Source organism: Papio anubis, chromosome 7 (genome assembly GCF_008728515.1).
Source record: "Papio anubis isolate 15944 chromosome 7, Panubis1.0, whole genome shotgun sequence".
Lineage (NCBI taxonomy): Eukaryota > Metazoa > Chordata > Mammalia > Primates > Cercopithecidae > Papio > Papio anubis.
This window is the reverse complement of record NC_044982.1, coordinates 20,218,789-20,290,877: the sequence shown is the minus strand read 5'-3', so window position 1 is coordinate 20,290,877 and position 72,089 is coordinate 20,218,789. Positions and strand designations below refer to the sequence as shown.

General features: G+C 35.7%; 1 long non-coding RNA gene across 2 annotated transcripts; it reads left to right on the top strand.

The window, feature by feature from the left end:
- Positions 1–13,527: 13,527 nt before the first annotated feature.
- On the top strand, positions 13,528–40,899 carry LOC103886415. 2 transcript variants are annotated; one of them, XR_002523449.1, is made up of 5 exons: positions 13,528–13,621; positions 14,075–14,147; positions 17,806–17,961; positions 18,361–18,424; positions 40,814–40,899. It is a non-coding gene; the product is annotated as an uncharacterized LOC103886415 (long non-coding RNA). The 2 variants fall into 2 exon arrangements; XR_002523448.2 differs by lacking the exon at positions 14,075–14,147 and having other exon boundaries at positions 13,531–13,621.
- Positions 40,900–72,089: the final 31,190 nt, after the last annotated feature.

Here is a 72,089-nt window from a genome sequence, read left to right as displayed (position 1 = left end):
TGATAATGAGCCAAAGAGCCACATAAGACTTTGTTCTTTCTCTCTAATCCTTACTACTCCCTAATCCTAACACTGGAGGGACCCCAAAGGGAGGCCAACTGTAGAAAGAGGAGATAAAACAAAGAAAACATCAGGAGAAACTGGCCACATTCCACCTGTTATGGTATCAAACAACAGAGTGTGGCTTTGATATGAGGCTGAACTGAAAAAAACAAGAGGCTATCTGCTACTACATAACAGAAACTTGGTAAGTATGGTCTCTGCATGACAATCACTCCTGAACAATTTCATAATTCCACCCTTACTAAGTCCTTCAATATGCCAGGGACACTCCAAATCCTGATAGCCAAACAGTCAGAATAACACAAATTCTTAAAAATTTTTAAATTTAAATTCTTAAAAAAATTAAGAATCTCTTATAAGTAAAGTAATAATAAATCAAATGATAAAAGAATTGCCTATGGTAGCAATTAAGATGCATCCCCAGTAATAAAAAAATTTTCAATAGCAAAGAACATGTGTATATTTTCTACATATGAACATGCATTTACTTATCTACTTGCATTCTACATGCATTACATTTAAGAATGTATGTTTCTGTATTGATAAGCCAAAGGAGAAAAATATGATCTCAGTACATGCCAAGTCTTAGCTAAAGGTAAGCAGTCATGTGTTAATTAAATACAAACAATATCTTAGCAACCATAAAATGAAGAGATACCTTTCTCATTAGTATAGCTTAAAACCTTATTATCAATATAAGAAATAAGATATTGTTGAATTTACCCAAGCAACAATACAATATATTACTGGAGGTTATAACCACACAACAAACCAAAAACATTAATAAGTCTAAAAATTACTCTCCAAAATATAGAAAGTTATCCTAAAATATCAAGAAAATGCAGGCAAGCCAATAAAATGGATTATGTCTATGAATAGGCAATTTATAGAAAAGTACGTAAAGATGACCAAGAATATAAGAAAAACAAATTAACTTTAGTAGTAGCTTGATTAATGCAAATAAAAACAAAAAAATAATGAAAGTTTTATAAGTTGTAGAATTTGGATAGGTCTGCATTTTGACCCTCTGCAGAATTTCCTAAATAATAATAATAATAAAAATGTACATGGTCTCAAAGCCAGCAATTCAACTGAATAGCCACTATAACACATGTATAAAAGACACAGAATATATATGTGTATATTTTTATATATGTGTGTGTATGTGTAGGTGTGTATGTGTGTGTGTATATATATATACCTAAACTGCATCATAGCTTTTGACAGTGTAATTTGAAAGAAAAAAACTCTATTTCTGTGACAGTGAAATATCTAAATTAACTATAACATGGTAATGCTATATGATGTTCCATATGCCAGTTATAAATAGACTAATTGGTATTATATATTAAGGCAAGCATTTTATGCAAATGCTTCAAAACTATTTACATAAGAAGTTACTGAATTGTATTATTTTATAAGGATACATATATATATATGAAAATACATAGAAAAACATCTGTAAAGAGATGATACAGCAAACTGTTGACAGGTGTTTCCTGTAGGAGGGGACTGGGACTTGATGGTGGTCAAAGTGAGGTTTAGCCTGTCTACTACGTTCTAACTTGGAATAACAGTTAATCTACTGCATGTTTTTTTTTTATTTTATTTTATTTTTTTGTTGTTGTTATTATACTTTAAGTTCTAGGGTACATGTGCACAACGTGCAGGTTTGTTACATATGTATACATGCACCATATTGGTGTGCTGCACCCATTAACTCGTCATTTACATTAGATATATCTCCTAATGCTATCCCTCACCCTTCCCCCCTCCCCACAATAGGACCTGGTGTGTGATGTTCCCCTTCCTGTGTCCAAGTGATCTCATTGTTCAATTCCCACCTATGAGTGAGAACATGCGGTATTTGGTTTTCTGTTCTTGCGATGGTTTGCTGAGAATGATGTTTATAGTGGGTCAAAGGAGAAAGATTATATTATCATCTTGATAGATTCATTTGATTTCATTTTGTTAATCCTTCTTTATATTCTGCCATTATAACTTCTGCCATATGTGCATTGCATTTGTAGACCAACTATATCTCCATGCAGGAGCAAAAAAATACTTATGCTTTTCGATGCTTGTTAATGTGAAAATGCAAGAATACACTTCACATTTTTCAGAGAAGTGCTCATATGGGCAAATTTCATGGCACTTGGCTATAATTGTTTTTGACAATGAGTCAGCTAACAGAGCTAAACATACTTTTCCTTTAAAGATGCTTGTAATATACATATATTTAGATGCATAAATACTATTAAGATTATATAATATTGCATATTATAAATATATATGTTTAAAATAAATATATATGTCACTTCCAGCTACTTAAATTTTGCCTAAAATATTTAAAAACTAAGATTTGTTTGGAATTGAAGTAAAGACAGTTTAAACTGGAGTAAAGAAATAACGTTACCTTTCCTCTATAGCTTTGGACTCTTTCCACTCACCACACTCCTCACCAGCTCCATCTTGTATCCTAGCAGAGAAAAAGTAGTGATTTCCCAATGTTAACAGTCAACTGCAGCAGCAAACATGGAGGAGCATGCACTTCTGCACTTCACAAGAGGGGTGTCACTACTCTTAAATCTATGAAGAAGAAAATAAGAAGGGCATACGAGGGTTGCATGGGCAGAGTTGATTAATATTTTGCCCCTTAAATCTTAACTTTGAGTAATGTTTGAGAGGAATAGAATTCAGCAATCGTTACATTCAAGGGCTGATCATTCTGGTGTTTAATAGTTTGGAGTTGGTAATAATTATAGAACTTAGAATAGGATTAAAATAGGCCAAACCCTACCTCTCACAAGAGTCAAATATGAACATATTACAATCAAGTATAGGGTCAGCAATTATTCAATGAATTGAACAACTTAACCCTACATTCATTTGAATGACATATTAATGCATATTAATCTGTTTTCATGATACTGATAAAGACATACCCAAGACTGGGCAATTTACAAAAGAAAGATGTTTAATGCATTCGTGGTCCACCTGGCTGGGGAGGCCTCACAATCATGGCACAAGGTGAAAGGCACGTCTCCCATGGCGGCAGACAAGAGAAGAGAATTTTTGCAGGGAAACTCCCCTTTGTGAAGTCATCAGATGTCCTGAGACTTATTCACTATCATGAGAATAGCATGGGAAAGACCCACCTCCATGATTCAATTATCCCTCACTGGGTCCCTCCCACTATGTGTGGAAATTGTGGGAGCTACAGTTCAAGATGAAATTTGGGTGGGGACACAGCCAAACCATATCATAATGTTAACCTCATCTGCATGTGTGTACAAATTAAAGATGAATCCTACCTATCTGATAAATGGTGAGATCAAAGAGTTGCCTTAGTGAAATATCATGATTTATGAAGCAGCTCAAGCACTTGGTTTCTCTGGGTAGAAAGCAAAGGTGAGGAGGGATTGATGAGGGTTCTGAAGCAGTAGGCAGAGCCAAATCAAGACTTGTGAGCCATGTCAGGAATCTTGAGTTTTATACTGAGATCATCAGTCTTGAGATGAGAAGGCTAGTTGGTTCATAAAGGTTTTCCAAGCAGAGATAGTTTTATGAGACTCAATTTCTAGATCCTCAATTTCCAGCTCCTTCATTTCCACACAATCTCTTTCTTCAACTACATGAGAGTGCTCATGTTCCTATTAGTCTTTCTCATTTCACACACGCACACAACAAAACACTGCCCTTAACTGCAGAATAAAAATATTAAAGTTTTGCAGAAACTCCTTTAATGATTCATGGATATGTCTTAAACGTATTAGTCTCCTGCTTTCCTTTGCATTTCACATATAAATATCAAGAATGTTAGAATGTTCTGAATTCAAAAGGGCTAATGCATTAGAAGTTACTGAACCTGATCCTTTTAACGTAGCTGATTTTTTTTTCCTAGCATGACCGAATTTCTCATGTTACAGGAAGTGAAACCCAAGCATGACAAATTTGCATGATTATTTAAAATTAGGTGCACATTATTCAACAGTGCATTTTAAACTCACTTTATTAAAGTATAAAATATTTATTTCAATTACAGTAAATTCTCATTTCACCATACAAAGTATATAATATTCTTATCTCTTATTAACCAAAAAAATCTTCTAAAATTATGATGAAATGTTTACAAATGTGGGCAAGTTTTGAGAGTAAATGAAAGCAAAACATGTTGAAGTCTCATGTTGCGGTCTTCAAAAAGAACCATAAGAGCAAGGTGTGTGTAGGAAGGTAAATTTGCTAATTGCAGTTAACTTTCTATCTAACTTATAGATAGAAAGGAAATGCCAGAGAGAGTTTTATTCTGATATATCAAGCATTTAAAAAGCAGCGGAATATCTTAACAGCAGAGCAGACTGCTGCCTCTGTGCCTCCTCAGTGTGCAAACCCTTCAGTTAGTTGATGCTGAAGAGTGTTTTTTGAGTCTCTGGTGTGATGGTGGCCAATCAGTGTCTTTTCCTAGAAGAAGGTAATGTAAAAGTCTAGTGTCCTTAATTATTCTCCTTAACTTGAAGTATATCAACTTAGGAAGGTCTCTGGGAAACTTGAATTTTTGTCCAAAGTTCTTATAGGAAAGAATATTCATCTTCTGGCAAAGTGAGCCTATTATTTCAAAGATGAAAAAATAATGTGTTCTTAATGAAAAATAGGTCAAGCACCCCTGCCAGAGGATCTTAATTGCTTCATGAAGAAAATCCACCTTCCTACCACCTCCTGGCCTAATCTCCTTGTTTTTCTTCCTGCCCTCATCTTTCCTTTTCTCCTCCTCCTCCTCGACCTCCTCCTCCTCCTCCTTCTCTTGTTCTTTCCTAGTCCCCTTCCCTGCCCTTCCCACCACAGTTGTAGCTGGAAACTGTGGGTGAATGATGTTACAGGAGATGTTGATTAGCTCCCTGCAATTTCACATTCTTAGAATAACACCCTCCATTATTCCTCCTCAGAGCATTCTCTAGAGAACTTTCCCCACTATATACCTGGAATATACATGGAGTATGTCTAGTCATGTAATGTTTGCATTGTGATATTGCTGCAAAGTCAGATCTCTAGGAGAAGGTGTTGAATTATACAAACTGAGAGGGCACAGCACTCCTCCAGTAGATTAAGGAAGCTACTGGACTTCATCCTACATCTTGCAATGGCACATCTTTAAGAATGCTCAAAATACAAAATACCCATAAGGTTTTAAATTTTTTAAAATGACATTTTTGAACCACAGCTGTTCGAACAAACAATAAAGAGGCTTGTTTCAAAACAAGTTGGGAAATACTTCTCTAACTAATATTCTCTAACAGATAAATGGAATGGACTTTTGCTTTAATTGGAACAACACATGTGAAATAGTCTGCGGGCAATTGAAAGAAAAGTAGAATATTAGGCATGTCTTGTTTTGAAGAAATAAAGCTGGGCATGATGAAGACATGGCTGCTTTAGGAAACCAGTGATGAATGAGAAAATATAGTTTATATGTTTTTTGTTTTGTTTTGCTTTTCTGTAGTGGATGTTTCTACTTTCTCAAACAATTTTTATAGTTCATAAGAGGCCTTTTTTATTTCATCAGAAATGTGTAATTAAATAAAGTACAGTTGTATATACTCTGCTACTACTTTCTATAAGGGTATATTTCTGTTCAAATACATATTTTGTTGAATCATAAAGTCACCTTGAGTAGCTGAGTAAAGGAGATCAAAATGGATATTTTTGCATCAAGAAAAGCATTATCCTCTATCAAGTCAAAAACGCTGCCCTGGAGTTGTTGACTGACTCACTTGCCTTTTCTCTTGATATAATGTAGTGTAAGTAAAATAAGACTTTCTAGTCATAAAGCATATTTAAAATGCAATTTCATAGTCACTATATGAATCAAAAGCAAACTTCTGATTCCAAACAAGAATCAGAAAAACTTGCTTAGAGCTTAGACAAATCTACAAAAGAGCTTTCCTGGTATGCTTAAATATTTTACTAATAAATATGTCCATGTTGCGCTTTGGTTGACAAAGAGAAAAAGAATCAATATAGCAGTACTTACTCAACAAATACAGACCCTTATAATATCATGCATTTGAGTATTTAGTGAAAGATCCTAAGATACAATAAATGTCATGGTGAGCAAGTTATTACTTCTGGTAATAATACTGCAAGAGAAAAAAATAAGCCACTAAAATACTATCTTATTCTGTGGCTGCTGTATTACCAAGTAGTTAACTGCAATGTTAATGCAAAATATCATTGTAAATTGTCAAGATTTTAAGGTACTATATTAATATGACACATAAAAGGCTTGTATTATGTAGTATACAATACTGCACTGTCAATTTAAAGACTTATTTTAAAAGAAGACAATTCTGAATTATATTTTTGTCTCTATGCTGTGACAGCCTAAACTGAGTATGTTCTTTGCTTTTCTTTCTAAAAATTAGACTTATGCCAGTTCATCCAAGGAGAGAAGAATGGGAATGGGAAGTATCACAGGGAGTTTAGGACTATATTAGAGTCTAAATTAAATACCCAATTTACCTCTAATGTGAGCCATGGTTTTCTAGCTGCAAAGATATATAATTCAGCTAAAGCAGAAGCTAATTGCCCTGCTCTGTTCCTGGAACGCTAAAGGCAGAACATTCAGCACTACATCAGGCAATACTCCCATAAAGCTAATAGATTTAGCAGAATTGAAAGGTAACATGACCCCTGGAATTGAAAAATTTGCTGGCAAGGTAGAAATACCATAACCCTGGGATTTCTCAGTCATGGTTTCATAGCCAACTCATAGGAGTTTGAAGCTGCAATGGACCACCTGGTCAGACACAGGTTTTCCAGAGTACGAATCCAGGACTCATAAGCTTTATCATTTGGTGAGACTCACGGAGTAATCTGTGGAACTGCAGATAACTGAGTAAAAGGAGGATAGCTCAGAGTGGGTACCACTGAGAATTCCAGGGTAAATGGGGAAAAAAAATGCTGCAGCTGATAATTTTCTCGTTTGTTCATAGAATTTCTCCCTTTTTCTCCCTTCTTGTTTCTCCTAGGAAATGCGTAACTACATACAATACTACTGTGTATCATCTGCTGCTACTTTTTGTATTCATAAATACATTTCAGCTTAAAATTCAAATTTTTGTTGAATTACAAAATTATACTGAATAACCCAATACATTATATGAAAATTGACATTTTTGCTTTAAGAAAATCATCATCTGAAATCACATAGACTGTTTTAGAAAGGTCACTGGTGGTGTCACAGGGGAAGATGGAATAGAGCTATTCAACTCTCCCAGTCTTGATATAGGTGCAAACCAGGTCACTGCAGTTAATAACCAGATGTAATTAAGAACAATTATAAAAATATGCTGTACTTCTAATAATACAATTTAGAAAATAAATTTAATAAACCCTACATAGTTTCTTAGGCATTAATATGTATATCCATATATTACCGTTACTATAATATTTGTTGGACCATATAAAGACCAAAGAGACACTATTTTTTTTAAGAGACTCTGTCTTAATGTCTGCATATGTAGAGAGAAATAGGAGGACATTGTTAACTGCAGCCAAATAATTGGTAAATCCATAAGATATAGAGATTGAAATACAGCAAACCAAAACACAATCTAAGTCAATATCTTAGCAAACAAATTTCTGATAGCCTCAACAAAAGTCTTCCCTTAGGCCTTCCCTTCTTAATGTAAGACCAGGAGATTTGATTTTTGCCAAAAGTTCAGATAGTGCAAACTTCAGTTGTGACTAAATGTTTCTCTTTATTTGTCTCAATAGTTTAATGAGCTCCAGTTTGGTCCAGTTTTAGTCATGTGGGTTTAGGTTATTTGGCAATTGAGAACATCACTAATAATTTCAATTATTTTAAAAGAGAAACTATATTTTATGACCAAACATCTGAGACTTTGTTGTTAAATATCGGAGTGCCTGATTTAACGAGATGGATTATCTTGATCTGCTTCTCTGATGACAGCTTCTGGATGACAATTTGTTTTTCTTAAAAAGCCTTTGTGTGATTCATACATGTATGTAGAATTTTCGGCTATGCTTATGATATTTCTTGTGATAAATATCTGACATTAGAGCAGCTAATTATTATGATATGCCTTTGAGTAAATATATATGTATACACATATATTTTGTCATCATGTATAAAGGAAGAGGATATTTTTAATAAAATAAGTGTGCTATAATAAAATATTGCATAATAATAGAACACAGACATTAGATATGGTTAAAATTACTAATGATCATTCTCTAATTTTTTAAAGTTTTAAATGTGTTACTAACTGTGCCTTCATTAGGATACATAAACTTCAAGTAGCTTCATATTGAAATGCAGAAATAAATGCACACACATATACACACATACACATGAAATACAGCTTTTTAAAATCTAAATATATTTTATCTAAAAGTAGTAACAAGACAAAATATTAAATAAGCTCTGTCATTATTCCTACTTCACTTGTATGCTCTTATAAGATTTTACTTTAAGGAACTTAGTATCAGGAGTTTTTGCCTTAAAATTAGAAGGATTAAAGCAGAAAGTGTTGTTGGTTATGGTTTATATCATAAAGGTCAGGAGGGATAGAGACGTTACTATTCTCCATTGTGCAAAGCTGGCATGATTATGAAATGAAAAATTAAAACATTTTTCAAAAACTGCATTTACATGTTGAAGCCATCCACAGACTGTATTTAATTTATGTTCCATTAAGGTATGTGGTTTTATTTGGTGATCTATTACATTATTGAGACCAATTCTAATAGCAGCTGCCATTTATAATACCTGGGAGATACGAAGCAGTTTATTAAAGTGCTTATTTTCACTAATAGGAAATCTGATCACTAGCTCCTTTTCTGGTGTTATTATGAGGGTGAAAATGCATTTTCTCTAGATTAGATCTGGGGGTAATTTATCTCTGTAGTAGATGTAGATTTACCCTTATTGTTTTAATATATCAAAAGCATAGGCTTTTAAAAAGTTGTTTAATAAAAGCAATCTGCAGAAAGTGCAAAAATGAACATGCACCCTGCCAGGAATATTTCCCCAGGAGAATGAAGTGAAATAATGGATCCATTCCCATCCCTACTCCCCAATCTCTTATTTACTTGTCTTTTTTATTTCTCATAAGCACAAACGTTGAAACTGAAAAATATAAGTGTCTTCAGAAATCTAGGTTTCTATACCAAGTTTCTTCTGCATGGCTTGTTTTGTTATTATTGAGCATGACACCAGGCTCAAGAGAAATCTGACTTTGGTTTTCTTTGCTGGGGGGGAGGTAGAGACTTGAACAAAACAAAATCAGTAGGATCTTCTTTTTTAATACTATCGGAATCAAACGTTCTTAGATACTAAATATACTTCTAATTAAGCCAGAGTATTCCAGAATATTAAACCTTACCATAACTTACTCTTATCTAAATTTAGATATCATATCCCTTCAAATGAATCTTCATACTGCATGAGATTACTTCAAACTATTATCTTTTGTCACTAATAATAATAAATTAATAGTGATAATATTTTCATTTACTGCATGTTTTCTATATGCGAAGTGCTATGTCAAGTACTCTACCCGCAGTCTATTATCTTCCACAGACAACAGCTCCCTGGGATTTTATTGTAGTCATTGACAACTGCAATCTCATACTTATGCTGATTTCTCAATCTCTTTTTCCTCAGCGCTTTGTGTCTATTTCATTTCTCCATCTTGCAAGTGCTCAAAAATAAAATCTTTGTTCTTTGATTTCCTCAAAATACAATTTACCAAGATCACTATTTGCAATACACTTTTAATCCTATTTTGGAGATAATAGAGGTTATATCGCTATACATTACAGCTAAATATGTGCATGTAATTTAAAATATTCTGGCTTTTTCAGTCCTCATCCATTCCTGCTCAAGCATGTTTTACCACTTCTCCCTTCCTGTCTGCTCTTCTTTTGGATTTTTTTTGCCTCTTGCATTTTTTTTGTCCCCTGGTCTTCTCATTCCTTGTTCAGCTGACATCTTTGGGCTTGATGTGTGTGCAGTAATTCAATAGTCCTTATAAATTCGTGTAGAAAATTTCAGCTTTGTCTATAACAATTTATGTAACTATACATACACACACATTCTGATGAACTGCTGTATTTTAAATTATTAAACACACACACAAATGCACACACACAGCTTCACTGCTATACTCAGAAAAGTAAATGTATTTAATTGCAATTCGAGTGCTTAGTCATAAGACAAGGTTGATCTATATCTATTGCAAATAAATCCATTTTCACATAAGTAGCCTAATTAAGTTGGTCCCTGTTCATTATAGCTCAAACTATTAGGAGAAAATATCTTCCTCTTCCAGAGGAAGAGTGATCAAGTTTGCTATTTGAACATAATGTGCTTTCTGACATAATGTGTCTGTATGTCCTCAACCTGCCTGGATCTCATATAGTGGTATAGACTTGGGCAGAGTTCCTAAAGGCTGGGGAAGAATTTCCACCTACTAGGAGTTCTGCAATGACTTAACTGCTTTTATCCCCATAGTTTTCAGCTCTGTACCTAGAAATTGAGATGTTGTGAACTGCATCAAGTGATCACGCCTGGGGGTGGCTTGGGCTGAAGTACGGCTCTCACTCTTTAAGACATGGATCCTGTGTCTGAAGCCACCCGGGGGGAGGTTTCAGTTCTAATTCCCACAGAGGCTTTCTGGAGTTAATCTATGGCCTAGAATGTTTTGCTAATTATACACCTGTATGTATTTACTGCTGCAGTATATAATTCTAGTTTCCTCTCTTAGCTTTTAATTGAGGGATGGCAAGGGAAATACTTCTCATGCTCCTTTGAGGTTTCCATATTTTCAAATACCTTTTATGTGATACCCACTAAAGTTGATTAACCATAACAACTCTAAAGGGAAACCTAGCTCTCATCCCAGTCTCTCCCTCTCAAATCTTCTGTGTCCCATATATTTGAGGAAGCCACTGGAAAGTGTCCCACAAATGCTCATGAACAAGCTCACCAGGTGCTGCAGTTGTGGAACTGGAAGCCACTCATTGGAGAAAGTTTACTTCTGCAGGAGGATCACAGCATGCTCTGCTTTGCTGCTCTGCAAATTTCCGGGTAATTAACAAGCATTTAAGGACCCAAGATAACATATCAGCTTCTTCTCACGCAAAATAGTCTGTAAGATGGCGTGCTTTTTAAAAATTAAATTCTGAAATATGATCTGAAATTCTGCTGAGATGGCAAAACCATGCTCAGAAAATGTGGTTCTCTCTAAAATTCTGTCTGAAGAGTCCATAAGAAATAAAATAAATGTTTCCCCCGATGACAGGCTACTCTGAGCAAAATGATACAGAACAATGGTTCTCAACTTTGGTTGCACATTAAAATCATCTGGGAGCTTTTTAACATTTCTGATACTCAGATCTTATCCCAGGAAAATTAAATCAGAGGCTCTGGGGGTGGAGCCAGGGCACAGATACTTTTTCCCAAATGATTGTAATGTGAGTGGTTTGAAATCTTAGCTTCCCAAGTGAAGCTAAGGTTTAGAGCCCCTGATGGATGTACCATTTTATTTGCAATACAGCCAAAGAAATTTTGATAAACACAATTTAATATCAGAATAGAAAAGACATGCCGTCATGTGTCCACTAACGATGGCGATATGTTCTGTGAAATGCATGTTTAAGTGATTTGTCATTATAGGAACATCACACAGTGTACTTACACAAACCTGGATAACATAGCCTACTACACACCTAGGCTATATGGTGTAGCTTGTCACTCTTGGGCTACAAAACTATACAGCCTGTTACTGTAGCAAATACTGTAGGCAACTGTGACACAATGGTAAGTATTTGTGTACCTAAAAATATCTAAACATAGAAAATGTACAGTTAAATATAGTATAAAAGATACACAACGTGTTGATACACACTATACACCTGTATAGGGCACTTACGGGACTAGAAGTTACTATGAGTGAATCAATGAATGAGTGTTGAGTTAATGTGATGGTCTAGCACATTGCTATACAGTACTCGAGGCTTTATAAATACTGTACATTTAGGCTACACTAAACTTATTTTAAAATGTTCTTTCTTCAAATATAAGTTTATCTTCATCTACTGTAACTTTTTTCTTTATTAACTTCCCCACTTTTAACTTTCGGACTCTTGTAATAACAGCTTAAAGTACAAACACATTGTATAGCTGTACAAAATTTTTTTCTTTCTTTATATCCTTATTCTATAAGCTTTTTAAATTACATTTTTTTATACTTCATGGTTAAAAACTAAGACACACACACACACACATTAGCCTAGGTCTTCACAGGGTCTGGATCAATGTCATTGTCTTCAACCTCCACATCTTGTCCCACTGGGAGGTCTTCTGGGACAGTGACATGCTTGGAGCTGTCGTCTCCTATGATAACAAAGCCTTCTTCTGGAATATCTTCTGGAAGACCTGCGTGAGGCTGTTTTACAGTTAATTTATTATTAATTTATTTTCTTTTTTTTGTGTGTGAGACAAAGTCTCGCTATGTCACCCAGATTGGAGTGCAGTGGCGCAATGTCAGCTCACTGCAACCTCCACCTCCTGGGTTCCAGCAATTCTCCTGCCTCAGCCTCCCAGGTAGCTGGGACTACAGGGGTGCACCACCACGCCCAGGCAATTTTGTATTTTTAGTAGAGATGGGGTTTCAGCATGTTGGCCAGACTGTTCTCAAACTACTGACCTCAGGTGATCCGCCAGCCTCGGCCTCCCAAAGTGCTGGGATTACAGGCGTGAGTCACTGCGCCCAGTCAGTTAATTTCTTTAATAAGTAGAAGGAGTATACTCAAAAATAATTAAAGGTATAGCATAGTAAATACATATACCAGTAACATAGTTCTTTATTATCATTAGGAAGCCTATGTCCTGTCTGTAATTGTATGTGCTTTATGTGAATGAAAGTGCAGTAGGTTTGTTTACACCATGATCACAACAAACACATGAGACAGCAATTACAGGAGTAATACATAGCACAGTGAGCTTATGATAACTATGACACCACTAGACAACAGGAAATATTTAGTTCATTACAATCTTATGGAAATCGTTGTATGTGTGGTCCGTGGTTGACTGAAACATCTTGATATTACTGTATGTTACCCTTCTGATACATGACTGTAAATTGCCCTTCTGATACAATTGATGAAGAAACAATAAATTTTAATGAATCATTAAAGCTTAACCCTTAAATTTATGTAAAAATGCAATGTAAGGAAACCTAACAGTCTTAAGTATTTAGTTACTCTTATTTAACTTGATGCCATTCTTAAAGAGAGGCGTGATATATGTACAACATACGTTTTCATAAGAAAGAGATCTTTACTCTTCATAATGCTCAGTTTCCTGCTGCCTCTTTCCCGCTTAATGTCATAATCTTCTGTGACATCACAATTAATTCCTGCAGAGATGATTATAGTTACACTGAGAGGATTATGATTTCAGGAAAGTGATAAACAGCAGGGATGGAATAAGGTCCTTTTTTGTTGTTGTTTCTCAAGGATTATTAGCTTGGTAAGAGGGAAAGCAAAAAAATAAAAATAAAAAAAAGCCGGGGGCGGGGGGCGGTGGTGGAAGAAAAACATGCCTGCAGATAGTATAAAACAAGATAAAACTGTAGATTTGTTCTTTTCGTGAAAGGACATTGACTCTTTAAATAGTTTTCTGTTGATTGCACTAGCTTAATTACTTACTTAAACAGTGAATGTTTTGTCAGCTCAAATATTTTATTAGTATTGCTTAGTATTTAGATTCCAAATGTACCTTGTGATTTAGATTTACCAGCATCATTATTGTGGTTATTGACTGCCTGTTAATTTTTAGCACTAAAAAATACCTTCAACTTTAAAACAGAGATAAACTATATTTGGCCTTCATGAAATCCATTAATTTTCATTAAGATTATCAAGAATTGGGTTTGAAAGCAAGTAATTTTTTTGTTTGTATAAACCGTATTATTTTGGATAGGTTTTTGCTTTTGAATGAAACATCAATCAGTGTTCCTAATTCTATAGAAAGATACAAGCGTTATGTACTAAAGGTATGTATCCATACTTTCTTGTAAACATTCATTATATCGCTTGACTCACAAATCTATCTTGGTATTATCTATTTACATATACAGAAAGTTAGTATTGTATATGGGCTGTGGCTTATTGTCCTATCAGAAATAAAAGAACTAGCCATAGAAGAGACCCAGATCAAGTTTGACAGAAAGACAAACACCATTCCCAACTGGCTTTACCATCTAGTAAGGGTTTGTCAATAAAAATATTTGGGTAGCAACAATTTTTCCAAATTCTTATTTATCTAGACTTTCAGAAAAGGCCAGACAAAATACATAAGGGGGCATTTACCCCCTCCCTTAACTAATAATTTAAAATCAAAATCACATTTAAGGCTCAATGGAATTGTTTTTTGTGTGTTTGTTATGTTTTGTTTTTGAATTTCTCCCAGAAATCATCATGTTATTTAATAGTTACACAAATCATACCCAGGTCTGAAAGATTCAAAATAATGCAAAGTTTATCTGTTTGTTTCTGAGTGAGTCTGAGGTATCTTTCTTGTAAACTAGCATGCCATCACTAATAAATGCTTAGTTTTCACAGTTGACAATTGCTCATGAGATGGAAAATAAAAACATAATGAAAATCTTTATAAGCAACTTACAGAACCTGCAAAATGGCATTTTGTGAAGCCATCTTTTTGAGTAAAAATAACTTTCTTCATAATTACACAAATACAATTTTCATTCTGAAAGCTTTCTTGCTTTAACATTTTTCTAAATTATAATTAATTGATTTAAATCTTGCCTTAATGAAAGAATCCAAGCAGATAAGATTAATTTCTTAGTCTCTAACTGCATAACATACCCGAGAGGCTATTCTAAAATGCTCAGCAATTCAGACCCCTACCGATTATAATTTATATAAATTATCTGTTTCTCTCCAAAACTACTGAGGAAGTACAACTGATACACAAATCAGTGGGCTGTTGGACACATACAGAACATACTCTCTCCAAGTGGGTTATTATAAAAGTTGATTTAATTATTTCTTTTAGAAGTTTAATATGCAAAAAGCTAACTTACAGAAATATTCAGACCATTGCCAGATGGCTATGAAAATTGTTTTTCATTAACTTGGACTGTTTAAATTTTCCAGGTCCAGGAATCCATAGACAGTTTAATCATAGTCAAGAGGGAATTGTAAGGGAATTGTAACTCTGGAAAACTAAGCAGAACCCTGTAGCCAGAACTATAATGATAATTATAATGAAATAAGACCACATGATCAGGAGTTAGCCTACAGGAAGGTAATTCTAGACATTCAGAGTCTGACACAAAAGCTGCATCAAAGACGGGCCTTGCAGAAAATTCCTGAATGATTTTTTGAAAAAATAGGAAGAAGAATCTACTGTCTTTAGCAGAGAAAGAGGTATATGCTGTCATCTTTGGGTTATTCATGCCGTTGAGTTAGAATTATGGTTTCAAATTTTATTTTCACTTACCCAATCAAAGGAACTATTATCGAATACTTTTCATTGTGCAATGTTTGGATGTAAAGTCATGCAACTGATTTTGAAAGCAGTCTGCCAGATGAATGACTTTTTCATCTGCATCTTCACAGAAGGCTTCAGGGAATGCCCTTTAATTCTCAAAATTCTCAAGCTCTTTAGGAAGCCTTGTTTTCTTCTTCTTCTTTTTTTCAAAATATCTTAAGAATCAGTTCCTAAACAATGTAAAAACTATCTTATTACTTCAGACGTACACATCTTAAAAGCATTATGACTGAATTCTGTGGGTTGATGACCTAGTTGAGGGTTTATGATTAACGTGAAATAGAGAAATGTTATAGCTTAGTAACAATTGCAAATTAGTGTATTATAAGTGCCCCCCCAAAAATATGATTAAACTGTGAAGTGCTCTAGTGTCCCACGTAGAGAATATGTTTGATGATACTGCTTAGGAACGATCATGATACTCGTGTTTGTGCAAAAATTAAGAATCCATTTTCACAACACACTCTAAGCACAGAATGAATCTTCCAAACAAGAAAATATTAAAGAGATCTGACACTTTCCCTACATCTCCAAATACTAATCCCACAGATAGATTAGAGTTGCTAAACCATTTTAGTTGCAAATGAAGATGAAGTCAAGTTAGAGTCATTTTAATAATCATCTAAATAATCACAGAAGATTGCAGACTTTAGAGGGAAACAAAGCTTTGTGTATTAGTTCATTTTTACACTGTTATGAAGAACTGTCCGATACTGGGTAATTTATGAAGAAAAGAAGTTTGACTCATAGTTCTTAACAGGAAACATGGCTTAACAGGAAGCATGGCTAAGAGGCCTCAGAAAACTTATAATCATGGCACTAGGTGAAGGGAAAGTAAGCATGTCTTACTATGAAAAAGCAAGAGTCAGAGAAAAAGACCAAGGCAGGAACTGTCACACACTTTTAAAGCATCAGCTCTCATGAGAACTCACTCACTATCACAAAAACAGCATGGGGAAACTGCCCACATGATCCAATCACCTTCCACCAGCCCCTTCCCCAACATGTGGGAATTACAACTGGGTATGATATTTGGGTAGGGTCACAGAACCTAATCATATCACTTTCTTTGAACAATTAATGAATAGTATCTATCAATACATGCATCTTATATACTGAGTAAGTGCAGAGGCAAAGACTGGGCACTGAAGCCCGAGAAACACATCTTGTCTCAGATATATTGTGGGATGTACAGAAGTTTCAGTTTGCAACCACTGGTCAAAATTTTACCTGATGCTCAGTAAAAAGGACTTCAAGTCTGATAATAGAAACTTTTTTGTCCCTCCACATTCTTATATATGAACATAATAATAACAATTCTCATTATAGAATGTGGATTCAGTAATTCTCAATAAATGATTTCATCCTCGTTATGAACATCTTCACTCATTATTATAAAGATAACATAACTGAGAGTAGACCACTTTGTTATCACACTCAAATTTATGAGAACTGAGGTATAGCATCCTAGTCACTTTTTCTTATAATCTTCTGACAGAAGGAGACCTGTTTCAGCTAACAGTTGGACTGTAATATTTGTAAGCTTAAAGTCAAAGGAAACTGAACAATGGATTAACTAGGGCCGATGACAGTATGTTAACTCTCTGCATATATTTTTGTTTGTTCTTTTCTTAAAGAGATTAAAATATATACTTTACATCATTTTCAATCATAAATATACTTAAGTCCCAAAATAATTTGCTAGAAATTAGAAGGAAATTATCTCTAATAGTGATTTTATATCAAGAATTGAGTAAAGGCTTGAGATAACCAAAAATAATTGCCACCCTTTCTCAATTTCATTAGTCCATGGACAGTAGGGGAATAATTTACAAATGACACTTCTAAAAATATTTCTACATATGCAAAACTAGTAAACAGCTGAATTTCATACCATGCTACACCAATCTTCGTGAGTTTTTTTTCTATTCCTTCATAAAGACTTAGTAGCTTTATGTTCTATACCTAGTAGGGACTTTGCTTCAGAAAGAATATACTTTTGAAAGAATAACAGTGAAAATAGGTAATATTTATTAAACATTTCCTAATGCTATTTTAATTGTACTGTAGATGATACTTCATTTAATATTCATAGTCATAAGGTAAGATTACCTCTTTTATGATTCCCATTTATTCAGAGAAAGAAATCTTTTTAAGAGATTATGCGACTTGTCCAAGGTCAACAGAATTAAAGCCAGAACCTTTACAATCTACACCATGGTGCCACTGCTTTAAACACTGCGACAAATATCAACTTGTATTTCAACTAGCTTTATTTCTGTTTCCTGTTTAAGGTAAAATCTTGCTTAAGATACTATCTCTCCAAAGGAAGGACCTTGTATAAGGCCAGACTGTCATCTCTCAAAAGGGACGACAATACTGTGCTTCTTTGCAGACTAAGTCTCACTTGACAGCTCCTGGTTTTACTGGTCAGTGAATAAGTTTTTTAAAAAATGGTTGCATGAATCAATGAATAATGCTTTAAAATAATTCAATCACCTTTAAGTCAAGCCAAAATTGACTGTTATTTTCACCTTTTTTAAAGTAGTTTTTTAATGGTTTTAAATCTCTAGCATAAGCAGAAAGCTCATATTTTTATTTTGAAAATACTAGAATGATCTCAAGTTAAATGTTACAATGTGACTTTGGAATGATTGATTTTGACTTGATTAATGTTTGGAGTCTTTCCACAGAGACAACTCACAGGCTATAAAGTGTTTAATATGACCCTGGTTTCAGAAGGCACTAGGGAAGGAGGTACGTATGGACCAATTAGCAGGTGGGCACTTCAAGTGTAATTCTAGTTATTTATATGAACTGTGAAGGTCTTTAATATCCTCTTTGAACTTTTGATGCAGAAAACAAGATTTATCTACTTGTATTTAGTTCAAACCAATTTATTTAGAACAAAAACAAGGGTCATATTAGTTTAACATGAACCTCTGTTTATGAAACTATAAACTATAAGAAGCTGTACTCCACACTAAGCAAACATAGACATTTGTTCCCCAACATGGAAGGGATGGTTTGATCCTTCATAGTTGAAAAATATTTCTTACCTCTTAGGATCATTATGTTTCATGACTTAAAAATATGTTATGTTCTGATACATGTATGTATTGTGTAATGATTAAACCAGGGTATTTAACGTGTTCATGACCTTATATATTTTTTCAATTTTTCCACATATAAATGAGATCATGCACTATTTGTCTCTCCATGCCTGGCTTATTTCATTTAACATGATGTCATCCAGATCCATCTGGGCTGCCACAAATGACAGAATAACATTCTTTTTTATGGCTGTGGTGTTTCCTTTTGTATATGTACTAGTTTTCTTTGTCCAATCTGTTGATGAACACTAAGTTGATTCCATATTTTGGCTATTGTTAATAGTGCTGCAATAAGCATGGGAGTGCAGATCTCCCTTCAACATGCTGATTACATTTCCTTTGAATAAATATTCAGTAGTGGGATTTCTAGATCTTATAGTGGTTTTATTTTTAATATTTTGAGGGATCTGTATACTGTTTCTCATAATAGCTATACTAGTTTATGTTCACACAAACCGTGTACAAGAGTTTCCCTTTTTAAATTTGCTTACCAGCATTTGGTATTTATCTTTTTGATAATAGCCATTAGAATTGGAATGAAGTGATATCTTATTGTGGTTTTAATTTGCATTTCTATGATGTTACAAATGTCAAGCAATTTTATATATCCTTATTTACCATTTGTATAGCTTATTTGGAGAAATGTCTATGTAGGTATTATGCCCATTTAATTTTTTTTTAATTTTTTCATTTTTTGTGAGTACATAATGGGTGTAAATAGTGATTGGGTACTTAAGATATTTTGATACAGGCTTGCAATGTGTAATAATCACATCAGAGTAAATGGGATATCCATCACCTCAAGTATTTATTCCTCTGTTATAAATAATTAAATTATACTCAGTTATTTTAAACTGTACACTTATCAACATGTTAAATACCCTGATTTAATCATTACACAATACATACATGTATCAGAACATAACATTGTGCCCCATACATATGTAGAATTATTACATGTATTTTTTTTAATTATTATTGGCTATAGTCACCCTGTCATGTTATCAAATGCTAGGTCTTATTGAGTCTTTCTATTTTCTGTACCCATTAACCATCCCTACTTCCCCTCCAACCCTACCCTCACTACCCTTTCCAGTCTCTGGTAACTATCCTTCTATTCTCTATATCTATGCCCATGTTTTAATTAGGTTATTTGGTGTTTTTTTTTTTTTGCTATTCAGTTGTTTGAGTTCCTCATTTATTCTGGATATTAATCCCTTTTTAGACATATGGTTTGCAACTAAGTTCTCTCATTCCTCTAGTGCCTTTATAGTTTTGGGTTTTACATTTATGTCTTTAATTCATTTTAATTGATTTTTTGTATGCGGTGAGAAATAGGAGTCTAGTTTCATTATTCTGCATGTGGATATCCAGTCTTCCCAACAACATTTATAGAAGAAACTATCCTTTCCCTAATAGTTGTTCTTGGTGCTTTTGTCTAAAATGTATGCTGTAAAATTGTGAATTTATTTCTCTATTCTCTTTTCTGTTCCAGTAATTTATGTGCCTGTTTTTATGTCTTTATTATGCTGTGTTGGTACATACTTTGTAATATAAAGTCATACAGTGTAATGTCTCCCATTTTGTTCTTTTTTCTCTGAATCTCTTTGGCTACAACAAGACTTTGTAATTTCATACAAATTTTAGAATTGTTTTCCTAATTATCTGAAGAATGTCATTGGTATTTTGATAGAAATATCTTTAATCATTGTCATCGTAAAGATTTTTCATCTTCACGGTTAAATTTATTCCTAGGGAATTTTTTTTTTTTTTTTTTTGTAGCTATTGCAAATGGGATTGCTTTCTTGGTTATTATTCTGAGTTAGCTATTGACGTAGAAATACTAGTTACTTTTGTATGTTGATTACGTTTTCTGCAACTTTCCTGAATGTGTATATTTATTCTGACAGCTTTTTTTTGTTGTTGTTGTTGGAGCCTTCAATTCTTTCTATACATAAGATCATTTCATTTTCAAAAAGAGACAATTTGACTTTCTCCTTTCCAATTCACATGCTCTTTATTTCTTACTCTTGCCTAATTTTTCTGGATAGAAATTCCAATACTATGTTGAATAAAAGTGATGAAAATGGGCAACTTTGTCTTGTTCCGGATCTAAGAGGGATCACTTTCAACTTCTATATTATGTTGATGATGAAGAGCAGTCCTTCTATACTTAATTTGTTGAGAGTTTTTAACATAATGGAATGTTGAATTTTATCAAATGTTTTGTTCTGTACTACTGAAATAATCATATACTTTGTTAAAATTTTAGAAACTTTTAGTTTAAGTTTTGGGATACATGTTCAGGTTTCTTAAACAGGTAAACATATGTCATGGGGGTTTGTTGTACAGATTATTTCATCATCCAGTTATTAAGCCTTGTATCTATTAGTTATTTTTCCTGATTCTCTTCCTCCTCCCAACCTCCACCTTTTGGTAGGCCCCAGTGTGTGTTGTTCCCCTTTATGTGTCCAGGTGTTCTCATCATTTACATCCCACTCAATAGTGACAATATGCAGTATTTGTTTTTCTGTTCCTGTGTTAGTTTGCTAGGGATAGTGGCCTCCTGCTCCTCCAAAGGATCTCTTTGTTTCCTATGGCTGCATAGTATTCTGTGGTGTATATGTACCATATTTTCTTTATCCAGTCTATCATTAATTGGCACTTAGATTGATTGCATGTCTTTGCTATAATAAATATTGTTGGAATGAACATACACATGCATGTATATTTATAACATAATTATTTATATTCTTTTGGGAATATACCCAGTAATGGGATTGCTGGGTCAAATGGTATTTCTGCCTCTAGGTCTTTGAGGAATTGACACACTGCCTTCTACAATGGTTGAGCTAATTTATACTCTGACCAACAGTGTAAAATGGTTCCTTTTTCTCCACAACCACAGCAGCATCTGTTGTTTTTGACTTTTTAATAATTGTCATTCTGACTGGGGTGAGATAACATCTCATTGTGGTTTTGATTTGCTTTCTCTAATGATCAGTAATGTTGAGCTTTTCCTTTTGATTGGTGGCTACATGTATGTCTTCTTTTGAGAAGTGTCCATTCATGTCCTTAGCCTACTTTTTAATGGGGTTGTTTTTTCCTGTAAATTTATTTAAGTACTTTATAGATGCTGGATATTAGACTTCTGTCAGATGCATAGTTTGCAAAATTTTCTTTGAATCCTAAAGATTGTCTGTTCACTCTCTTGATAGTTTATTTTGTTCTGCAGAAGCTCTTTAGTTTAATTAGATCCCATTTGTCAATTTTTGCTTTTGTTACAATTGTTTTTGGTGTCTTCATCATAAAATCTTTACCCATGTCTATGTCCTGCATGGTATTACCTAGGTTTTTGTTTTGGGTTTTTATAGTTTGGGGTTTTATATTTAAGTCTTTAATCTTCAGTTAATTTTTGTATGTGGTGTAAGAAAGGGGTTCAGTTTCAATTTTCTGCATATGGCTAGCCAGTTAACCCAGCACCATTTATTGAATAGGGATCCTTTCTCCATTGCTTGTATTTGTCAGGTTTGTCAAAAATCAGATAGTTGTAGGTGTCTGGGCTTATTTCTGTGTTCTCTATTGTGTTCTATCAATCTATGTGTCTGTTCTTGTATGAGTACCATATTGTTTTGGTTACTGTAGCCCTGTAGTATAGTTTGAAGCTGGGTAGAAAGATGTCTCTAGCTTTGTTATTTTTGCTCAGGACGGCCTTGGCTATTCAGGCTCATTTTTCGTTTCATACAAATTTTAAAATAGTTCTTTCTAATTCTCTGAATAATGTCATTGTTAGTTTAATAGGAATAGCATTGAATCTATAAATTGCTTTGGGCAATATGGCCATTTTAACCATATCTATTTTTTCTATCCATGAGCATGGAATAGCTTATCCACCAAGATCAAGTAGGCTTAATCCTCAGAATGCAAAGTTGGTTCAACATATGCAAATCAATAAATGTGATTCATCACATAAACAGAGCTAAAGACAAAAAAATACATGATCATCTCAATAGAAGCAAAAAAAGGCTTTTAATAAAATTCAACATTCTCTCACATTAAAAACTCTCAATAATCTAGGTGTTGAAGAAACATGTCTCAAAATAATATAAGCCATATTATTAAAAACTCACAGGCAACATCATACTGAATGAGCAAAAGCTGGAAGCAGAAAACCAGCACAAGACAAGAAGGTCCTTTCTCATCACTCCTATTCAATGTAGTATTGGAAGTTCTGGCCAGGGTAATCAGGCAAAAGAGAGAAATAAATGGCATTTAAATAGGGAGTTAGGACGTTAAACTATCCCTATTTGCAGACCACATGATCTCATATCTAGAAAACGCCATTGTCTCAGCCCCCAAGCTTCTTAAGCTGATAAGCAACTTCAGCAAATCTCGGAATACAGCAGCAATGTGCAAAATTTGCTAACATTTCTGTATACCAACAACACTTAAGCTGAGAACCAAATCACAAAGGAACTCCCATTCAAAATTGCCACAGAAAGAGTATAATACCTAGGAATACAGCGAACAAGGAAGGTGAAAGATCTCTATAAGGAGAACTACATACCTCTGCTCAAAGAAATCAGAGATGGCATAATCATATACTTTTTGCTCTTGATTCTGTTAGTACATCATATTTATTGTTATGCATATGTTGAACCATTGATATGGCTTACCTGTGTCACCACCCAAATCTCATCTTGAACTGTAGCTCCCATAATTCTCACATGTGATGGGAGGTACCCAGTGGGAGGTAATCGAATCATGGGGATGGGTCTTTGCCATGCTGCTCTCATAATAGTGAATAAGTGTCACAAGATCAGATGGTTTTATAAAGGGGAGTTCCCCTGCACACGGTCTCTTGCCTGATGCTATGTAAGACGTCCCTTTGCTCTTCCTTCATCTTCCGCCATAATTGAGAGGCCTCCCCAGCCATGTGGTTCTGTGAGTTCATTAAACCTCTTTCCTTTATAAATTACCCAGTCTCAGATACATCTTTAACAGCAGCATGAAAACAGACTAATACAGCCATCCTTGTATCCATGGGATAAATTCCACTTGATCACAATGAATGATCTTTTTAATTTGCTTTTGTATTCAGTTTGCGAGTATTTTGTTGAGGAATTTTGCCTCTATTTTCATCAGATATATTGGCCTATTTTTGTTGTTGCTGTTGTTCTATCCTTGGTTGGTTTTGATATCAGGGTAATGCTGGTCTCATATCATGAGTCTGAAGAATTATCTACTCCTCAATTTTTTGGAATAGTTTGAAAAGAGTTGTTATTAATTCTTTTTTAAATGTTTAGTAGAACTCATAAATATATTAGGTCCCGTGCGTTTCTTTGATGGGAGATGTTTTGTATTACTGATTCAATCTTGTTGCGCATTACAGTTCTGTTTGGGTTTTTAGTTTGTTAATGATTCTATTTTGGTAGGTAGAATATGTTCAGGAATTTATCTCTCCTAGGTTTTCTAATTTGCAGGCGAATAGTTATTCATAATAGTCTCCAGTGATCCTGTATTTCTATAATATTTATTTTAATGTCTCCTTTATCAACTCTGATTTATTTTATTTGAGTCTTTCCTCTTGTTTTAATCTGGCTAAAAGTTTGTCTTTTTTTTTTTTAATCTTTTCAACATACCAACTCTTCATGTTGTTTACCTTTGTATTGTTTTGATTTTCTATTTTATTTATTTCTGCTCTGATCTTTCTACTAATCTTGGATTTAGTTTGTTCTTGCATTTTGCTTCTTTGAGGTATAGTTTTAGTTGGTTTACTGAGATCTTTGTGCTTTTTGGAAGTAGGTGTTTATTGCTATACACTTCTTTCTTAGAATTGCTGTTGTTGTATCCCACAGGTTTTGGTATGTTGTGTTTAAAGTTTCATTTGTTTCAAGAAAATTTTTAAATTTTCTTTTAAATTTCTTCATTGACTTGTTGTTGCTGTTTTTTTTTTTTTCCCCCAGAGTAAGCTGTTTAATTTACATGTATGTTTATAGCTTCCAAAGTTCCTTCTATTATTTATTTCTAGTCTTATTCCACTATGGTCAAAAAGTCAGAAAAAATACTTGAGATAATTTTTTTAAATTTGTTGAGAGTTTCTGTGGCCTACACATGATCTATTCTTGATAAACTTCCATGTGGTATTGTGAAAAATGGGTATTCTGTAGCTATTAGGTAGAATGTTCTGTAAATCTCTACTTGGCCTACAACATGATCTATTCTTGATAAAGTTCCATGTCCTGTTATGAAAAATTAGTATTCTGTAGCTATTAAATAGATTTGTCCGTAAATCTCTACCAGATACATTTGGTCTAGGGTGCAGTTAAAATCCAATGTTTCTTTGTTAATTTTCTCTCTGAATGATCTTTCCATTGTTGAAAGTAGGGTGTTAAAATCTCTTACTATTATTCTATTGCAGTCTTTCTATCCCATTAGATCTAACAACATTTACATTGTATATTCACTGTGCTGTGTTCAGATATATTTATATTTCTTTTATTCTCTTGTTCATTTGACCCCTTTATTATTGCATAATGACTTCTATTATCTCTTTATAGTTTTTAATTAAAGCCTATTTTACTGGGTGTAAACATAGATACTCTCGCTCTCTTTTGGTTTTAATTTACATGGATTCATAATTTTCATCCACTCACTTTCAGTCTGTGTGTCTTTACCGGTGAAGTGATTACTTGTAGGCAGCATATAGTTGATTATTGTTGTTTTTGTTTTATGAATTCAGCTACTGTGTATCTTTTATTTGGAGAATTTACTCCATTTACATTCAAGGTTGTTTTTGATAGGTAAGAATTTATTCCTTCCATGTTGTTGTTTTCTGCTTGTTTTGTTTTATATATTCTTTGTTCCTCTCTTATTTTTTGCCTTTTGTGATTTGGTGATTCTTTTGTAGTGACAAGCTTTGATAACTTTGTCTTTCTCATTTGTGTATCTGCCTTAAGTTTTTTCTTCATTGTTACTATGGCCTCACACAAAAATATTGTAGATAAAATAGACTCTTTAAGACAATACTAAATTAAGTTTTGTTATACATATTATATATTATTTGCTATATATATTTGTTATATATATTATATATGTACATATATGTATATATTCTACACTTTTAACGTCCCCTCTCAATTTATAAATTGTTTCTTTATTTATATCTTTTTATATTGTTTTTTAACAACTTATTGTGAATAGTTATCACTGACCATTTGACTTTTAACCTTCAAAAATATAGCAAACATACTTGAATGTTTATGTAATAACCGTTATAGTAACAAAGTATTTTGAATTTGCTAATGAATTTTCCTCTACCAGTGAGACTATCTTTTCTTTTTTTTTTTTTTTTGAGACGGAGTCTTGCTCTGTCGCCCAGGCTGAAGTGCAGTGGCGCGATCTCGGCTCCCTGCAAGCTCCGCCTCTGGGTTTACGCCATTCTCCTGCCTCAGCCTCCCGAGTAGCTGGGACTACAGGCGCCCGCCACCTCGCCCGGCTAGTTTTTCGTATTTTTTAGTAGAGACGGGGTTTCACCGTGTTAGCCAGGATGGTCTCGATCTTCTGACCTCGTGATCTTTTCATGTGTTTTATTGATAGTAATGATTGCCCTTTTGCTTCCAGTTGAAGCACTCCCTAAACATCTCTTGTAAGGTTGATCTGTTGGTGATAATTTCCTCAGCTTTTTCTTTTCTAAAAGAGACTTTCTTTCTCCGTCTTTTCTCAAGGACCATTTTGCTGGATATAATATTGCAGGATGACAGGTTGTTTTTTTCCCCTTCAGCACTTTCAATATATCATCCCACTCTTTAGTAGCCTGAAAGATTTCTGCTGGGAGATCTGCTTATAGTCTAATGGGGATTCTCTATATGTGACCTGCCACTTTTTTTCTTGCTGCTTAGCGTTCTCTCTTTGGCTTTGACTTCTGATACTTTGATTATAATGTTTCTTGAGAAGACTTCTCTGGATTAAATCTCTTTGGTGTTCTTTAAGCTTCATGGATTTGAATTACCATATATCTTCCAAGACTTCAGAAGTTTTCAGCTATTATTTTCTTGAATTAACTTTTGTGCCCTTATCTATCTCTTCTGTCCTGGAATTTTAATGATGTGGAGATTTCTTTGCTTAATGGTAATCCACAAGTCCTATAGGTTTTCTTCCATTTTTTAAATCCTTTTCTTTTTTATTTCCTCCTGAGTGGGTACTTTTTTTCTTCTGAGTGTGTTCTTCTGACACAAAAGACCAGTCTTCAGTTTCAGAAATTTTTCTTCTGCTTGATCTAATTTGCTGTTGAAACTCTTGATTATATTTTTTAAAATTTTATTCATTTAATTCTTTAGGTACAAGATTTATGTTTGGCTCTTTTCCTCTCTTTCTGTGTGATATTTTTTTCCTGATTTCATTGAATTGTCTGTGTTTTCTTATATCTTAGTGAGTTTTCTTTGAATTATTATTTTCACTTTCTTTTCAGGGAGCTTGTAAATTGTCTTTATTCAGGGTCAGTTACGAATAATTACTGTGTTTCTTTGGTGATGACTTGTTTCCTTGCTTCTTTATGTTTCTTGTATCCTTGCATTCATATCTGTGCATCTGGTATTATGGTTTTCTTTCTAATTTTGTGAAGTGGTTTTTGTAGAGAAAGACTTTTACCTATAGATGTGTCCCATGGTGTTGGTTAGGTAGTGTGCTTTGGCTTTGGTTCAAAGTAGACACAGTAGTGTAGTCTCCAAGAAGTTTCTTCAGCTGTAGTCAATATCAGCAATGCCTGAGATCGCCTCAGTGGCCTAGGCTGCTGGAATTTGTGTAGCTGTTCCAGCATCTTGGGTGGGGTTCCTGAGGTGAGAGGATGGTGAGCTGTTTTATGTGCCAAAGAAGTGCCAATTTGGATTCAGCTTTTCCATGGGAAGAGACCAACTGTCCAACTGTTCTTTGTGAGATAAGCCACCACATGGACTCGGACACAAAGATCATGGCTGTTTCACTGGATTTAGGCTCCAGTTGCACAGTCAGGGTGCTGCAGCCATTGGAATGGGATAGATGAAGTGCTTCCTAAGCAGTTTTCTCCCAGGGATAGGGCTCTGTAGCAGTTCAGCTGGGGAATTGTGCACTGTCATATATGAATATGGTATAAGGGTGACAGAGCCTCAGTGATTGGGAGAGGAGCAGTGGCTACTGGCCCCTGGAGCAGATCACACTTTAACAGTGACTCTGGTCACAGCACAACACCGTGCAGCAGCAGCAGTTTGGGTCACAGGGGGAGGGGCATAATGTGGCCCTTCTCAAGAGCAGCACAACTATGTGAACTGTTGGTAGCCCCCTAGACTGGCCTCAGGACCTGTAAAAAACTGTAGGATTCTCCAGAAGCAAAGATTGCAGATGCCCATGGTGTCAATAGGGGACTCTGGTGGCTTTTGATTGCCTTTTCCCTGTAAGGAGATGTCTCTCCTAGTTTCAAGCTGATCGTGACTGGTGAGATGGGGTGGCAGGAACAGAGTATTTTGTTTTCTTCTCTCTTGGCCATCCTGAGTCTCTGTGTTCCACGGAGTCTGTGCCACTCCCTTTCTGTACTTTAGCACTTTCCTTCAGACCCTGTAGTCAAAATGTAGTTGTTTGTTGTTTTTGTCCCTTTTTTGTGAGAGAATGAGCCATGGGTGCCTCTAGTTAGCCATCTTGCTGACATCACCTCCTCACTCAAGATTAATGGCCTTTAATGTCTATGTAATACATGTTTTCTCCTTCAAAAGACAAAAAAAAAATAGCAATCGTTAAAGAATGTAATATTCGCACAGCACCTGAGTCACCTTGATATATTATGTAAATACAAAAATTACTCACAAAGTAGTCAATATATGTAAATGACTCCATTAAAAAAGATGGCTTGGGGCCAGGCACAGTGGCTCACGCCTGTAATCCTAGCACTTTAGGAGGCTGAGGAGGGCAGATCATCTGAGGTCAGGAGTTCAAGATCAGCCTGGCCAACAATGGTGAAACCCTGTCTGTACAAAAATACAAAAAATAGCCAGGCATGATGGTGGGCACCTGTAATCCTAGCCACTTGGGAGACTGAGGCAAAAGAATTGCTTGAACCCCAGGAGGCAGAGGTTGCAGTGAGCTGAGATCCTACCATTGCACTCCAGCCTGGGCGACAGAGTGAGACTCTGTCTCAAAAATAAAAAACAAACAAAACAACAACAACAAACAAACAAACAAAACCCAGCTTGAATTAGGTACCAGAGAGACTAAGTTAATTTATCCTATTCTTTATTTTTATTATTACTATTATTATTTTTTAAGCCAGGGCCTGGTTCTGTTTCCCAGGTTGGTGTGCAATGGCAAGAACTTGGCTCACTGCAACTTCGGCTTCCTGAGCTAAGTTATCCTCCTACCTAAGCCTCTCCAGTAGCTGAGACTACAGGCGTGCACCACTAGGTACTGCTAATTTTTTTTTTTTCCTTTGGTAGAAACAGAGTGTTGCCATGTTGCCCAGGCTGGTCTCGAATTCCAGGGCTCAAGCTATTCTACTGCCTTGGCCTCCCAAAGTGCTAGGATTAGAGGTATGGGCCACTACACCCAGCAATTTACTCTATTTGTTTAGAAATACCAAACACTAATAAACCTAGAGAGAAGTTTTCAGTTTTAGTTGTTTTCAAATAATAACAAAAAAAACTTTTTATGTTTTTGAATAGATGATAATAAAAATCCACAGGCAGAAGCAATATTGACTCTGTTGTGAGACAAATTTTCAAAGACAGTCTTTCTCATAAAATGACACAGGTTTTGGGATGATGTAGCACATCACTCAGCAGGGGCTGGGACCGAGCAGTCACCAAATATCAGTCTTGATAATGACAGTCCAAGCCATTTACTTGAAATTCTTCCTGTTTATCCTTAAGGTCAACAATTGTCCTACACCTCTAGGAGTTCGGACTCATTTGCGAGTTACAGTGATGAGAAACATTTGTCACAGTTCAGAAATTGCTTCCTGAAGGCACCCTGAAAGGCATAATAGGTTAGACCAAGCACTCAGAAGTTTGAATACTTATCTGCACTCCAGCACTTTATTCAAAAACAATCTAAATGGCTTTTGATATAATATTCTGACACTTTTCATTTAGATCTTGTTTGAAAGAGCAAGGGCAGAGGCAATCAAAAATAAAATAAAAATATGGGGTAGGAAGAGTAGATATTGAAGTTTTATGAGCATAAAGGATTCAAATTAAATTTGTGTTGAAGGTCTAAAGAGTACCTTGATGAAAACTCGAAGTAGTTATGACTATGGTAAAGCCATTTATTATGTCTACCGGAAAGTGTACACAGGATAAGGTAAGCTAAGGTTGTTGTCTACACAGGCTGTCCTATTTCTCAAGTCTGTAACTAGCTGAGGTGCCAGAGCTAGGGTACTTTTATCTTTCTTTTTAAATTTTGTGTTGGTAAATATGTTCCTATTTTTACAAGTTAGATTAAAACAGAATAGAACACGAACAACAAAGACAAGCAAAAGCCCTCATCTTCATGACTGCAGTGCTCCTGCTATTGCTGATGCTGACCCTCTGCTTATAGCGCAATCTTGGCCCTGGCTTTAATTGTGATGAGGGCATACCCAGCGTTGGGTTAAAGATAAAAAGCCTCAATATCCACGTTTTCCTCAAATACACCCTGTGGAAGTTTGGAAATCTTTAGAAGGGGTTTGGTAATTTGTTTTCTGGACTCCAATAATATTCTCTAAATGTTAATGTTGCTCCAATAAAAAAACCTAGAATTAGGAGGGAAAATCACCCTCTGAAAAGGAAAAGTAATAGAAATCAGACCATACTCTCTATATTGAAATATCATTGAGGCATCTAGCTTAAAAAGTAGTTTATTATATATCACTGAAAACTGTGAGAGAAATATTTTCCTTGTGTTTAAGCTGCAGTGGAGAAAAGACAGAGTACATGTGCAGGTATGTATTATATATGTTATATATGTATGTATGTGTGTGTGTATAATTTATTTTATTTATTTTTGGTGCTGGTGAAAGCATTTTGTCTTTTCTCCTTGTTGCTATATTTTAGATGCCTAGAATAGTGTCTGGTACACAGCAGTGACCAATATTAATTGTATTAATGGAATTCAACACTTACTAATAAAAAAACAAAAGCTAGCATCTCGATATAAGTATTGAAAAATACCTCTTATTCTTACCAATCCTTTGATTTTCATTTTTCAGTTAAAAAGAATAACTTTTCAGTTAAAAATGAAAACCAAAGGATTAGTAAGAATAAGAGGTATCCAGCCTAGCTAGTAATTAAGGATTTTATATATATGAGATATGATTTTTTGCATATAAAGTAGAAATCATTGACAACAATATTAATATAAATTTGATTAGAGTATGGTAAAATTGTTGCATAAAAGATAAATTCTAGAGAGCAAAAAAAGTTCATATTTAATCCCAATCTGCAGAATATGCATGCCTTTAACACATAAATTCTATTTCTAGTACCTTATTCTATGAAAAAATAAACAAGTGAAGAGGACATATATACACATGCAAGAATATATCTTCTAATAATATTCATTATTAAAATAAATAGTCATAGATATCATCTGAATTTCCAATAAAGGGCTTTGAATATATAAAATATGAGTATGACAGTATACAAGATATACACTTATTGGCTGGGCATGGTGGCTCATGCTTGTAATCCCAGCACTTTGAGAGGCCAAGGCTGGTGGATCACCTGAGGTTAGGAGTTCAAGACCAGCCTGACCAACATGGAGAAACCCCGTCTTTACTAAAAATACAAAATTAGCTGGGCGTAGTGGTACATGCCTGCAATCCCAGCTACTCGGGAGGCTGAGGCAGGAGAATCGCTTGAACCCGGGAGGCGGAGTTTGCAGTGAGCCAAGATTGCACCATTGCACTCCAGCCTGAGCAACAAGAGGGAAACTCTGTCTAAAAAAAAAAAAAAGAAAAAAAAAAAAAGAAAAACAAGCAAACAACATTTATTGATGCAACTAGCTGCTTGGTTTATCATTAAATCAAAAATAGACTTATAAAGCAATATATATTTATTTGTATAGCATGTGTGCAAAAAGATGAATATTTCTAATAAAATATCAATAGAGTTTATATTTAAGGGATGGGCTAAAATTTGATTTCACCTTTATCTTTACATATTTAGTAAAATTTTTACAAGACTTCTGTACCACATTTATAATCTAAAAATCTTTTTATTTAAAAAAAAGTACATCCTCATAGAGTCTTATGAATGCCAAGTGCAGTGAAACTTACGATAATCTAAAGAAAAACTATTTTTTAAAGTATGAAATGTAAAGATTTAGAAAAGGAGATTCAAAGGGCAATAAATACCATGAATTTATTTTTAGTCCTTTTGAGTGACTCTGACCATGCACATAATCAATTTTCTGGTTTTTTTCTCTCCACAGTTGAATGGGTTTATTATAATAACTTATTTTTAATATATTTTTAATAAGATTATCCAATTCTTGTCTATTTTCTAGGCTGTTGCCCAGGAGAAAATGGACTGACAAGTTGATTTAAGTTTTCTTTTATACTTGGACATAATAGTAACTGCCTCTTATGAATTTTGTCACTCTAAACTCTCCAGAACTCTGGATGAATTAAACAAATTAAATTTCTGAATCTGTAAATGTGTGAGAACATTGGTGGCTGTGATGGTTAATTTATATGTCTACTTGACTGGGTTAAGGGATGACCAGATATCCCATAAAACATTACACTTGAGTGTGTTTGTGAGGGTATCTTCAGAAGAGGTTGCCACTTGAATCAGTAGACTGAATAAAGAAGATGTACCATTGGTTGTGCATCATCCAATATTTTGAGGACTCAAATAGAACAAAAGAAATAAGAGGGCAAATTCACTTTCTCTCTTTGGACTTGGACATCCATCTTCTCCTGTCTGCCAATGTTGGTGTTCCTGGTTCTCAGGCCCTCGGACTCAGATTGAATTATACCACGAGCTTTCCTGGGTTTCTAGCTTGCAGGCAGCAGGTTGTGGGACTTTTCTACCTCTGATTTACATAATAAGTGTCTTCATGTATTCATCCTATTTGCCTGTGTCTCTGGAGATCCCAGCCTTGCTTCTCACATAGCCAGCTCATCTTCTTGCAAGCTATTGTTTCCTGTGGTATGAAAGGAAGTTTCAGTTTCAGTCATATTGGACAGAAAATAGCTTTTTAATGTACATTATCTATAGTGTGTATGGTATGAAAGACTCCTGCGATATGACTTGCCTGCCCCTCCATCTTGATCTCCCATAATTCCTAAATAAATTCTGCCTAGTCATACCAACAGGCTGAATTTCTCTGTTTGCTATTGAAATTACTCCTTCAGCATGACCTAACCTCTACCTTTTATTGTCCATCCATCTTTGTCTGGTCAGCCTTTTCTGACCACCTCTGCCAGGTCAGGATCTGCTTGTCTGTGCTCCCATAGTTCACTGTGCTTAACTTTATTGCCATATTGCACTGGTGTATGTTGGTTTCTGTATCTTTTTGCCTACTAGATTCTAAATCCCTAGAAGGCAGGACCTATCTACGTCTTTTATGGAACGTTCTGGGGAAATGATGGACACTAGCCACTCTATAAATATTAACACAGGAATAAATAATTGAAAGTAGCTGGGCTTGGTGGTGCATGCCTGTAATCCCTGCATCTAGGGAGGCTGAGGCAGGAGAATTGCTTGAACCTGGGAGGTGGAAGTTACAGTGAGCTGAGATCGCGCCATTGCACTCCAGCCTGGACAACAAGAATGAAATTCCACCCCAGAAGAAAAAAAAAAAGTATACGTAAATGATAATACATAAAAGTAAAAAAAATAATCTTCCTCCAAGGATAAAACCATGTTGATATTCACAGTTACTCCATCTAATTCTGATTTGAAGACACAGTGCTGTAATTATAATGAAAGATGATAATCAACATAATCCTTTAATGAATGAATGCAGCACTTTTTTATTTTAAATGTTTTAATTACTGTATTTTCCTATAATTATATTACAAAATGTTTTAAGCTATGGGAGAAAAAAATCAAATAAATTCTGAGCAGGTAACTCACATGTTATATTGCCATGGCCTTTCCATCTTCCTTGTGTTTTCTTATCTTGTTTCACTTCATTTACAGTAAATTTTTTTAGAGCCTACTATGTGTTAGGCACTATTGTATGACTTGTATAACTAAATGAACAAACATATAAACAATGTAATTTCAAACATAACAAATAACAGAAGGAGCGATGGGGTATGACGAAGGTAAATGATATTTCTTATTTAGAATAGGTGATCAGGGAAAGTATATTTAAAGAAGGCATAAATTGTTGTCCTGGACAGCAACGGGGTCTAGAAACATTCCTTTGTCAGTCTGATCTTGACTTTTGGTTCCTTCTAGATCTGCTCCTACCTTGACGATCTCCAAAAACCAGCGTTCATGGTTGATTTTGAAAGAATTCCTTAGGAAATGAAATTTCAAAATTATACTCACTCTTTGTTTCATAAGTCTTCCCAATGCTGTCAGATTTCAGGATTCTTTTGTTTTGACATTGTTAAATGTATTTTTTTCTTTCCACTAGTCAATTGGTGACATCTTTGCTATCTTTCAGTGATGCCAGACCCATGGGCACAGTGGGATACTTGTCTTCTACATTTGTACTTCTTGTCAATAATTAAAACAAAAATGTTGAAATTGATGAAGTAGACCACTATGTCTCTAACTTTAGGAAAAATGTTAATCAAACTTCATAAAGACATTCAGGTTTATTACATCTCTTAAATAATAATAACCTGTAAGGTCTATTTCTTACTCACCTTTTCCATAACGTAAGTATGGTATCTATCTAATGAAAATACATAAATAACCAACAAGATGCCTCTTGGAATATTATATTGGATCAAAATTTGTTTTATTTTATTGAGCAATCTTTTTAAAATTTATTTTGGGTTTAATATGATAATCGTCTTCAACAAATGAATTATTTGCAAGGGACATTTTTAGTTGGACATAGAAGACCTCTACAATCTAACCCTTGATACTCTTGTGAAGTTGCTGTGACAGAGCCTGGGGATATAAGGCTGAAGCCATATGCAATGAAATGACCTCCATCAAGTGGCATATTTCCCATTGCTATCAACTTGTTGACTTCACTGTCACACATACGACTTTCACCAAAAAACATTCAAAACAAACCACAGATACACAAAAATGCACAGAAGATGAAATACACACTCAACACACATGCAGGCTCACACTCACACACCATTAATCCACAGGTTCGAAGAGCTTAAAACCAAAACTTCTTCAACTTGGAGAAAACTTATAACATTATTTAGCCTTCTCATGTTTCTAAATGGTAAAATCCTTGATGGTTTCCTCTAGAGCTCTTAGAATAGCCAATTGCCTCATGCCCTCTTCAACTCTAGCACTTAGAGATTTTTAAAATTCCCTTTAGTTTGGTGAGTAATCACTATGATCGTATCTGGCATTACTTGTGTTGATATCTCTAAATGTAACATATATGACTCTACTTTGGGCATGCTGAACATCTCCCTGGAGAGGGTCTTCTCCTTTTTCTTCTTTATATTGTCCAGAGTACTATACTTCAGAGAACTTCAGTTCAGCTTAATTAACACATTACTTCTCTATTTCCTTGTCAATAATTCAATTGCCTAAATACAAACATATATATATATATATATATATAATTTTAAACATCAGTAATTAATTAATGAAATGCAATAGGACAATAGGTCAGAGGAGGCTTACTGATATAACCTTTAAGTTGAGGCCAAGCGATGAGTTGGGAAAATGATATTCTAGGAAGACTGATTTAGCAAGAAATTAAATAACCCCAGTGTATTTGGACATTTAAGAACATAAAAAGGCCTCGAGAGACATGCAGTAGTCACATTATGCATGTGTTTGTAAGAAGGACTTTAGAATTTGAATTTTATTCCAAGTGAAACTGGAAACCAGTAAAGAATTTCATGGAGGTTGGTAGGGTTTTATATATAAAAATAATGTTGTATAGTTTTTTGCCCCTTGACTCCAGGTCTCATTGTTCTCTACCTTCCCACACAGCTTTCTGGTTAAGCAGCTTCAAACACAGTTTTCATTTCACTTCATTCATAGTTATAATCCCAATCACTGTTTTCCATGGAGAGCTTGCCATATACATCTTACATACATTATGAAATAAATATTTTATTGTCACCACAAATCCCTAGTCACAGAGGTATTACTAGTCTCGCTTTAAGGATAAGGAACCTCCAGGCTAGAGAAGTAAGATAGCTTATCCTATTCACCCTAGGTTTGCATGACTCCAAACTCAATAGGAGATGTTTCCTCCTGTACTCGACAAACCACACTACCTCTCTTTCTATCTCAATCACATTTAAACTCCTACATGTACTCTGTGCAATTTTTCATTATCTGGCTCCATTTGTATATCCATATTCACCTCCCTCTACTCTCATCAACGACCATGATCTTTTTTTCTTAACCACTCACCCTCATCTGTTATCCCTCACCACACACAGCATGCTTATTCTACTGCCTTGGATGATAATATAGTAGAAAGTCTGCTGGTCAGCAGAAAAGTTAAGTCTCCATTCAGGCTTTTCCACTAATTGGGCCTCATTGAGCCTCAAAATGTTATCTTTAAAATCAAAATCATAATCTCCAGCTCACCTACTCTTGAGGAATTGAGTAAAGATTGGATAAAATATAGTACATATTTTCTTTTAACTCTAAAGGACAATACAAGTGTATATTTTACTTTATATCTTGTTTTAGGATCCCTTCTTAGTCAGCAATGACTTCCTCATGTTCTCTGTCCAAAATGTCACCCACCTTTCAGACCAGGAGCAGGGAAATGTCATAAATACTAAGGCTTTTCTCATTAAATGTAACTGCTATGTTCCATTTGTGCAGTCTCATAGTCATACTGAATTAAAGAGAAATCAATATATTTTTGGAGTTTATCATGTGTATAAATTTTACTTGGCTATCACTGATGGAAAATCTGCACAATTATCATATATTCCATTATCTATATTCTCACCATTCCTTCCGTGGTGCTGGTAGAAAGTCAAACCCAGCAATTCAGAGAACAGACCTGGATGACATAAAGACCTGGGTTGCAATCTTGTCTCTGTTACTCATCAGCTGGATAATATTGGGTGAAAATCATGAATTCTCTTAGCCTTATTTGAATCTCCTTTAATGTGGGGTTATTAATTTCATCTTTCTCTCTGTGTTGTAAAATTTAAGTCAAGAAAAGCCTGGATACTACAGTGGCTGCCTTTCTTTCTATCAACTGTCACTATCACCATGCTTCTTCTTATAAATATTATAATGTCTATTTTTCTGTACCTCGCTATCATTATTTTCCTAAAAGCTCAGCTAATGTGTGTTTGCTGTGTAATTAAATATGTCATCTCTTCCTTAGGACTTCTTTATGCAGTCGATCCACTTTAAGCAATTGCACTGATCAGATTTTCTATAATTGCTATTTCCAATCAGCCTAAGGAAAATTGTAGCCAGGTTGCCTGAAGCCTTAGATAGAAGTGGCATTCTGTTTTGTCAGAATGCCACTTCCTACAGACTAAAAGCTGCATAATTTATTTTTAATAAATTTTATAAGTGTTATCACTGTATTTTGGTATATTTAATAGTTTTAAAAGTCATTACTTAAGTCTTATTTGTCAAGGAACATAGAAATAGCCTAACTCAAGAAGTCAAGCTAAATATTGCATGACTTTTTGATTTGCTAGAGATGTTGGTTGAATGGAAAAACAAATGTTTCTTTGCTAACCTGTAAAAGGAAAATATGGAACTGCTCCCATGAAACTAAGTAAAGAATGCACCTACAGATTATTTGGATTGCCACCCTTACTCTCTGAAATTTTTAAACTAATAATTTAAATTAATTATTTTATATCACCACATTAAATTCATCACATGTTTTGCATTATAAAACATTTGGACTCTCTTACCATAAATAAATAACATTGAAATTTTTAGGAACAAAATATTAAATAGTTTGAACAAAGAAGTCTTCAGAAAGCACTTTACAGAAAGTCTACATCCCTTTGGTACTAGATTAATAAATTTTATGTAAAACAGTTTAATCATGTCGGTTCTTGTTTATATTCATAAGATTAACCTGATTGCTGAATCTGAGAGTGGAGGAATCTTTAAAGGGCATTGTGAACATAATTTGGCTTCTAGCTATCTGTAACTGAAGAGTTCAACTTGTTAAGCAGATTTGTCTTTAGAGGTACTGTGACAGAGCCTACCGTTGCTTTGGAATGTCTCAGACCACTGAGGTCAATTTAGCCAAGAAGGTCTTTGAAAAACTTTTTAATTTGTACATCTCTAAATGTATTCAAGACTTGAGACATAAGTGGAGAGTAATATCAATTTAACTTGCTCTGCTTCAATTATCTTTTTCTCTTTCCTTCTTCTCCCTATTTCTTGCCCTCTCGTTGCTCTTTTTTTCTCCTTTCTTTCCTACAAGTAAACCTAGCACATGTGATAAAAACGTGGGACAGAAACAAAGATTTTATGAATTAACAACTCTGTCTAGGCTTTCACAGGCAAGCATCCCCAGGACAACCTGACTGATTAATCCTGACTCTGGTGCACTCTCTGTTTGTCCCACCCCACAGGCACGACTAAGGATGAGTGCAAACACCTTTTCTTGGAAGTATATTCAGAGGCCAGGCTGCCTGCAATCAAACCCTAGTTCTTACAATCCATAGCTATGTAACGCTGGATAAGTTGTTTAACTTCTCTCTACTTCCATTCTCACATCTGTGAAGCAAAGATAATACTAGTATCTATGTGAGGGGTTCTTGTGAGTACTAAATAAGGCAATCTTTGTAACCATTTAAACCAGTGTCCTAAACATATGAGTGGTCAGTAAGTCTTTGCCATTATTATGATACTCTTAATTATACCATTAATATATAAGAGATACAGGTAATGAGGTGGGAATTTCAGAAGGAAAAAAATAAGCTTCAAAAACAAATTAGATTTAGGGATAGCTTCTCAAAGCTTCAGTTTCTTCATCTGGAAAATGGGAATAATTATAGTGTCTCCTACAGAATTGTTGTAAAGATTCAGTGGAATAGTGCATTTAAAGCACTTAATGCCTTGCTGCCTCACACGTGCTAACTACTTGAGAAATTGAGCTATTATGATGGTGGTGCTGAATAAAATGACATAAAATCAGGGTTAATGGTGGAATGACGGTGATAATGTGCAGGTTAGAGGGGAGAAAATCACTTGAAAAGAAGGCTAAACATGTTTTTAATTTTAGAAAAATATTTAAGAATTGTAATACTTCTTTACTTAAAACCCTTTAAGCCCTTGCCATTGCTGTATCTCAATGCTTCCTGAATTTGTCATTTAGGTATTGCTTTCACTGGTTTTGCCATATGGTATACTTATTTATTTATTTACTCATTTTATTTATTTATTTATTTATTTATTTATTTATTTTGAGATGGAGTCTCGCTGTCACCCAGGCTGGAATGCAGTGGTGGGATCTCGGCTCACTGCAAGCTCCGCCTCCTGGGTTCATGTCATTCTCCTGCCTCAGCCTCCTGAGTAGCTGGTACTACAGGCACGTGCCACCATGTCCGGCTTACTTTTTTGTATTTTTAGTAGAGACGGGGTTTCACCACGTTAGCAGGATGGTCTTGATCTCCTGACCCTGTGATCCACCGGCCTCGGTCTTCCAGAGTGCTGGGATTACAGGTGTGAGCCACTGCAAACATGCCAGGGTAATTTTTGTATTTTAAGTAGAGATGGTGTTTCATCATATTGGTTGAACTCCTGACCTTGTGATGCCATCCCTTGCCTTCGGCCTTCCCAAAGTGCTAGTATTACAGGCGTGAGCCACCGTGCCCGGCCTGTATGATATGTTTCTAAGTTAGTCTCCTCCTAAGGAATAGTGTTCAGAGGACCACATGTTTGTTCCCAAGTTATATTTTTCTCAAATACACACCGAAATGAATGGGTAACTGTCAAAATTAAAAATCAGATTTTCTGTGCTCCAAGGAAACTTTTGTGTGATAGTTGGTGGTTCAATTTGGGGATGTAGTGAAACGAACAAATTAATTTTTGCTTGTAATGTTACAAGTCATATCTAATGAAGATCTGAGATTAATCTCTTCTGAGATTAAGAGGGTCCACCTTGAATTCAGTTGTTTTGGTTTGTTTGTCTATTACAAACCCCAGTCCCTCTAGAGTCAGCCAGCCAATCCTGGAAAACTTGTCACTTAATACTTGTCACAAGTTAATTCAAAATCTTCACATTTTACAAAGAGCTTAGGTACTTTTGTAAAGTAGTCTTTTCTTATCTATGGAAAATATGTTTCTAGACTCTCAGAGAATGACAGACCTCAGATAGTACCAAACCCTATATATACTGTGATTTTTCCTATGCATCTATACCTACAATCAAGTTTAATTTATAAATTAGGCACAGTAAGGGGTTAACAATAACTAATAGTAAAATAGAACAATTAAAATTTGACACTCCAGTAAAAGCTATGTGAACGTGATCTCTCTCCCTGTCTCTCTCTGTCTCTGAAAATGTCTTATTGTTCTGCTCTCTTCCGTCTTCTTGTGATCTGTAAACCTGATAACCCAGATGGCTGCTAAATGACTAACAGGAAGGCAGCATAGACAATATGGAGAGGCTGGACAAAGAAGATTAACATTCTAGAACATCCCGAGATTTCATCGTAATACTCAGAACAGCTCCCAATTTAATACCTAGGAATTACTTATTTCTGGAATTTTCCATTTGATTTTCAGACTCTGGTGGCCGACAAGTGACGGAAGCCTTGGAAAGTGACACTGTGGTTGAGGGGATACTATTGTACATTTTTACTTGTTATCTCATTGTGCAGGAGTATGTTTTATTATCATTTTTGTTATTATATACAGGGTGTGCATGTGTATATGAGGTTAACTTAATATTTTTATTTTATTTTGCACAGGCTAATGAAGAGCAGCATGTGATACATCTAAGAGTAGACCTTTGATCCCTTAAACACCCACAGTAAAGAACTGAAGTTAATATTTCTAAGGACCAACTCCTTCTTTCAATTTCTTCCTTCTTTCCCCTTCATATCTCTGGAAAATAGAGGTAATTTGAATCATTTAGCTCAAGTAGTCCAGGTAATTTTCTCACCTAACACTTCACTTTGCGATAGAGACTATTAATTGTTACAACTCTGGGTAGCTGGAGAGATAAGAGAGATGTACTGAGACAAGGACAGGCATAAAATAGCTCATTAAAGCACACTCACCTGCCCACACGCGGAGTGGTGGGAGGCTTGGGAGCTTTTATAACGCACCAATGTGATTCTCACTTATGCTAACCCGGGCTGCCAGGAACCCACAGCATAGTCCTCTCTCAACTCCCTCTGAGCTTTGGATAGGATTTGTCATTTCACACATCATTCAACTCCTCGCTCCAGTGACTCTGAAGAGCCAAGAACTCACCTGCTTGTGTGTGCACATTAGCACTAATCATTTAAATTCATAGTGTAGGGAGGTGGAGATGATCATACGAATTCTCAAAAAGCATATGCACTGGGGACTTGGAGAGTGGATTCTCTTAGAAATCATCTCAGAAAATGATGAAACGTGGAGCTAGACAGTAGAATTCCTTAATTTAGCTCCTGACCACCCTTCGCATATATAGTAATGTTTCCTTTGTGGAGCTTCTGTTACATGTTTATAATGTGTAATTATACTTGAGTTCACAGTAAGCAAATATTATTTTTATTAAATTTAAAATATCTCCTCTAGCCAAGTTTGCTTAATGCCTGGCTGTAAAGCCTATAGGACAGTGAGGAGAATCCACGTTTAATCCTAAATGAACTCCTGCTTGACAACACCCACAAGCTGTAGTACTCCAAGGTGAATATTTTTTTAAAAAAATACTGGTATTATCTAGCTGATGCCAGCACAACTAGTTTAAAGTTAGGTAGGATAAATAAAAATAAAATTTTAAAACCAGTAACCCAAGAGTGGGATCCACTTATGACATAAAAAGAAACTGAGTTAAGAATTGAGTATTTGTGAGAAATGTTTACTCCCATTGAAAGAATTTCTACTCTTCTGTTGGGTTAATAAACTCAAGAATAATATGTTTCAAGCTACCGTAAAACATTGGTCACCTGGCAAAAAATCAAGTTTAAATATAAAATAACCTTAGCCATATTTTTAACTTAAAATTGCACTTGAAATTGGATGCATAATGTTGAGAGAACATTTTCACTCTCTGAACATCTTTTTATCGTCTACTCAGTAGACGGTATTGCTTTTTCCTCGCTAGCAGAATTCTGAGTTTATTCAAGAGTTGGACAACCGTTCATTTCATGGGCTCTTTCAGCCCTGGGTAATGAATATTAATTTGACTAGGGAACCAATCCCATTATGTCCAATTCAATTGTGGTAATTGGTTTAGGAAGAAGGATTTAATACAATGCTGGGCAATTAAATACAAAGGGTTGTTTTCCTAGGGTGGGAAATTTATGATATAAATTCTTTTTCTTCTAATGTTTATAGTGTCATGCATCCTTGGAGCTGCCGCAGACATATCACTGAGCTACTATCCTAGAATAATCCACCTCCAGCATCTATTTGTATATGAGATAACAAATTGCCTACCATTTAAGTAATTTATGGTCAGGTTTTCTGATACTCCAAACTGAATGTCCACTGACTTCACTTTAACTTCAGGATTTTGGATCAATCACGATTTGCGTTTATTAAGTCTCTTCCTATGCCTGCATTAATCAGACTACTCTAAATAAGAAAAATAAAAAGAAGTTTATTTTTACCCACACTAATTCTGCTACATTTTTAGTGGATTTCCAGGTAAACTTTAAATATTGATTTAGGGATTTCTTACGCTACTGTCTTATGCCTTTCCTACCTTCATGCATGGTTGTCACTGAACGAGAGAGAGATGGAGCATTCCTAGAGACTTCACTTCCTCAAAACAATGGTGATAGCTGCTGGCCAGACCTATCACTGGTCAAACCGAGATATGTGACCAAAACCAAACGCAAGCGTCAGGGGAGTGTAAGAAGCTCTTGGATATTTAGTGAGCTTTAAAAATCTCCGCCATAGTGAACCTGGTCTAGATTTAGAAATGTTAGAAATGATAGATACTATGACTAGGGAACTTACCTCTCTGACTATATAAAAATAAGAAGAGATGCCTTTGAATCCTTTGAATTCTTTTAATTATTTGGAGGAAAACTTTTAAGAAATATACTTTTTTAAAAAGTAAACAAGAAGTTTTATGGAATTTAGAAGAGGAGAAAAGCAAGCTGCAGGAAAGTGAGGAGTGTATAGCAGGAGGGATTGTGTGTATGTGCACTGGAGTCTGATGGATCTGTATTTGTATCCCAGCTTCACATGCCAGCTAGGTAACTCAGGGAAACTTTTTTAAGTATTTGAACTTGGATTACTCTCCTGTAAAACAGGAACAACATTAGTATCTATTCCATGGGTTTTTTTTTTTTTTTTAAATGTGCTTGGCTTATAGAAAAAAAACTGCACTAAAATTGATAAATATTATTGTATTATATGATATTGTAAGTATGGTTGTTAAATAAATTCCTCAATAATACATTAAAGAAACAACTAGGGAATCCAATATAGCATAGCCATCTATGTGAACCAGCATTTTCTTTTATTCTATAAGTTTGCTTCTCAGTCTGCAAGTATTACATTTAAAATGCAGAATAGGTACAATGAATAAATGTTTTATTTTACAAGTAAAATAGCCCATTCTTTCTTAAGCAAGGTTTTTTATTCCCATTTTTCATGTGCTTGCTTGGCATTTTACGATCATGTTACAATTTTGTTAGTGGAAATAAAAGCGATTAACTATATGTAAGCTGATATTAGACAATTACAGCAAATGTGGTACCACACCAATAAAGTGTGGAAGATTTTCTTAATAAATAAAGTTTTGGATTACCAATTCTTCTGTATGGCATTTTCCAGTTGCCTGTTGCACATCTATAGGAAATGATTCAAGGGAGATTCTGTGATACTGATATTTTAAGTACATGTTTGTATAAACAGCATCTTATTCTTCAAACAGCATCTTATTCTTCAAAATTGGCTACACTTTCATATTTTACATATACAGAGATCAAGAATAGCATGGGTATAAAAAAAATCTCTTTATGTCACTATCATAGATTGAATTTTGTCCTTTTCTTTTTTTTTTTATTTCTCCTTTTTTTATGAGACAGAGTCTCACTCTTGCCCAGGTTGGAGTGAAGTGGTGCAAGCCCAGCTCACTGCAACCTCCAACCTCCACCTCTGGGGTTCAAGCGATTCTTGCACCTTAGCCTCCCAAGTAGCTGGGATTACAGGTGTGCGACACCATGCCCAGCTAATTTTTTGTATTTTTAGTAGACATGCAGTTTTGCCATGTTGGCCAAGCTGATCTCAAACTCCTGAGCTCAAGCAATCTGCCTGCCTTGGCCTCCCAAAGTGCTAGGATTATATGCGTGAGCCACTGCGCCTGGCCTGAATTGTGTCCTTCTGAAATTCTTGTTGACTGGGTGGAGCTTCCTAACCCTCAGCGTGATTGCTGTTTGAGATAGGGCTCTTAAGGAGGTAATTAAGGTTAAATGAAGTCATAAGGGTGGGGCCCTGATCCAATATAACAGAGAAATCAGGGCTGCATGTACCCAGGGGAAAGGCTGTATCAGGACAGGCAGTCAGAAAGCTGCCATTTGCAAGCCAAGGAAAGAGACTTCAGGAAAAGCCAATCCTGCTGGCACTTTAATTTTGTACCTTAATTTCTATTGTTTAAGCTACCCAGTCTACCACATTTTGTTATGGCAACCCTAGAAGACAAATACAATCACCTAAGGGCAACTTTTGCCATTAATTAATATGTACTGTCTGTTGAGCTTCTGTATTTGTGTGTGTTTTCGTGTGTGTGTGCTCTAATATGTTTGGTTTTGGAGCCTTTGTTAACTGGAAGAGGGAAAGCAGTGCTTCCTTCTTCTGTAGGCAACCCTCTCCTCATCAACACATTTGTGTGTGTGTGTGAGTACCTGTTATATACTGAAGACAAGGATACATACTGGGCAATAATAGCAAAGAGGATAAATACATCCTATGTCTTTTAAAGGCTTAAAATTTCCCAGCAAAAATAAATATTATACAAATAAATTCAATAAGGCATGGTCAGCGTCATGGTATGACAACACATTTTATGAATCTTGGTCTGTAGACATGACCTAGTTAAGGTGGGTGAAGAGAGGCTTTACTAAGGAACAGAAATTTAACTAAATAATGACAAGGAGGTAGATGGGGAAAAAAAAAAGGGAAGTGGAGAAATCCATACCCACACATCAACAGACTTTATTCTATTCTGAGACCTTCATTTCTGCATTAGGCTGTATACGGGCATTGAAGGTTTTTGTTTGGGGGTGTAATAGAGGGAGTTTCTTAACAATAGAGGGAGTTAAGTAATCAATATCTGCAATAATCTGCCATCATTATCTGAAGAGACAATTCTTAGGTATCCTGTTTTATTCTCTTCAAAATAAAACATAATGTTCATTGGCGTTTGATGGACATGGATTTGTATCCCAGCTTTGCTACATGTTAGCTGTGTGACTTAGGGGTAAGATTTTAGCCAAGCAAATTTTTTTTATTCAAACAGTTAATCAACAAATATTGAAAACAAATCTAATTCTGCCAGAGATTTAATGGTCCAGGAGAGGTAGAGGCCACAGCAGACCACAAGTAGGAGCATACAGCCTGTGGGAAAAGATTAGGATAAAGAATGTGGGCTGATTTGTGAAAGGTACGTTTTTACCACGTAGTTACATTGTGTCACAACTGATACATTGGACTAGAAAGGTGGAAGCTGAGTGTATTAGTCTGTTCTTATGCTGCTAATAAAGACATACCTGAGACTGGGTAATTTATAAAGGAAAGAAGTTTACTTGACTCACAATTCCACATGGCTAGGGAGGCCTCACAATCACGGCGGAAACTGAAGGGGAAGTAAGACGTGTCTTACATGGCAGTAGGCAAGAGAGAGCTTGTGCACGGGAACTCACATTTATAAAATCGTTAGACCTTGTAAGACTTATTCTCTACCACAAGAACAGTATGGGGTAAACCACCCTGATGATTCGATTATGTCCACCTGTCCCTGCCCTTGACATGTGGGGATTATTACAATTCAAGGTGAAATTTGGGTGGGAACACAGCTAAACCATATCATTTAGGGATGTAGTAATGATAGCAGTGGTGACCGCTCTGGGGCAGCCGCTGCCATGACACCAGCTGCAGGGGTAAAGGCGCAGTCAGGGCTGCACAATCCAAAGAGCCAGCAGGACCTAGGACCAGGCGGAAGGAGGGAGGGAGGGAGGGAGGGAGGGAAGAAGAAGAGAGCAAGACAAGTAGGGAAGAAAAAATAAAGAAGAAAAGAAGTTAAAACAACCTACACTTAACTTGTGTTAACTTACCTAACAAAAAGCTGGAAGTAGGCTTATCCAACTGAAGATAAAGATAAATAGATTTGAGGAAATGGAAGGAAGATGAGTATTTCAGAAAACAGAAGGTCTTGAGTGTTGCTAAGAATGATAGTATCATGGATGGAGATAAGAAGTTTGGGAGAGGAGCTATTGTTTTAATCAACACATTATCTTTGATACTTCTATATTCAATAAATAATTCTGATATACATTTAAGTTTTAAAAGCAGTGCTTGAGAATATTTTTTCACGGAGCAGGAGTGAGAAGCACTTGTACTGGACTGGCAGTGCCAAATGCCCCTTATGACCCCTGAGAATATTTTTTCACAAGAGTAACACTACATATTTGAACTCTGGTTTTTCATAATGTTTGCATAAAGTGTTCATTTTTTTCTCAAAGCAGAAAAATTTAGGTGTGCTTCCTTTGTAGAATAAATTATAAAACATGGTTCATCTATCATGCTATCTTGTACAGTTCTTATTATCTAGTGCAACCAAGTGTCAATAGTACAGAAATATTAAATGTTCTTAATGATGCCCTGAGGCTCAGCCATATTGACAAGCACATCTCTAACCACCAGCTAATAAACTGATCATGATTTAATTAAATTTGTATATTAAGGATGAATGGCCCTCTTTGCTATTGCGAAGATACTTTCATTTACTCAACAGGCAATATTTAGAGACTATGATGCCCCAGAGCTCAAAGACAACTTAAGTAAGACTGTTTACATGCAGAGTACAGACCTACAGACCAGGAAACAAGAATACACAATCCACCATACTAAGTACTTTAATTGAGATGCATGTGTGGTCCTTTGGCAGTGGATTCAGTCTTCACAGTAAACTTGCACTAGGTTAATTCAGAAAGTTAAAGTGATTTGTCAAATTGCCATTAGTTTATAAGAGGCAGAACAGTGTTTAAGTCTTAATCTATTACTATGAAGTCTCTATTTTTCTCAATAGCTTCTGATTATTTGTAAATTAAGAATCAATCCGTGCATAATACAGGTAGGGTAGTACAAGTATTATTATTATTGTTATTTTAGAAACACAGTCTCGATCTGCCAGAGTGCAGAGACAAGAACAGGGCTCACTGCAGACCCGACCTCCTGGGCTTAAGCAATCCTCCTACTCAGCCTCCTAAGTAGCTGGGACTAAACGCATGAGCCATCACATCTGACTTATTTTTATTTTTTGTAGAGGTTATGTCTTGCTATGTTGCCAAGGCTGGTCTGGAAATCCTGGTCTCAAGTGATCCTTCTGCCTTAGCCTTCCGAAGTGCTGTGATTATACGTGTGAGCTACTGTGCCTGGCCACTGCATGGATTTCTTTAAGTGTCTCATATACCAACTCAAATTCCCTAATCCACCCCTTTGGTTGTGATCTGTATATTGATACACATGTGTTGTTCACTGAACTAGTCAGGGTTATCTAAAGAAACAGAAGCAATTATAAATATTACATATAATTATTAAATATATTTGTATTATATATCATATATAAATAAATATATGTTATATACACTAAAGAGAGAGAAAGAGGAGATTTATTATGGAAATGGACTCATACAACTCTAGAGTCTTGAAAGTTCCACGATCTGCCATCTGTAAGCTGGAGAGTCAGGAAAGCCTGTGGTGTAATTCAGTCTGAGTTCAAAATCCTGAGACCTTAGGGTCAGGGCAGGGGCAACATAGGAGTGGGGGTGAAGCAGGCGGCTCTGGTGTAAGCCCCAGCGTCCGAAGGTCTGAGAATCAGGAACTCCAGTGTCTAAGTTGAAGAGAAGATGAATTTCGCAGTTCAAAGAGAAAGAAAATTCGCTCTTCCTTTTTTGTTCTTGTTCTGTCCGGGGTCTCAACAGATTGGTTAATACCCATAACAGCGACCACGGATCTTCTTTATTCAGTCTACTAATTCAATTAATATTCTCTTCTGGAAACACCCTCACAGACACACACCTAGACATAAAGTTTTACCAGCTACCTGGGTATCCCCAAAACTAGTCATGTAGACACATGAAATTAACCATCACCTCCAACAAACCACAAACCCACCTACGGTACCAGGGTGTCTGTCTTCAAAACGACTCACCATCAGCCACATAGGGGCAATATCCAGCCTCTTCCATGAACACGTAGGCCTTGTTCTAGTCCTGAATCAATCTGGATTTCTTCCCTCCCATTTCTGGTTTTGTGTTCTGTCATTCTCCTGTGCGAACAAATTGGTCTGTCTCCTTCTCAGGGACCAGCTCTGCCAACCAAGGGGAATTCAAACTGCCTGTTCTAGTTCATAAAACCTTTCATTACACCTTTTCCCCACAGCAACTGATGCTAGTAAGCTTTAGATTTTCTTAATTGAGTAGACCATGGGGAAGCAATCTATTAATGTTTCTTGGAAGTAAGGCCTGCCCCAAGGTGACATGTAGTCACCAACCCTAGACTGAGAGTTTTGCAAAATTTAATGCTCCATCTCCAGTAAGCATGTTTTATCTCCACGAGAATAGGAAAAGTGGATGTTCCTCCTTGCTGGAAATGCGTTTTTCAACACAAAACCATTTCAGTCTCAAACCAATTAACACACCAGACCCAGTTTTGGCACAAATGAGACAATAACAACTGCTGATAGCCAAGTTGAAATGCACATATATTGCTACTAAGAGTTGTCCCAAGACTACATGAAGAGAATGCTTTACAGAGAAAGCAGTTTTGCAACAATTTCATGCTGATGGAGGGGTAGCTTTCCACCACTCTCATTTTGCCAGTTTTCAATTCCTTTTCCAATCACATATAAATTGCTGTGTTTCTTCCTGATCTTTACCTACTCCCATTTCTTGCCTCCATTCACATTACATATATTTTAGTATCCAGTTTGACACATTGACTACTTAGCAAATATAAAATCGTTTTGGGGTAGAACCCACATTAAAAAAGAACGCTCTATAATGTCGTTTTCCAAGGGATTAGAAAACTAATATTTGCAGATAGATACATACATTTGATGCTGAAATGCTAAAGAATACTGACATACATTTTATTACATATATCTAATAGCAATAAAAATGATAATTTAATCTTTATACTCCTTATTTTATTTATTTTTCTGAAAAGGTATCTTGTTTGTCTGCTGCTCGGCTCTCTACAACAACCAATTATTATTGAGTTGAAAATTATTTCTTTTAATTTTTACAAACAGTTTCAATAATAAAAATTCTTGCAGTACATTTATTATTTTTTATATGTACTAAGAGGAAATTACAAATTGCAATACCTATGACATAAAATTATCTCAATATTTTCTGAAGATGGTAATTTCCAGTTACTTAGGTGAGCAGCATGGATAAGTCTGGGGAGGCTGCACCGACAATTGTGCATCTGGAAAGAAATGCTGGGGGTTTACAACATGTAATGTCAAAAAGGGAAAAGGAGATGGCCATGAGGGGAAGATACACAACATATGCTTGTATTTTAGTATGTCCGCAGCATCTCTTTTTCTAAGATTTACATTTCTTCTATCCATTCTTATTATTGCCGCAGGAGCAGCCATATTACAACCTGATCTTTTTTTTCCCTGAGCAGAGTTGATTGGTTTTCCAGGAAGACACATGGCTCAAACTTGGCTGATAATAAGATTATTCTAGTTACCAAAAATACTGAGCTACCCCAAATGGCTGATTCAGTGGTGGGAACCAATACCCAGCTGAACCAGCAGGACTCTTTCCCAAGGTTTCTGCCCTTGAATACAAAAGAGCTGGGGAACGAATTTCTTGGTTACCAAAGCCATTCTTCCTACTTCACAACCAATGTGGAAGATGTTCTACAGGGGAAGAGGCCAAACAGGAAGATACATGAAAAGGAGCAGGGGAAAGATGAAAGAAAATCTCTGAAGTTGTTTGAATTATTGGATTAATTGATTTCTGAATCCAAGAGTTCCCCTTAATACATTTCTCCTCCTTAAGCTAGATGTTTTTTTCTTTTTTTTTGGGTGGTGGGGGACAGGGTCTCACTTTGTCACCCAGGCTGGAGTACAGTGGCATGATCTTGACTCACTGCAGGCTTCACCTCCTGGGCTCAAGTAATCCTCCTGCCTCAGCCCCCCAAGTTACTGGCACTACAGGCATGTGCCACTATGCCCAGCTAATTTTTGTATGTTTAGTGGACATGGGGTCTCATCATGTTGCCCATGGCTGGTCTGGAACTCTTGAGCTGAAGAGATCTGCCCGTCTTGGCCTTCCAAAGTGCTTTTATTACAAGCATGAGCCACTGTGCCTGGCCTTAAGCCAGTTTTGATTGAGTAGCTGTCACCTTAACCAAACACACGTTAACTATTTTGTACTGTACAGAAGAGTCAATGAACTGGTCAGAAGTGCAGCAAGGTACACCGGCCATCATGGCTTTGCATATGTTCAGGTCAGGTAATGATCTAATACTTGAGAACCGAACGCAATGGTTATCTTGAAAGTCTCATGGATCAGGGATGCACCCCAAATTGTGTGGCACTGCTGTTCTGCTGCAGCTTCATCCTCAGCCATTTCTCTGGACCATGGCCAGTTGTCCAAACTGCAGAATACTCTCTTTGGAAGAATGAGGAAATGGTGATCAGATTACGTCAGATGTCCACTTTATTCAAAAAACAGCATAAAGGACAATAAGACAGGAGGCAGACTGAATAATACCAGGTTGGGATGGGTGACATTTTGTACCCAAAAGAGCAGGGTGCTCTATCATTCTCTATATATAATCTGTCTCAGTAACCTGCATCCTTTTTCCTCTCCCTTCCCTTACCCAGACCAGGTTAGCATTCTTTCCCATTCTGTATATTAGTAGTTGGAAGAAAAAAAAATGGAAAGATAAAATGAGTAGGGATATGAGATTTTCTAAATTTAAGTGAATCAACTTTCTAGATGTATGGACTTCAGACACGAGCTTAAGACAGACAAAGTATATGCAAGTCTTTCCCTTTATTGTGCCTAATTAGGGACAGAATGAGCTTATCACAGCTAACTTAAACTCTTGAGTATAAGCTTTTCAATGACAATATTTCATATAACATACTTGAATGTGTATGAGTATATATGTGTGTATGTGTGACATGTTTTATTACCAGTTTATGGACTTTTTAAAAAGATGTCTGGTGGCATGGTTTGGCTTTGTGTCCCCACCCAAATCTCACCTTGAATTGCAATAATCCCCACATGTCAAGGTCAGGACCAGGTGGAGATAAATGAATCGTGGAGGTAGTTACCTCCATGATGTTATTGTGTTAGTGAACAAGTTCTCGGGAGATCTGATGTTTTTAAAATGTGTTTCCCCCTTCACTCCACAGTTCTCTCTCCTGCCATCATGTGAAGGAGGTTGTGTTTGCTTCCACTTGTAGAATGATTGTAACTTTCCTGATGCCTCCCCAGCCATGAAGAACTGTGAGTCAATTAAACCTCTTTTCTTTATAAATTATCCAGCCTTAGGTATTTATTCATAGCAGTGTGAAAACAGGCAAATACAATAAATTGGCACTGGGTAGTGGGCCACTGCTGTAAACATACACAAAAATCTGGAAGCGACTTTGGAAATGAGTAACAGGCAGAGGTTGAAACAGTTTGGAGGGCTCAGAAGAAGACAGAAAGATGTGAGAAAGTTTGGAACTTTGTAAAGACTTACTGAATGGCTTTGACCAAAAAGCTGACAGTGATATGGACAATGAAGTACAGGCTGAGGTGGTCTCAGGTGGAGATGAAGATCTTGCTGAGAACTGGAATAAAGGTGACTCTTGACTCTTGCTATGCTTTAGCAAATAGACTGGAAACAATCTGTCCCTGCCCTAGAGATCTGTGGAACTATGAACTTAAGAGAGATGATTTAGAGCATCTGATGGAAGAAATTTCTAAGCAACAAAGTGTTCAAGAGGATGCAGATTATACAAGTTTGGAAAATTTTCAGCCTACTGACGCAGTAGAAAAAGAGAACCCATTTTTGGAGGAGAAATTCAAGCTGGCTGCAGAAACTTACATAAGTAACTAGGATCTGTATGCTATTCACCAAGAGAATGAGGAAAATGCCTTCAAGCCATGTCAGAGAACTTCATTACAGCCCCTCTCATAACAGGCACAAAGGCCTAGGAGGAAAAAATGGTTTCACTACCCAGGGCTCCCACCCCTGCTCTATGCAGCCTTGGGACATGGTGACCTGTGTATCAGCTGTTTCAGCTCCAGCTTTGGCTAAAGTGGCCAAAATAAAGCTCAGACCATTGTTTCAGAGGGCACAAGCCCCACACCTTGGTGGCTTACACATGGTGTTGGGACTGTGGGTGCACAGAAGTCAAGAACTGAGGTTTGGGACCTCTGCCTAGATTTCAGAGGATGTATGGAAAGACCTCTATCTCCAAGCAGAAGTTTGCTGCAGGGGCTGACCCCTCATAGAGAAACTGCTAGGGCAGTGCAGAAGTGAAATGTGGGGTTGGAGTCCCCACTGGGGCATGCCTAGTGAAGCTGTGAGAAGAGGGCTACCATCTTCCAGACCTAAGGATGGTAGATCCCCTGACAGCTTGTGCTGTGTGCCTGGAAAAGCTGCAGGCACTCAGTGTCAGCCTGTGAAAGCAGCTGGGAGCGGGGCTATACCTTGCAAAGCCACAGGGGTGTAGATGTCCAAACCACTGAGTGCCCACCTCTTGCATCAGTGTGACCTGGATGTGAGACCTGGAGTCAAAGGAGGTCATTTTGGATCTTTAAGGTTTAATGACTGCCCTATTGGATTTCAGACTTGCATGGGGGCTGTAGACCCTTTGTTTTGGACAATTCCTCCCATTTGGAATGGGTGTATTTACTCAATGCCTGTACTCTAATTGTATTATGGAAGTAACTAATTTTCTTCCAATTTTACAAGCTCATAGGTGGAAGGAACTTTTCTATTCTCAAATGAGACTTTGTATTTGGACTTTTGGGTTAATGCTGGAATGAACTAAGACTTTGGGGGACATGGAAGGGCATGACTGTGTTTTGAAATGTGAGGACATGAGACATGGGAGGGGCCAGGGATGGAATGACATGGTTTTGCTGTGTCCACACTAAAATATCACATTGAATTGTAATAATCCACATGTATCAAAGGCAGAATCAGGTGGAGATATCTGAATCATAGGGAGGCTTCCCACATGCTGTTCTCATGATAGTGAGTGAGTTCTCACGAGACCTGACGGTTTTATAAGGGGCTTCCTCCTTCACTCTGCACTCATTCTCTCTCCTGCTGCCCTGTAAAGCGGTGTCTTCCACCATAATTGTAAGATTCCTGAGGGCTCCCCAGACAAGCTGAACTGTGAGTCAATTAAACCCCTTTCCTTTATAATTACCCAGTCTTGAGTATTTCTTAACAGCAGCATGAGAATGGACTAATACATCTGGTAACTAACTTCAGATTAAAAGTATTCATAGAAAACTCCTAAATTTAGTCTTTTTCTTAATTTTTTTCTTGTTACTCTGAATTGGAGGGATTCCTTCCTGGGTAAAAATAAGTGTTTTTGTGCCTTGTTAGTAATCATCTGAGGGCAGAAAGCCTGTGTCTACATTAGCTTGCTGTTTTTCTTCAGGTAATAATTTCTTAGAATTCCTGCCAAACTGGTTCAACTCCAGGTCTCTTAAACAAAAGTCAAGGGGTCTGAATAACAAACAGTCATCACAGGACCCTGATATTCTTGATGCAATTTGACCTTTACTCATGAACTTTTGTGTGATTCTGAACCACTTTGTCTGAAGTCCAGAATGAGATTATTACCTAAGTGACACAGTAATTTGGTAAGTACCCATATAAAGCTTAACACAGAAGCTAACTGGAAATACCAAATAGGAAGAATAAGATGTGAAGAGATGGGCTAGGTGTTAAGAGATTTGGAGAGGAAGCATGAATCTTTAGTACAGATGTGACATATAAGATGAGTTGGGATTTGGGGAGGAAGGATCAATTGAGAATCTTGAGTATAGATATGAAATAGAAGATGAGCTGTTGACCATCATGTAGGACATGGGGCCTGCAGCAGCAAGTAGGAATACCTGTGGACTGCAACCCACTCATGGGAAAAGTCATGTGAAAAGGTGGATGCTGGGTGGTGCCCCACAAAAAGCTGACCAAAGTGGATGAGTTTGCATTCATTAGATTATGGCTTGCTCAAAAAGGCAAGCATGGGTTAATTTGAAAGAATAAAATCTATCTAAAATTCAGCACCTCCTGGACATAGTGCAATTGGTTCCCCCTGGCATATTAGGGCAATGTGCCAGATACTGGTGTTGGAAGGCAATAGATTCTCAGTTAGGCAAATGCATCCGCTTTCCACCACCAGCACTGTTAATGCTCTGGTTTGTGGCAGAGATTATGGAAATAATATCCTAAAAAATCCCAGGCTATTCCTCTTACCTCTTCACAACATATCTGCCGCATGTGAGCCCAAGAGATCCCTTCAATTTGTTAAGTTACATTTAATCACTCCTCTGCTCAACAACCTCAAATTGTCCTCTTTTAGGGAAAGCCAAAGTTCTTACAGTTTATAAAGTTCTCTCTGTTCTCCTTCTCCCACTCCCTACTGTTCTGACCTTGTCTACTTTTCGTCTTCCCTGTGTTCATTTCCCTCCAACCACAGGTGACTCCTCTCTATTTTCCAAGCATGTTAGGCATACATCCTTCTCGGGGCTTTTACACCTGTTGCTCCCTCTCCTGGCAGGTTGTTCTTCAGACGGTTATACCTGGGTCCCCACACCTCTCCAAGACTTTGGTAAAGGATCAGCTTCTCAAGAGCCCTTCAGGGCTTGCTCTCTAAAATGGCAGTCCTCATGGGCACTGGAAATCTTTCTCCAATTATAATTTTCTGTATAGCCCATATGGAAAGTGAGGCACATGTGTTGGCATTTATTTATAGATTTTGTTTATCCTCTATCTCCTGATGCTTAAACACAGACTTTGCCTGTTTGATTCACTTTTTCATAGCACCTAATAGCATCTGTCATATGATATCCTCTCAATACATATTTGTGGAAGCAATGATTCATTGAGCTGAGCCCTCCCTTCAATACCTAGCTATGCCAACAATTAAAATTACTATTGTATTTATTTTAGATGCATATAAATATACTCATATATATATTTATATACATATATTATGTATATATTATATATAATTATATAATTATTATATATGTATATTATATATGTATATAAATGTATATACACCTAAAAGGTATATACCTTAAAGGATGTACCATAAAATAAATCAAGATATATATATATATATATCCTAAAATAAATCACTCTAGAGAGATAGATTTCTTATATATATATTATATATAGGATATACATATCTCGATTTCTTAAATATATTGCATATATTATATATAGAGAGATATGATAGATTTATTTTAGGGTATAAATACATATATATTCCCATAAACATATATCTATATATATAGTATATATATTCCCATAAACATGTGCATTCGCATGTATATGTATCCCATATGTTTATGTGTGTATGTTTATTATGTCAGAAAAAAAGGTAACAGAAGGAATAAAATAAAAAAACGAAAAGAGAAGTATCACTGGCAGAGATATCAAAATACTTCAATTGAAAAAAGGTTCAAAGGATATTTCAAAACATTCTAAAGAATTGCTAAGGAAAAGTCACTGTTTTTATAAGTGCTGAGTCACTGGTCACTTGTAAGAGAAAATTTTTAATTTTGAGGAGATTGGAAGGAACATATGAAAGGGTTTAAAAGTTAAATGGACCCAGGGAAGAAAGACAGGACTTCTTGAAGAAATAGATGACTCCAGGTCCAAGACAGGAAATGTACCTGGTACATCTTATCATATCATAAATTAAGCATGTTATCAAAAAGTACTTGAAAGTCAATTTGAACAAGATATTATTGGCCAAAGAAGAGACAATTGGAACATTAATAAGAATAATAAATGTTATGGAATGAAAGAAATTAAATATGATTATATACTTGAATTCATAATGACAAAAAATGAGAAAAGAAACAAATCATTCATTGGGAAATATTACAAAACTTGCTCATTATTTTCAAACTGTTACCTACAAAAAACAAGCATTTACATTGCTGTTTTGATACTATCTATAAAATTGATAGGCTAAACATTAGATGAAGGGAGTTTTCTCTTTACAGATGTTTTCATCTGATAAAGAAGATATAATAAAATTAGAAGTGATCATTTTGCAACTTTTGTATGAACTATTAAATCTTGGTGCTGATCATCAACTACTGTTAATATAAAAATGAGAGACAATTGGGCATTGTGTGCTTCCTAAGGGCAAAACCTTCAACTGAAGCAGTCTTGACAAAAGAAGAAACAAAACAGATTCTCATCAAGCCTCTATAAACAGCTACCAATTCACAGAGGAACATATTATGCTGCACCAGGGGAATATAATCAACAATATATAATAGACCACAGAAAATGTACAAGGCAAACAACCCAGTGTCTTCGAACCACAAGAAAGAAAGAAACTAGGCAGAGCTTATGAGAGAGACTTAAAGAAACATCAAACAATTATATGTGTGGATTTCACATAGACTGATTAAAAAAAAACTTATACTCATGAGACAATTAGATATTTGAACTTTGAGTGGTTATTTGATATTACAACATTATTTTTGACTTCAGTAAAGTTTCAGGATACAAAATCAATGTAAAAAATCAGTAGTATTGCTATACACTAATAATGTTCTAACTGAGAGCCAAATCAATAACACATCCTATTTAAAATAGCAACAAAAATATAATAAAATAAAATACCCAGGGAAACATCTAACTAAGGGAGTGAAAGAACTCTACAAGGAGAACTACAAAACACCACTAAAAGAAATCAAAGATGACATGAACAGATATAAAAACATTCCATGATCATGGATTGGAGGAGTCAATATCGTAAAAATGACCATACTGCCCAAAGCAACCTACGGATTCAATGCTATTTCTATCAAACTACCAATATTATTTTTCAAAGAATTGTAAAATCTAAAATTCACATTGAACCAATAAAGAGCCTAAATAGCCAAAGCTATCCCAAGCAAAAAGAACAAAACTGGAGGAATCACATCACCTGACTTCAAACTATACTACTAGGCTACAGTAATCAAGACAGCATGGTACTCATACAAAATCAGTCAAACAGACCAATGGAACAGAAGAGAAAACTCAGAAATAAAGCTGCACATATATAGCCATCTCATCTTCAACAAAGTTGACAAAAATAAGCAATGGGGAAGGCACTCCCTAGTCAATAAATGATGCTGGGATAATTGGCTAGCCATATGCAGAAGAATGAAACTAGATCCCCTACCTGTTACATATCCAAAAATCAACTCAAAATAGATTAGAGATTTAAATGTGAAACCTCAAACCATAACACTACTGAAAGATAATCTAGGAAACTCTATATTAGACATCAGCTTTAGGAAAGGATTTGTGACTAAGTCTTCAAAAGCAATTGAACAAAACAAAAATTGACAAGTGGGACCTAATTAAACTAAAGAACTTCCACACAGCTAAATAAACTATTAATAAACAGACAACCTACAGATTTGGAGAAAATACTAACAAACTATGCATCTGACAAAGATCTAATATCCAGAGTATATAAACTACTTAAACAACTCAACAAGCAAAAACCAAATCACCCCATTAAAAAATGGGCAAAACCATGAACAGACATTTCTCAGTAGAAACATACTAGTGGTCAACAATCATATGAAAAAATATTCAACATTATTAATCATCAGAAAAATGCAAATCAGAACCATAGTGAGATACCATCTCACACCAGTCAGAATGGCTATTATTAAAAAGTCAAAAGATAACAGATTCTGGCAAGGCTGTGGATAAAAGGGAGAAGTTATACACTGTTGGTGGGAATGTAAATTAGTTTAGTCGCTGTGGAAAGCAGTTTGGAAATTTCTTAAATAAAATAGAACTACCATTCAACCTCGCAATCCTTTTACACGGTATACGTCCATCAGGAAACAGATCATTCTACCAAAAAAACATACACACTCTCATGTTCATTGCAGCACCATTCACCATAACAAAGACGTGAAATCAACCTAAGATCCCACTGATGGTGGAATGGATAAAGGAAATGTGGTATATATATATGACGGAATACTACACAGCCATAAATAAGAACTAAATCATGTTCTTTGCAGCAACATGAATGCAGCTAGAGGTCACTATTCTAAATGAATTAACACAGTAACAGAAAATCAAATACCATATGTTCTCACTTATAAATAGGACCCAAACATTAGGTACCAGTGGACATAAAAATGGCAACAGTAGAAACTGGGGACTACTAGAGGTGGGGAGGGAGGAATGGGCAAGGGTTGAAAAACTGTTGGGTATGCTGCTCAGTATCTGGGTGATGGGATCATTTGTACTTCAAATTTCAGCATTATGCAATATACTAATGCAAGAAACTTGCATATATATTCCTTGAATCTAAAATAAAACTTGAAAAAAAATAAAAGTAGAAAAATTCATACATTATTGCTAATTTATCTTAGGTGTGAAAAAATAAATGTATCCCCTTATTTCTTGAAATTATATGATATCTGATATTTTCTTCACTGTTCATGTCCTCTACCTTCCCTCATAATTCTTCTATAACAACTAACACTTTGAGTTTAGCTTGTGTTTGTCAGAAGTAGGTCCTGGGATGAAGTAGATGACTTATTGTAAATTATTAATACAGAAGTGATCTTAGGGAGTCCCATAGGGGTGTGCAAGGAGAAAAGAGAGGAAAAGGCAAGAATAGTAAAAGTGCAAAACTCTTAAAAATAAGAAAACATATTTCATTACATTTGTAAGCTTTCTTCCTTTATCCAACTAGATTTCAACATCCTTGAGACAGCAAGAATAGATTCCTACTTATTTATTGTAATCATGGAATTTTGTTTATAGAAGATGTTCAGTAGTGTTTGTTAAGTACATGCATGTATATATAATTGAAATTTTTGTTTAATTTGATAGTTCTTTTCCTTCAAAATATAGCTTGCCTTTTTTTAACCCATGTAGCATTAGTATAGGAGAGGCCTTTATAGTTTTCCATTGAAATTACTGAAAAATTCACTTAATTTAATATCCTTAAAGCTACATGACCCACAATTAATGTTCTTTCTTCATTGTCACTTTCAAATTAAAACAGGTTTAGTAAAACCTCAAAGAGGACTCAAAACTCCTTAACTGGATATTCATACTCCTGTGAAATTGTGGAAGAAGTGTCATTTCCTACCTTTATTTTTCAGTATTTCACTATTGAAATAACCTTTTCAATCAAACAAATTTATACACTATTTCTTGACTGTATCTCAGTCTTTTCCACTTTTATTTACTTCTTCAATGAAAATTAAATAAGAAAGTGTATATAGCATGTGATGGGATTTTATCAACTTTAGGATAGTTTAGATTTAAAAGTTTTCAGTTTCTATGCCTTCAAATGTGAATTACCTGCTGAGTCTCTGCCTAGTACCTACTGAGAGATACTGTTGTTGAAACTGTTTATCAAGTTATTGAGCAGAGTGAAAGAAAATTGTGAAAATCATTGAATGAACTTCTGTTATACATACGATAGTCAACCTCATGTGCATATTCTCAAACGTTCAGAAATTAGTTGTTTCTATTGGATTTCTCCCACTGTGGCATTTTATCAGCCAGTTTCCACAAGCCCACATTTGCTTCCTCAACACCTCCATCTGTAGAGATGCTTATCACTTGTTAAAAAGAACATCACAATTCACACACGGAGGTCCTCTACATTCTCTCAAAATCTCGCTCTAGTAATTAACTCTTTGTGCTTAGTTTGTGTTTGCCAGAAGCAGAGCCTGAGATGAGCATTGTGTGCAAGTGATTTACTGAGCAAGAACTCTCTGCAGAGACCCATAAGGGTGTGGAATGAAGGGAGTAAAGAAGCCAAGTGAGATAAAGTCTCAGCCTCAGCCAGTTTCTGCAGGGGAGCCTAGGTGTGGTACTTCAGACAGTTTTTCGACTGGAGACATGGGAAACACTCAAAGAGTCTGAAAATAGGAAACCTGCAGGAATTCTGAGGAGGCAGTCAGCTTGGTTGTCACAGAGATAGAGCGGGGTGAAGAGTACCACCTCTGAAGTCAGAGGCCTGAAGATTAAATTTTAAATCCTGGCTTCTCTGCCTTAGCATTCTGATCTGGAAAAGGGGATAAGAATAGCACCCACCTCATAGGCTTAGAATAAGGATTAAGCGATACAGTACATACAAATCATTTAGAACAAGTGTTAGGATTGATTGGTAATGGATGCATTAATTAATAAATGTCCTGAAGCACTAGATCTGTTGTTAAAGATCTGCAAAAGTCAGTGATAAATATAGGTCTGAGCAGGTAGATAATGATTATACAAGAGTCAGTAGGGATTCAAGTTATAAGGGGGGGATGTCTTAGGTCATCTCCCCAGGCTGCTGACTCTGAGATGATGATTTGCATGCATTGAGAAACACTTATGGGAACAGCACCCAACAAGGTGGAGAGAAGTAGAAATGGGATCTCCAGGAATACTTGGGAGGCAACACAGGGTCATATTTTCAGGGAAAAAGAACACAAAATTGGAACAGACTCAAAGTGCTGCTTGATCATGAAGGGGCTGAATCCCATGATTGATTGATCAGAATGGTGTTTGATGTCAAGAACAAAACAAGATTCAAATGACTATAAGCAAAGTATGATATAACAGAGGAAACAAGAAGATTCATTTGATGATATCTACTGTGAATCATCTCATTTAATTCTCACAACAACCCTATAAAAATGACTAATATTATCCTTTTTTATAAGATGAAAAACCATATATGAAGCTTCAGTGATGTGTCCAAGTTAACACATCTACTAAGTGGAACAGTTGTGACAAAATCCCAAGTCTGTCTTACTCCAGGGCTTGAGTCCTTAACTTCAATGCCAAAATTTGGTTTTAAACGTTTGTCTACAAGAGAGTCATCATCAGGCACTTGACCATTAAAGCTCATGACGATATGGCTTGTTGATGGAACATATCAAGTCTGAAGACTTCCTCCTCTCACCAAAAAAAAGAAGTCACAATATGCTGAAGTTAGAATGTTGCTCCAAGCATTAAGTATGTTTATTAGTGGAGATAGAGAACCAGTGAACAATCACTAAAAAGTTTTTGTCCTATCTGTGCCAAAACTCAGCATCCAATATAACTCACAGTTATGACGCTGAGTTTCATATGAAACTATTTTCTATCGCTTTTCCTTTTTGGAATCTACTTTCATCCTACTTACTTAGATTCCAAAAAGGAAAAACAACATTCAGCAGGGAGCTGATCAAATACATTAGTCTGAAGCATAAAAACAAAGAAGTATGACTCTAACAGGATTTTTTTTTCCACTTTGATCACTATTAATGTGTCAGCAAGCATGAGACCATTTCTATTCAGCTACTGTATCAATGCCAATTTAGGAACAGAATCAGAATAATTGGCTCAACATGCCTCTAGTCACTTGTTTATCTAAGAGTAAAATAATGAGAGACATGTTGGCAAATTAGGTGAAAATGAATCCTGCTCATAATCAAACAAAAATGCAATACATCCAACAGTATTCTTGTATTGAGCTTCACCCCCTGCCCTAATTAACTGACTGGAATGACTTTCTAAATGTTATCTTATTCAGCCTTTTGAAAGATAGGATGTTCCACTTAATGGGAAATCTGCATTTTATTGTAAAGCTGAAACACAAGACTTTGTTTTTGCTACTCCAAATGGAAACAGATTTATTTTAGAATGATCTTTTATTTAGTGTAAAATTATAGATCTTTATAATTTTAAAGCCAGAATGAATGCCTGGAGTAATATACATATACAGACAAACAGGGAAAAAGTTGTTACTATCAATATAATCTAGGCAATAGAACAAAAACTTATAAAGGTGGCATATCATTGCTGGTAAACAGTTTTTAAAGAAAACAAGTGAGTGTCGGAATAAAACGATAATCAGAGTAATCTGATTCTGAAATAATTACAGATAGTTCCAACTTTTGTTAAAAATTAATCTGGCAAGATATAAAGTTCCACAGGCTTTATAAATGTATCCTTGAAAGGTGAGTAGACAAATAAGTTCAAATCATTTTTAATCTGAATGTTTATTTCAGAGATGAACTAGGAGATCTATACAGGGAAACCTAGAAAGTCCACCATATGTACTTAAAACCAGTAGAAACTCAACTAGCCCTTATGATGCAAAATGAATACAGGGATAATGTGGGTTTGGCAATCAGATAAGTGTGAATTCAAATGCCAGTTGGAAAATTTATTAGGCCTCAGATGGCTTATTTAACTTCTTGTCCCTCAGTTTCTGCAGTTAGACAATCTATTTTTAAGAAGACAATTTGAAATAAGGAAATATAATATGTGAAAAGATCTAGAATTATACTTTATACAACATAGGCACATTAACCTCTTTCATCTTTGAAGAAGTCATTTTGAGAAGCTGAAAGTCTCACTTCTAAAACAACTGTGAACTGTTATTGACAGGATTGACATCTTAATTAAGAAGTCTACTGGAGATTGTAGCAAAACTGACCTGTTGTCAACATGTGTAGACAACCTCAGAACAGGCAGAGACTGTTATCTGCAGGTTTAAAGGCACACTCTGAAGACAAAATGGCTTCCAGAATGATTTCAATTATTTTATGTGCCCTGAAATGAACCAGATAGTTCCATATTTAATTTTAAATACAAAGTTTTCTTCAATTTATTAGTTTTACAAAGTTATACATAATCAAAAATGGCATGAAGAACTGGATGACTGAATAACTGGGTGACTGAATAATTTGGCAATTAAACTTGAAAACTAAACTTGAACAAAATTATTAGCTGTAAAATTCTTAGTCACTTACTGAAACCATTTTAACCTCAAATTCCTGCAAATCTGAACATTACCAATTCTGACAATGGGATAGAATTTTAGTTAAGGAAAAATAAAGCCAAGAAAAAAATTGTCAGTGTAAATCTATTTTGAGTGACACCAAATATAACAGGGTAACATCAATTTTTATTAGGTAGCAACCAGAATTCTTGAGATTGTTATGATGAGATTTCTTTTTTTAGTCAAGAAATTAGAGTTCCAGGCAGAACTGTGCTATACTCCTATTTGTATATAACAAACATACGCCATGGAATCATAAGATAATATCTGTCTACCCACATTAGCAAAAAATAACATTTAGCTAATACATTTGATTATTAAAGACATACTTCTCTCAAGCTTCATATTACATTTTTCAAAGATACAAATTTTATTAGAAAAATAATGAGACTGGTAAAAAAAAATTCCAGTTTTCATTGAAGAACTGTGATATCTATCTTAATACTCCGAATTTGGATAGTCTGATGAATTGTCTTATATATATTGTTTATATAGATGTCCTCTGTACATTTTTTGATTAAGAGAAATTGGACATTTTTAGCCAAAGAAACTGTGAAGTTACCTTGAAATTAAGCCAAAGGAGTTTGGGCATATTTCTATATACAAAGTGTGTGAGAAAAAATGAACGTAAATATATTGTTATTAGATTAAATTAAATATATCTTGTTATAAAACAAAATACTATTGCCAATGTAGGTACTACAATGTACACAACAGTTTGAATTTAAATATGACTGATAAATTACAAAGAATACTTCCATTTCATAACAGGAAACAATAGATAAAAACACAGTATCAGTCTAAAACAGCTTTAAAAGAATAATATAAGATTTCTAGAATGGCAAATTGAAAAAATTGACAAATTCTTTTCCCCAAAAGCAATGACAAAATGGACAAATTTTCAAAGATAACCATTTAAGTCTTCTGGAAATTGGCAGATATTATATGATAAATAAGATACACGAATTTAAGAAAACCTACTGAGCCTCAATAAAAATAGTGGAGTACTGTGGAATTGCTGTCTGGGGCTGCTCTATTCTGCCCCATCCCAGCTCTGTGTTCCAAAAGTTCAACCTCAAAGTGCAGGGCATGGCATGAGGTTTCATTGCCAGAAAGTCTGCATACATAGTGCTGTGTGCGTACAGGAGAGACTGCAGGGGTGCTAATGAGCTACTGAATTCTCCTTAAAACTATAACCTGGGATACACTTTTAAACTACCAAACATTGAATGTATTCACCAAACTACATAGATCCATTGGCAAAATTTGAAAGCTCTGCTTAATACCCCGGTAAGTACAGCCTCTACTGCTGTTTAAGTACAGCCTCTAAACCAGCATTGGATATGACTAAGCCATATTGATTTAAGAACTTCCAAAAAGAAGCCAACTTTAAACATAAAAACACAAATTAAATAAAAAAAAACAAAACAAAACAAAAAAACAGAGCAGAGGTATCAGCCACCACACAAACCACAAATTAGTCCAAACAAGTTGCTAAACAAATTTTTAAAAAGGAAAAGTAGTGTTTTATAGCACTTTAGGAGGACTATATTAATGACAATTTATTGTGTATTTTCAAATAGATGGCAGAGTAAACTTTGAATGTTCCCAACACAAATAAATAATCAATTTGTAGTGATTGATATTTTAATTACCCTGATTTGATCATTACAATTGTATACCTGTACCAAATATTACACTGAACTCCATAAATATGTACGATTAATAAATGTCAATTGCAAATTAAAAAAAGCAAAAAAGAAACAAACATCTACTCTGATAAAAGGAATCAGGATATAAAATTGCTGCAAACTGTTATCTGAAAAGCCCAGTGTTCGGCATGACTTTTTATTATAATATTTAGCAAACCAAGAATACAAGGAGTCTTCCTTAAACTGATAAAGGATATCTACAAAAATTATACAACTATCCTCATAGGTTTGGTGAAAGACCGTATAATTCCTTTTAAAATCAGACAAAGGCAAGGATGTCTGTTCTCACAACCTCCCATTCCATGAGGTAACTATTAATTCTATCACTAGGGGGAAAAAAAGACATCAACAGATATTAACACAGGCCTGGAAATCCTGGCAGTGCAATTGGGCAAACAGACAAATGGGCAGCAGCAATAAAAGATGATGAAATAGAAGGGATTCAGATTGAAAAGGCAAACCTAAGATTGCCTTTATTATCATATGACCTGATATTGTATGTAAAAATTCCAAGAAAAGTAACAAAAACTGTTAAAACAAACAAGTTCAAGATCAAGATCACAGTATTTAATGCCAATATACAAATATTATGTTCTATGAACTAGTAAAAGAAAACTTTTTCTCTACTCACAAAACTGTTGACACCAAATGTATGAGTATTTTCTCCCCGTAACACCCAGTTCTCTCACTCTCCAGACTCCAATTGAATGTGCTGTAATTTAATTGGATTCTAACAGTTAGTACCTGGATTTAATATCAAACTACACAGGATTAATGACATTGTCCTAAAAGACAATTTTCTCTTCAGATGCCAGTTGCAAGTATTGGGTCCTCAAGATAGTCATACTTCTGTCCAACTTGGCTATAAAGTTGGGGGTTCCCACACACCCCACCCTTTGGTTCAATAATTTGCTAAAATGGTTCATAAAACTCATGGAAACATTTACTTACATTTACCTGTTTATTGTAAAGAATATTATAAAAAATAAAAACAGACAGCCAAATGAAGAGGTTCATAGAGTGAGGTCCAGAGGTGCCCTGCATGCAGGAGCTTCTGTCCCCATGGAGTTTGGGGGCTGCCACCCTTCTGGCACACATGGTTGTATTCACCCCAGTCTAGAATCTGTCTAAACCACATAGTTTATGGATTTTCTTGTAAGCTTCATCATGTATATATGATGAATTATTAATATAATCTTCAGTGCCCCTCTCTTCTCTGAAGGCAGGGACAGGTGCAGTGTGGTACTGAAAGTTCCAAGCTTCTAATCATGTCCTCCTCTCCCTGGTAACCAGTCCCCATCCGAAGCTATCCAGGAACCTGCCAAGAGTCACCTCATAGAACAAAAGATGTGATCACTCAGGAAATTTCCAAGGATTTAGGAGCTCTATGTAACATGCTACTAGCACCCCTATCACTCAGGAAATGACAAGTGATTTAGGAGCAAAGTGGAGGTCTTGTAGAACTTGTCAAGAGTTATTTTTGTGGAGTAGTTGAAGGTAAAGTGATACGGGACGAGCTTAAAGACAGATTGGTTTAAAAAAAAAGAAAGAAAGGAAATAATGAATACAAAAGTAAACATTACTGAATTTAAAAGCAAATATACAGTAGAGGAAATCAACACCAAAATTTGATTTCTTAAAAAGAATTAATTAAATATAAACTTTGCAAATTAAATCAAGAAGAAAATCAAAAAGTTAACAAATTTCTAATATCAGAAATTAAAAAGAGACATAATTACATATCTTAAAGACATTAGAAATAAAAAGAGAATATTTTTAAAATTATGTCTATTAATCTAATAATTTGAATGAAGCAAACACATTTTTAAAAGACACAAAAACTGAAAGAATAAATAGGCAAATCATTAACAGTATTACCTATGTTAAAAATATTGAAGCCATTTTTATTTTAAAATGCCACAGTAATCTCCATATTCAGGTGATTTCACTGGCAAATTCTTCTGATATTTAAGAAAGGAAAATTAATTAATTACAAAATCATTTGTCTAATATAAAAAGAGAAAATAATTCTCATCTGTTTATATTACTTTAAAATAATCTTTATATCAAAACCTAGAAAGGACAGTAAAATAAAAATTATAAATCTTTTTAATAAATATAATTGCAAAAATCTAAATAAAATATTAATAAATTAAAAACTGTGATGTAAAAAGTGAGGTTGAAATTTGCTAAGAGCTTTACTTATTTTTGCTCGATTAAGATACTATATATATGTTGTTATGAATTAATTATTATGAACTAGTTCTCTAATCTTCAGGAATATATATGATATACATATATATCAAAACGTATTTCCTGAAGATTATAAAAATAATTTATAAAATTGTATAAAATAGTGCTGCAATAAACATACGTGTGCATGTGTCTTTATAGCAGCATAATTTATAATCCTTTGGGTATATACCCAGTAATGGGATGGCTGGGTCATATGGTACATCTAGTTCTAGATCCTTGAGGAATCGCCATACTGTTTTCCATAATGGTTGAACTAGTTTACAATCCCTTTGGACTCGGGGAGGGGAACGTCACACACCGTGGCCTATCATGGGGAGGGGGGAGGGGGGAGGGATTGCATTGGGAGTTATACCTGATGTAAATGACGAGTTGATGGGTGCAGCACACCAACAAGGCACAAGTATACATATGTAACAAACCTGCACGTTATGCACATGTACCCTAGAACTTACAGTATAATAATAATAAATAAAAAAAAATTGTATAAAATAGATAAAATAACTTTTATCTACTTAAAATAGCTTTTATCTACTTACAATTATTCTAACCATTTATATAGTTTTACCTATGTATTTTGATTGCTTGATTTTTAGATGGAATATTTCAAATGCCTCCTTTAGTTATTTCTATTAACTTTGGTCACTTTATTGGTCAAATTATTTAGTTTCTTAATACACACTTCACAGCTAATAAATTGTGTGTTACACATTCTACTTAATTAGTTACCATTAAATCTTTGACAAGTACACTTGAAACAAAGTTCAAAAGTTGTTAATATCTCTAAGTTTCTCCAGAACAAAATAAGTTTTGTGGAAACACTGTAAATATTATATTCCCTCCCATCACCCAAGTCATTTTTGTTAGGTGTTTTAGTTGCGTTGGATTCTTTATCCACTGGAAATGAATTGTGATTTTTAAAATGATTTGTATATTACCATGAATGGTTACTTACATTCATTATTGTTTAATAATTTTTTTGTCCAAAATTGTATTTTATATCTTTTCTTTTCTTCTGGATTTATTTCCCCACTTTCTGAAATTGAAGCTTTTAGTCTGTTTTGTGCTGCTGTAACAGAGTACCTGTGACTGGGCAATTTATATATAATAGAAATTTATTTTTCATAGTTCTACAGGTTGAGAAGTGCAAGATCAAGTTTGGTTATTTGGCAAGGGCTGCTCTCAGCTTCCAAGACGGCACCTTGCTGTCAAGGAAAGGAAAGTCATGTCTTCACAAGGCAGAAGGCGGGAGGTGTAGGCAGTCCAACACTGCATGAAGCTTTTTTCACCAGGGTCTTAATTCTATCCATGAGGAAGGGAATCTTAATGACCTAATCACTTCATAAAAATCCCATGTCTTAATGTCATCACATTGGCCATCAAGTCTTAATACCTAAATTCTGAAGGGAATACATTAAAGTCATAGCAAGCCTTTAGTATTTTTTTCAAGTATTATTTGTAATAGTTAACCATCTCATTTTTCGTTAGGCAGAAAATAACTGAGTCTTTGACGTCAACATTTTTGCTAATGATAAATCTGTGTAGTTTGATAATCATCCACTTTTCTCTTTGATGTCAGTTAGGATTTTTATTTTGTTTTATTTTTGGTATTTTTAGTTTCATTCCAAAATGTCTAGATGTGGATTGTGAATTTTCTTCCTCTGTAGTTCTTAAAGTGGTAAGTTTATTTAATCTCAGGGTATGAGACCTACCACTTCTTTTGTTTTCTCATTGTATATTTCTTTGAGTATTATTTCTTAACTATTCTCTCTATTCTCTTATTCTTAAATTCCTAACAGATATATGTTGGATCTTATAATTTATTCTCCAGGTCTACTCATTTCTTTTTTCATATCTTCTGTTTATAACTGTCTTGCATTCTGGAAAATATTACACAGACACATAGCTCCTGTGTAACAAATTTTATCTTCTCCTTTGTGTTTGAAATGATGTTTTCACCGCCCATTCAGTTTCAATACTAAAGACTCTATTTTTAATGTGTAAAAAGTTATAGTTTGTTTGTTTTCATTTATAGTATTTGCTTATAATAATTTTAAACATATTATTTTACCATATTTTTAAACTTTTAAAGATTTTTCTGTTATTTCAAGCCTTTGCAGAATAAATTTTTCTATTTATTTAATCTGCTAAAGATTATGATATCAAATTATATTTATTTTTATAAAATCATGGGCTCACCTTGACTGCTGTTTTCATATGCTTACATCTGCCATTAGTGGGCATGCCTTTAGACAATGTGTATTTCTTTCTTTTGTTTTTTTGGAGATGAAGTCTTGCTCTATCACCCAAGCTGGAGTGCAATGAAATGGTTTTGGCTCACTGCAACATCTGCTTCCAGGATTTAAGAAATTATCCTGCCTCAGTCTCCCAAGTAGCTGGGACTGCAGGTGAATACCACCACGCCTGGCAATTTTTTGTATTTTTGGTAGAGACGGAGTTTCACGGTCTTGGCCAGGCTGATTTCGAACTCCTGAAATCAGGTGATTCGCCTGCCTCAACCTCTCAAAGTGCTGGGATTATACATGTGAGTCACCGCGTGCAGCCCAACAATATTTATTTCTTACTTTTTTCCTAGATTATGAGTAAATCTTTATATCTATCTATCTGTCTATCTATCTATCTATCTATCTATCTATCTATCTATCTATCATCTATCTATCTAATTCTATCAATTATCCATTATCTATTTATTTATTTATTTTCATTTAGATGATACCCATGTACTCACATAGTATAGCACATCTTGGAGGCATCACAGGTTTGGTTGTAGACCATTCCAAAAAAAGTGAGTATCACAATAAAATAAGTCACACATATTTTTTGGTTTCCGAATGCATATAAAAGTTATGTTTATACTATACTATAGTCTATTAAGTGTGCAATAGTACTGATGGCAGTGGTGGCACATTTAGAGTGGCTGCAGTGAGGATGCCAGCTTCATCGGGAAGGCTCAGCTGGGGCCATGCACCACACAGAGCTGGTGGGGGCCAGGAACAGGCAGGATCCTTATCCTTTACTGAGTTGATGGGGTGGGAGCCCCAAGATCCTGGGCACAGCTATAGATGCCCAGCAGTGGGTCTGGACTCGGGCATCCCTGTGCCCTTGGGGGCCTGGGAAGCCCCCTGCCCCTGCAGGCTTGAAGTGCCTGCTCCTGCTCTCTGGCCTCTCCTGGCTTTCAGTGCCTGTTCCAGTGCAGATCAAAGTTGCAGCTGAGCCCAGACACTGCCATGACCTGGCCAGGTGTTCACAAGCTCAGAGTGATGCTGACATGCCAGCCCCCTGCTGCCTTGGTCCCCTCCAGACTTTGATTACTGACAAGCATGGGAGGGAGGACAGTGGGCTAAGGGTGGCTCAGCATGATCCTGCAGGTGCCCCTCAGTGCAAACAGCTTGGGCACCATAGTTGACATGTTGATGATGGTAGAAGGCAGACAGGTTCCTAGGCAGGAAGGGATGGGTCCCTTGTGAAATCCCACCTTCAAGCCAAAGGTGGCCAGAAGCCTTGGGGCCAGACTGCCAGTTCTGGGTGGAGACCACGACCACAACCAGGAGTGAGAACTTATGGTGTTTTTTCCAGGTTAACCCATGGTTGCCCATGGACCAATCAGCATGCACTTCCTCCCTTCTGAGCCAAGAAAAATTCTGGACTCAGCCAGACTCAGATACTCTTCAGGACAACCTACCTGCTGAAAGGAGCCATACACTTCAGGTCTCCTCTACGCTTGTTAGGATGATTTGCCGGTGGATAAGTTACTCACTTCAGGTTTCTACACTCATCAGGACGACCTGCCTGTGGAAAGCAGCTCCCACTTCAGGTCTCCTGAGAGCTGATCTGTCACTCAGTGAAGCTCCTCTCCATCTTGCTCACCCCCAGTTGTCTGCATACCTCATTCTTCCTGGACATGAGACAAGTCCTGAATGGGAGGACTGAAAGAATGGTAACACAAACAATGCTGAAACACACCCTCTGCTTGGCATGTTGTGGGTAATGAGAAGGAGAGAAGAGCTGCAGCCCTTCTGGGAGCCCAGAACTTGGGTCTCCTGGAACTATGACTCTGACATGCTGTAAAACCCTCTTTGGAGCTCTGCAGTTTCTGGAATCTCAGAGCTTTCAGGCAACACTGTGTTCCCCTTGCCTCTGGCAGTATGTCTGGTCCAGCCACAACCTTGCACAGAGCTGGTGCCTATGCTGGCAACTGGAGCGGCCTGCCTAGCTGCAGCTGGTGTACTTGGCTACATGCAGGGGTCAGAACCCACACTTGCTCGCTCACATACCCCTAGCCACTCTGCTCCTGGCTCACCCTTGGCAGGCATCAGATCCATGCTGGTAGCACAAGCTGAATGCAGCCTGCTGGGCCAAGTGGGTGGAATGAGCTCAGTGGGTGCCAGCAAAACCCAAGCAGAGGTGCCACCGGCCACAGAGGTTTCTGGCTGATGAAGGAATACCCTAAGGATCCTGTGTCAGCACTATTGTAAAACATGTACATATCTTAATTTGAAATACTTTATTGCCAAGAAATGCTAACAACCACCCAAAACTTCAGCAAGTTGTAATTTCTTACTGTTTAAGGGTTTTGTCTTGATGCTGATAACCACTGAATGATTATAGTGATGGCTGCTGAAAGTTGGGGTGGCTCTGCCAATGTCTCACAATAAGAGAACAGAAAAGTTTGCACATTGATTGACTCTTCCTTTCATGAATAATTTCTCTGTAGCATGAAATGCTGTTTGATAGCATTTTAGCCACAGTAGAACTTCTTTCAAATTTGGGGTTCATCTTCTCAAATCCTGT